Source organism: Dipodomys merriami, unplaced genomic scaffold (genome assembly GCF_024711535.1).
Source record: "Dipodomys merriami isolate MVZ:Mamm:240054 unplaced genomic scaffold, mDipMer1.0.p SCAF_9, whole genome shotgun sequence".
In the NCBI taxonomy this organism is placed as follows: Eukaryota; Metazoa; Chordata; class Mammalia; order Rodentia; family Heteromyidae; genus Dipodomys; species Dipodomys merriami.
The window spans coordinates 25,329,839-25,401,927 of NW_027206512.1; the positions used below are offsets into that span (position 1 = coordinate 25,329,839).

Consider the following 72,089-nt stretch of genomic DNA (forward strand, 5'->3'; position numbering starts at 1 on the left):
TCCCAGTACCAAATTGAAAGGGAGCCCAGTGGATGATGGACTTTGTAGTTCTGTAACTTGGGGGGTTGGTTTTTGTCCAGTTACTCTTAGGCAGGAAGCAAAAGGAGTAAGAGGCTGTGGCCCCTGCTCTCCTCTAGTATGGCGTCTCCTTTCCGTGAGAGGGAGAGGGCTGGGCCCAGCACTCTGGGTCATCACCAGTGATGGTCTCCCATAGGAGGGTTCCCGAGCAAAGTCTTCACTGTTCCCAAGTTCCTAGGTTTTGAGATAACCAGCAGCATTCAAGTGAACTGTTTTCTGGGTCTGGATATGACAATCTTCCATTCCAATTCTTAAACTCTGGATCTTCAGGTGTGTTGCTTTCTGAGCTTGCCAGGGTCAATGTCTAGCCTCTAGGCTGCTATTGTAGATTAGTCAAGATATGGGAGAGGAATGGAGTGGGTAGAAATCACTTCTCAGCTTTCTGGGCACATATGTATTAATTATAACACACAATCTTGATCATCTTGTAATTGTCTGTTAATTCTTCCTTGTTAACATTTACTTGAGTTGATGTGCATGTTAAGATCCTAAATCTTGGTTAGATCAGTGAGCTAGGGTGATTCCCTGTTGATACTCTGCTATCTTCCTCAGACATCTACAAGAATGTTAATTGTTATTAACAGAGGAAATGATTAATTTCAGAACACTTCTTTTCCATTGTTCTGGAGTTTTTTGAACATGGGGTTTGTGAATTTCACTTGTGGGCTCCCTTCAACCTCAAAGTTTTGTTAACACTTTGTGGACTCCAAAGGATTCAGCATATTGCTACTAGCCAGTATGTGTTAGGTTCATATTGCCTACAGACAGTGTAATGGAAATGAACTTTACAATTTTGGGTGGGGAGGGATGGGGAGGAATGGGACGAGGTGGGGGAGGGAAGAGATAGTGGGAGAACAACAATGCTTGACAAGAAATGTACTCATTGCCTTACTTATTTTTTATTTTTTATTATGAAAATACCATACAGAGGGGTTAGAATTACATGGGCAAGGTAATGAGTACATTTCTTATCAAGCATTGTTGCCTCCTCCTTTGTTTCCCCTTCCCATCCCTTCTCATCTCCCTCCCCCCCCACAAGTTGTAAACTTCATTTTTCGACATAATGTCTTGTACATCTCATTGTTGCAATGGGTCCACCTGTATCCCTGTTTAAACAATTTGTTTTTTTCCTTTCTCCACAAATTATACCAACATCAAATACAGTGAAACTAGGGGTTATACCGTGGGGGAGGGACATACAAAGCAACAAAGAAATCATCTTATAAATATGTTAAAAACAATCTCATTGCCTTACTTATGAAACTGCAACTCCTCTGTACAGAATCTTTACAATAAACTAAAATTTAAAATAAAGACAAAGGAATCACTTTGAATATAACCTATTTTGAAATAGTAATGCACCTGTCTTAGGGAAAAATGGTATGGCCACTGGCAAATGACAAAGGAATAATGGGAAACACTGATTATACTGATTTCTAGACTGAATACATTAATTAAGGTATAGGAGTGGAATATTTGGAATTGGAATGAAGAGAGAATAGTCACTGAGCTTCTTGTGACTGTGATGAATAGGATTGCTCTACCAAAGACTTAGACAAACAGAAATATTTCCTCTTTTTACTATTCTATTCTCTTTTTTTCTTGTTTCCTGCTTTACCACATTTCCACAAGAAAACAAGCAACACTTTACAACCAGGAACTGTCGCACAGGCCAACAGGAAGCCAGTCACATCCAGGGAGTGGTACTGGATCCAGGGGAGATGGTGGGCTGCAACCCGAAGGTGCTTGGTTCCTTTGTGGCACATGACAAACTCGATCCAGAAGACAGCTCGATCCAGAGGCTTCACTGGCTGATCATGGTGAATTCTCGATAACCTCATCACACTTTCCTTATAACTAAAAGGCAAATCCACAGACAAAATTAGTTTTTACTTTTAGTAAAGGGATATACTAGGTGGCTTATGCTATACAAGCCAAAGGCCATAGATGTATTAAGGAAACATGTATTTTTTACATAAACTTTGTTAGTGACATAGAGGTTTAGACTTATAAAGAGGGATCAAGTGCAGATTAAAAACATCCAGTGACCAATGTATAGATTAATTTTCCCATGAAAGAAATTTAATATTTATTCAAAAATTGTGCCTGAGACTGCTCCAGGAACAAGACAGTGAGTAAGCCAATATTATGTGATAATGCCATTTAAAACACCCACAGCTACTAATGTGTGGCTACTTTGTTTGACAGACACAAGGCACTGGTAATCAACCATAATGGACCATTTCAAAATTCTGAGATATTTGTAGTGTGATAATTATTCAGTAGCCCACACTAATATACTTGTTGTATAAAGCACAATCACCCTGAAGGCAATAGGTGAGTCCACACAGCTTAATGAAGATAGTATGGTATTCAAGAAGTGGCATACTTCAGCACATAGATTTTGGATTGTTATGCTATCATAGAATTAGAGAACCTGAAGGGAAAAGGGTGAAAAAGTATAGAGGTGGAGCTCAATGGATACTGATGAAAGTGAAGTATAAATCTTGTTGGTGGAGCCAGTCACTGGTGGCTCATTCCTGTAATCCTAGCTACTCAGGAGGCTGAGATCTGAGAATCACAATTCAAAGCCAGCCCTGATAGAAAAGTCCATGAAACTCTTTTTTTAAAATTTAATTTAATTTTATTTGTGAACATACTGTACAGAGGGGTTACAATTACATGGGCAGGATAATGCGTACATTTCTTACCAAGAATTGCAGCCTCCTCCTTTGTTTACCCTTCACATCCCTTCCCAGCCTCCCCCCTCCCCCCCAATCCCAATCCTTCTCTTTCTCCCCCCTCCCCCCCCCCACACCGACGTTGTAAAGCTCGTTTTGGACATGACAACTTGTACTTCTCATTGTTGCAACAGGTCCACCTGTATACTTAAACAACTGGTTTTTCCCCATCTTCTCCACAAGTTATACTGACATCAAATATAGTGAAAGCAGGGGTTATATTGTGGGGGAGGGACATGCAAAGCAACAAAGAGATAATCTTATAAATGCATTAGAAAAACCTGCATGAAAGAAAAAACATTAAAATACATATCTAAGGGTTCATTTTCCTGACATCACATTATCTGACCTTTTCCGCTTGACTCATACCTATACTAGATATTGCAAATAAGGGAAACCATGGGACCTATGTTTCTTTGGGCCTGGCTTACTTCACTTAATATAATTTTTTCCAAGGTTTTCCATTTCCTAACAAATGGGGCAATGTCATTCTTTCTGATGGAGGCATAGAATTCCATTGTGTATATATACCACATTTTCTTGATCCATTCATCTACTGAGGGGCATCTGGGTTGGTTCCAGATCTTAGCTATGGTAAATAATGCTGCAATAAACATAGTTGTACTGGTATCTTTAGTGTGGTCTTGTTTGTAAACATTTAGGTAAATACCCAAAAGTGGGATTGCTGGGTCATAGGGGAGATCTATGTGAAGTCTTTTGAGGAACCTCCATACTGCTTTCCAAAGTGGTTGAACAAGTTTACATTCCCACCAACAATGAAGTAAGGTTCCTTTCTGTGCACATCCCCTCCAGCATCTGTTGTTGTTAGAGTTCTTCATTTTTGCCGTTCTAACTGGAGTGAGGTGATATCTCAATGTTGTTTTGATTTGCATTTCTTTTATGGCTAGGGATGTTGAGCATTTCTTCATGTGTCTATTGGCCCTCCTTCTTTCTTCTTCAGAGAAGTTTCTCTTTAAGTCTTTCGCCCACTTATTTATTGGGCAGTTGTTTCTTTGAGGATTTGTTGTTGGGTGGTTTAATTTTTTGAGTTCCAAGTATATTTTAGATATGAGACACTTGTCCATTGTATGGCTAGTAAAGATCTTCTCCCAATCCGTGAGCTTTCTATTGATCTTGCTAGCTATGTCCTTTGCCCTGCAGAAGCTCTGCAACTTTATGCAATCCCATTTGTCCAACCTTTCTTTGATTTGTTGTGTTTCCGGGTCTCTATTCAGAAAATTTCGGCCTGAGCCAAGGAGACCTAGGGTTTCTCCTTTTCCATCCTGTAATGTTTTCAGAGTGTCTGCTTTGAGTTCAAGGTCTTTGATCCATTTGGAGTTGATTAGTCCATGAAACTCTTATCTCCAATAAACTACTCAGAAAAAGCCAGAAGTGGTGCTGTGGTTCAAGTGGTAGAGCACTAGCCTTGAGCACAAAGAAACTGAGAAATAACACCCAGTCCTTTAGTTCAAGCCCAGGACTGGCAAAAACAAAACAAAACAAAGAAACAAAAAACCTCATATATGAAGATGGGAGGGAAGGACTGAGAGAGAGTTAAGGAACAGAAGACTTGGTATAAAAGGAAATGGGCTCATTTCTGACTTGTATAATCCCTCAACATGTCACCTCTATAATAACAATAAAATGAATTAAGTAGATTAAAAACAAAATTAGAGACTCACATCAATTTGGAATCACAATATCAACAGCCATAGAGTTAGCAGTTTTCATAATTTCTAATATGACACTGAGCATGCTGCTATGAGATTAAAAGCAATTTATGTCTACACTTGGCATTGTCTGATAGCTGATCCAGAATTAATACGCATTTCTTTCACCTCCTCAGCATTGGGAAAAGGGAATATGGTTATTATTTCCAACTGAATATGATATATGTGTTTCAGCAGTAGGGGCTGCTTTTTATGCATTACCTGTGAAAATGAATCATGATGCTACCTTTCAACTGTATTGAAAAATAAGTAAGAGAAGCCCAACAATTTTACAGTCCTCTGAATGCAGTTTAGGCAAACTGGATAGGTAGCGAAAGCCTAATTTTCCAAATCAGATCATTTGTTCAGTATGTTCTACAGTTAAAAGTGGAAACTTGCAGTACACATCTGATAAATTTTATGTCAATGAAATAAATATGTAGCATGCATGTGTATAAATGAAGCAAATAATAAAAATCATACTAATATTTTATATCCCATGTTTAATAGGAGCTTATGATTATTTACATATTTGAATAATTAAAACTACTACAATCTATTAAAATGTGTATCTTGTTGTACTAATTGTTTTACAGTAATTAAAAATATAGCTATAATTTTGGGGAGCTAGTAGGTCATATTGTAATCCTCCTTAATTCAGAGGCTGAGTTATGAGAGCCATAGGTGGAGCTACCCCAGGAAGGAAAGTCCATGAGACTCCAACTAATCCAAAAGCATGAAGTAGAACTTTTTGGTCACATGGTTGAATGATAGAATGCTATCCCTGAGGAGAAAATGCACAAAGACAGCAAACAGGCCCTGAGTTCAAGCCAGGACTAGCACCTAGAAAACTGTATTTATGTATGTATTCTACAGTATAGCTCAGTGTTTTCAGAAAATCTCAGAGTTAGTATTAGGTTTAGAATCAATGGGAAAGTATCTGGCATTATGTAATTTTTACTCAGTGATTTCTAATCATCATTTATGATCCTATTTCTTGTGTGACTAGTTCTCAGTTTTAAAATCTAAGGAATTTTTTGTATTAGAGATTAAAAGAATTATGAAATTTACCTTCATTTACATTTAATAAAATTAAACAAATGATCAAAAACTAGTGTCTAGTAACAGGATAATTTATGAGAAATTGAGGTCAGAGGTCAACATTTTCAAAACCCAAGATCACATTAAGAATTACTGGAGATCTAAAACGTGTATCAACATCTTACTTTGATTTTTGTAACATCATGGAAATTATGGATATTGCTATTAATATGGTTATTTTGGAATCCTTAACATTGGGTACATAACCACTGCCAATTTTCATTTATTATGTAAAATATATTATTTATTTATTTGTTTTAATTTTTTTGCTTGGTTGTGGGGTTTGAACTCTGGACCTGGGAGCTGTCCCTGCACTCTTCAGCTCAAGGCAAATGCTGTACCACTTGAACCACAGTGCTACTTCCTGTTTTTTGGAGGTTAATTGGAGCTAACTGTCTCATGGACTTTCCTGCCTGGGCTGGCTTTGTGCCGTGAGCCCTAGGATTATAGGCATGAGTCACCTGCGCATGGCTATAATATTTAAATACATATTAGTTTATACAATCACAATGATGATCAAGAAAATACATAAAAACTTATAAAATCATTAAACATTTTGAAAATTTTCAAAGAATATTTGAAGCTATTTTTCCCAACTTCAGATATTTACATTGAGAAATGAAATATGTGGTTTTCATTTTAGTTTCATGGTCTGTAAAGCAAGGAGTATTGAAGCTTTGGGAATTTTCTAGTATGATGGACAAGTTAGGGAGTGACAGGTGAGCCCTGGGAAAGCAGCAGGACTTACGAAGGATTGTCGATGACTGTCCTCAAGGCCTCAAGCAAGTCTGTACAGGTCACGGTGTTCATGTTCACCTCCACAGCTGCTCCTTTGGCCTTCATGTGAGCAATGTTGTCAAGCTGGTCACCATTCATGGGGATTCCTACCATCGGTATCCCATGATAAATGGCCTCATTGATCCCATTAGTTCCACGGTGAGTGATGAAAGCATTGGTTTTAGTATGCCCTGGTGTGAGGATAAAGTGAGAATGTGAGAAGTGGGTTCAGATTTCAAGCTCATACACTGACAGAATTTCATTGACAGAAGGAATAAAGGCTACAATATCAGTCCCTGCAGAGCACCACATTTTCTTCAACAAATGAACACTTGAGACATTGCTAAACCAGAAAAGTGAATCCTTTGGAGAAGAAGAATCTATTCTTTCATTATCTGAGAAGCTATTACTGAGGAGGTGACATGTGACTGGTACCTGAGGTCTAGAGTCCTAACTGAAGATGCTCTTTTGTGACCCAAAGGAAGCATAAGTCTATAAAACTGATGCCTGAATATATGATTGTGCTTGTTTTTGAACTGGAAGCCTAATATGCAATTTTAAAAGTAATAATTTTTTAGAATTTATTTGCTATTTAGTATTTATCATGTCTGCTGATCAACTTTCTTTCCCCTCAGTCTTACCGTAAAGATCATTCTGGGGTAAACAATCACAGAGCCAAGTATTGGATCCTAATGTTGCTGGAGCCTTTCCCTCATATCTCCATAGAACCTGTGGAAGGCAAGGTTGTACTCTGGAGGATCGGTTCACATTGAAGTTGTGTGAAACTTATAGAATTACTGAAAATAAGATTAGGCGCCACAATTTAGGCTACAATTCTGTAGGCAAATGTAACTAATAAACCATTTATAAATATGTTTTAGTTAATGCAAATGTCAGGTACATTCAGTGTATAAAGAGTTTTAATTTCTAAGATGGACACTGCTGTAATCCTAGCTAAGCAGGAAACAGATCTGAATAATGCAATGTGACACCAGTTGAGACAGGAAAAGGGAGGAGATTCTTGTCTCAAAAAACTACTCAGTTGCATTGGTTCTCCTTTGTCCTTTGTCTCCCCATTCTGTTATTCCCTCCCCTTCCCTAATTCAGATAAACATATATATATATAATATCACAGTACCAAAATCAAATACAGTTACAACAGGTAATAAACTGTAGGGGGAAGAACACATGAAAGAAACAAGAAATCGCATACTATATTAAAAAACAACAACAGCAAAGAAAAACCACTTATATCCATGTCTTGGGAGTCCATTTCTCTTAACATCATCTTATATAGGCATATGTACATAGCTATTGAGCTATTTTGCTCATCTGCTAAGATTATCCTAGATATATATTAATTATCGCAAATAAGGGAAACCGTGGGACCTATGTTTCTTTGGGTCTGGCTAACTTCACTTAATATGATTTTTTTCCCCTGTCTTTCCATTTCCTTACAAATGGGGCAGTGTCATTTTTTTCTGATGGAAGCATAGAATTCCATTGTGTATATATACCACGTTTTCTTGATCCATTCATCTACTGAGGGGCATCTGGGTTGGTTCCCATATTCACAAGATAGCATGTTGGAAATGATCTGTACAACTTGCAGATGGAATGAGGAGGAGAGAGAAAATAGGAGAAAAATGAGGGAGGGGTAATAAGTTTTACAAGAAATGTACTTGTTACCTTACTTATGTAACTATCTCTCTGTGCATTACCCTGAAAATAAAAAAAATTAGGGTAAAAAAAACACTACTCAGAAAATCTAGAAGTGGTACTGTGGCTAAAGTGGTAGCGCTCTATCCATGGACAAAAGAATCTCATGGGCCCTGCCCAGGCCCACCACTCAAGACCCAGGACCAGCATCCTTTCCCATGCCCCAAATAAGAAGCGTTAAAATATTAAAAACAAAACAAAACAAAACAAAAAAATGGTTTCCTTTGGGTAAAATGGATTTAAAAAGTAAAAATACTCTTAGGTGCTTGATGTAAAAATGAAAACAAACTTCAAAATATTCAAACTATAATAGAAATTATGTATGTCTTGAGTTTTATAAAGTAGAACTTATTATAAAATATTAGTAAGATTGGTATTAAGTTGACTGTAATTAGAAAAATGAATCTAAACATTATTTCCTAAAGTCAAAATTAACACACCAATGTAAAATCAATACCTCATTGTTTATGACCATCTGTTAATGTAATTACTTGTGTACTATTAAGCTTGTCAAATTTTTAGGGACACAAAAGTGAGTAGCAGATAAGTGAAAGTTCATTTAAGTGGTTGTTTATGTCAAGATCTTCCAAATAATCACATTTTAAATATGCGTGTAAAACTAAAATGCTACATTTTTCTTTCTAATTTCTCTTTCCCAAGTACATATGCTGTCTTGGATACAAAGCTGAAAAGGATACCAAGCAGCCTGAGGTCTTGTTTGCCTCAATATAATCCAAATGCTTTGTGACATCTATAATAGTTCGTCTTCATTAATATCCTAACGTGCTGCATACAGTAAATAAATGGAGAATTTAGATAGTTCCTCTTTTAAAACTTAAAAATCAAAGAGCTGTAATTTCTACCTGCAAAGTTCTTCATTAGTTACATCCTCATTTCAGTTAATAAAATGTTTCCCTGTTTTCCTGGACCAGCAAATTACTGACCTTCTGTGGAATTTGAGCAAGGGTTGAGGCAATCACATGGGCCTTCTCTTCTGTCGAGGTTTTGACCATGGAACCCAGAGAAAACACCACCACATCATTTTCTCCTGAGCTCTGAACAAATTCTTCCACTTCCTGTAGACACGAAACATTTACTTTACAGCAGTATTTACCACAGCGAAGATATAGAATTGCCCAGATGCCTCTCAATGGATGAATGGATTAAAAAAAAAAAACATGGTATATATACACAGTAGAATCCTACTCATCAATCAGGAAGATTGAAATTATACCAGACCTAGAGAAACACAGGTTGCATAGTTTCCCTCATTTGTGTGAGCTAGAATGTGCTAATAAGTCTATAAATAAGCACACTGAGTGGTATGCAAGTGGTTATAAATGGATTCAGTGAAGTATAACTGACACTATGGAGATTCAGTGAAGTATAATAGACACTATGGAGAGCACATATAGTGTAATTTTTCAGAAAACAAGTTAAATCTGAACAAAATTATTACCAAGAAATTGGTACTTATTGGAGGCAGAGGGAGCTAAGAGGTGAAGAGTAGAAGAGTGAAAGAGAGAGAAGAGTAAATTATAGGCAAGAATGCATTGTATATTGCCCAGAATTGAGAAAAATAAGAGAAGGGTTTGGGTAAAGTAGGAGGAAGATGTTGAAGAGATTACACAGACCAAAATGCATTGTATTCATGAATTGTTTTGCTGTTGTCATTGTTTTTTGTGTGTGTGTTATTGTTGGTATTTTGTTTTGTTTTGTTTTTGCTGGTGATGGCCCTTGAACTCTGGGCTTGGTCCTGGCTTTAAGCTCCTTTTATCAATCCTAGAACTCTACCACTAGAACTATAGCACCAATTCTGGCTTTTTCTATACTTAATTGGAGATAAGAGTCTCAGGGACTTTCTTGCCCCAGCTGCCTTCAAACTATAATACTCAGATCTCAGCCTCCTGGGTAGCTAGGATTATAGGCAGGAACCACTGACACTCAGCTACTTACTTTGTAGAATGGCAAAAATTCAATACAAAACTAAAAATTTTAAATGTGAAGGGAGTGGTAAAGAGGAGGGTAAGTGAGAATTTTAAAAGGGGTGATGACCTTGATCAAGAGGCACTGTATTGATAAACTTCTCTATTGAATGGCACCTCAAAAAAATGAAAGGTGAACCATTAGATTGAGAAAATGTCCACCTATACTTAGAGTCAGAGAAGTAGAGAGAAATGTAACATAAATCCTTCCACTGATTCTGAAATGATATGGAGGAAAATTTAGTTGTTTTAAGTAGAAATGTATTTGAAAAAGATGGTTAAAATGTACATAAACCCAAATTTCAGATTAAGTCACTACAAAAATGAACACACAGTTAGAGGTAGCTTTTGTCCCAGTATATGGAATTGTTACAGTCAAGTTTATTCTTCCCACTTAGCAAAGTTGTTGGCAAAGTTTTAAAAGTATTCTATAAATGAAAGCCCCAAATACGATCAATAACAAGGCTTTTAAAATCATGCCACTTACATCTAACAAATATAAATTATTTACGTTCCTACTACACAAGCATTAAATGTTATTAATATGGCTTAGAAAAATGTATTAGGAATATGACATAGAGCACTACATTTTAGAAGAAATTAACAGTGATAGAGTGATTGTCTCACATTCATGAGGCCCTCTGTTCGATTCCTCAGCACCACATAAACAGAAAAAGCTGGAAGTTGCACTATGGCTTGTTATACCAAGGTTGCAGGACCCCCCCCCCCCCGACCACCGAGAGTCAGACTCTACAGCTGTTTTATTTAAACGGGCTGCAGCTCGGGCCTTGTCCTACACTCCAACACAGCGGAGCCTAGGAGGAGAGCCCTGAGCTAAGGTCTTATATCGGCACACAATCAACCAAGTGTTTTGATTACCACCACGTGTTGCTTTGCTAGACAGAAACAAACAACAAGTGGTCACTGCTTCAAACTTTAACCTTTCATTCCCCCCCTTGACTTATTGTCCTGAGCCACAATCTTGTGGCTCTGGCCCCAAAATAAACTCCAACAGTTCTTGATCTTGAACAGGTATTTTCTTGAGGCATATGCGGAGTGGTTGGGTAGGATGATTGGAGACTTCCCATGTTTCCCCATGGTCGTCCAGGGCAAAGGGGTCAGCGGTCTGGGGTAAGAGCAGTGGATCCAAGCAGCAATGCTGTCCACCTTAAGGGCAATGGGTGTAGCCAGTAGCACCACGTAAGGTCCCTTCCACCATGGTTCCAGAGATCTCAAGTTGTGCCTTCAAACAAACACCCAGTCCCCTGGTTGAAACAAATGGGGGGTAGGAATAGAAGCAGAATCATATAATGCTCTAAGCTGGGGCCACATACTCTTATGCACCAGCTGTAAATAGTCAAGCTTACACAGAAATTCAGTATCATCCAAATCAGCAAGCAATTAAAGCCAAGCCAACAGGGTGAATTTCTTATTCTAAACAAGGCAAAAGGAAGGAGCGATACCCAGTCTGCGCCAGTCTCCAAGGCCAATTTAGTTAAGGTCTCATTTAAAGTCCGATTCATTCTTTCTACCTGCCCTGAACTCTGGGTTCTATAAGCACAGTGCAATTTCCAATCCATCCCCAGTGTTGCAGCTATTCCCTGACTTACCTTTGAGACGAAGGCTGGTCCATTGTCCAACCCGATGGTGGATGGGAAGGCATACCTGGGTTGGATTTCTTCCAGGATCTTCTTAGCTACGACGTTCGCAGTCTCATGCTTTGTTGGATAGGCTTCAACCCATCGTGAAAAGGTGTCTACAAAAACTAGCAAATATTTATATCCAAATTTTCCAGTTTTAATTTCTGTGAAGTCTACTTCCCAATACACACCTGGCCTATCTCCACAGAGGCGAGCTCCTTTTGTAACTGGTTGATTGGGGGCATTGGTGAGCTGACAGGCTTTACAATTTTTAACAATGTCCTCAATGTTTTGATTTCCTTGCCTAAGTTTTACTTCTGAGTGTCAGAGCAAGTCCTGAATTCTTCGGGTTCCCATGTGAGAGACCCTTTCCCAATCTTTGTGGCAAGGTAAGATTCCCCTCACCAGTTTTCCACCAGTCTTTGTTTCCTTCTTTGTCTGGGAGTTTATAGGCCATGCAATTTTCTTTATCCACTCCAAGTCTTCTTGGGAGTACTGAGGCTCAGGAGGCAAAGCTCGTGGCCCTGGATCTACTAGAGTCAGTACTTTCTCTCTGGGCTAGAGGGCTGCCTTCTTAGTTGCCTGATTGGCCAAGTTATTTCCTTTGGTTATAGAATCAGTTCCCTTTTGATGGCCAGGGCAGTGCATAATGGCAATATTTCCTGGTTCCCATAAGGCCCGGATGAGGCTTAAATTTTCTTGTTTGTTTTTAATAGCCTTTCCCTCAGCTGTCAGCAGCCCCCCTCTCTTGGTAAATGGCTCCATGGACATGCACAGTGGCAAAAGCATACCGACTGTCCATGTACATGTTTAGTCTCTTCCCTTTTCCCATTTGTAGGGCTTTTGTTAGTGCCACTAGTTCTGCTCTTTGTGCAGACGTTCCCTGGCGGAGTGCTTCTGCCCACACTATCTCAGTGTCCGTGGTGACTGCTGCTCCCGCGTACCTTTTTCCATCTCAAATGAAACTGCTGCCATCTGTGAACCAGGTATGTTCAGCATGCGATAGTGGCGAGTCCAACAAGTCTGGCCTCTTTTCCTTGGCCCAGTCTCTCTTTTCACACTCAATTTCATGTTTTCTGTCCTTCCTTTCCTGTCTTTGCTCCTCTGTCTCTCTTATTATAAACCTTTTCTGCCATGGCTACTAGGTCCCTAATAGACTTTTCACCAAGTCTGTCTAGAGCCTGCAACTTTCGCTTTATGTCTGGTGCAGCTTGTTTTATATAGGCAAACATAATCATCTGAGCTGACTCCTGGGTCTCAAGATCATATAGGGTATATTGACTAAAAGCTTCCATGAGCCACTCAAGATATGCTGCCGGTCTTTCACTTCCTCCCTGTCTAACATAAACTTTGGCCATATTAGTAGGTCGGCGAGCTGCCACCTTGAGACTTGCCAACAGAGCCTGGCGGTAGACGAGGAGTCACTCCCTACCTTCAACCATATTGTAGTCCCATGTTGGTCGGATCTCAGGAAAATAGGCAGCGATCAGGGCAGGATCCGTGAAGGGCGCTCCTGTGGGGCCAGAGATATGTTTCCAGGCCGCCTCTCGGATACGGTCTCTCTCTTCGGTGGTAAAAAGGACCTGTAAAAGCTGACTGCAATCATCCCAAGTGGACTGATGAGTAAAGAGTATAGGTTCAAGCAAATAATTAAATCTTGGGGTTTCTCAGAAAAGGGGGCCTTTTGGGTGCGTCAATTGTATAGATCACTGGTAGAAAATGGCCAATATTGAAGTTGCTGTTGACCATTTACATCCACAGGACCTACGGCACGTAAAGGGAAAACAGCTGCACTAAAAGGAGGGTTGATACCACGGTGTCGTGGAATGACTGGCCCCTCAGAAACTTTAAGGGCAGGTGATGAGGATTCTATAACTCCCTCCTCCTCTTGATCATTCTCAGATTTTGCAAAAGAACCTGGGAAGGGGAGTATGGGGGAGGAAACATTTCTTCTTCCAAGTTATCTCCCTGAAAAATGGGGGGGGGTACCTTTTCTTTTCCTCTTTCTCAGCTTCTTTTGTAAGTCTAGGGGGCTAGATGGAGTGGTGCCCATGGTTTCCAGTCCCGTCAGTCATTCATTCCAAAAAACAATAAACAGTACGAACAAGACACATGCAGGCCTGACAGTTACGAAAAAAGCTTACAAAGTGGAGATCTCCCGAATTGGTCCGCTGACTCCTGTAATGGGACACCCATGCCCCACAGCAAAAGGAGCAGACCCACAGTGGGCAAGTTGGGCCTCAGTTAGGAGGCCCTCTTGGTCAGTTCTGGCCCAACACCGAACCCACAATTCACATGGGTGAGGTTCCAAAGGACCCCTGCCCCACATGGTAGTGTTCCAAGGACCCCACCCCACATGGCAGGGTTCCAAGGACCCCCCCCCCGCTCCACACGGCAGGGTTCCAAGGACCCCTGCTCCACACGACAGGGTTACCCCCACCCCACAAGAGGATCTGGGACGTCTCCCAGTTCCTCCAGGGTTGTCGTGCAAGTGGGTCCACTTCGACAACCCTTTACGAATCAGAGCGGCCATTCTCACAAAGGAAAACGAAAGTAAAACAGACAAACAACAGGACAAGACAAATTAATAAAGACAGCGCTGTTTTACCTTTGGAGTCTGAGGTCTCGGGGGTCTTTGGGTGGTATCCCGGATGAGCACCCACTAATACGTTGTGCCAAGGTCGCAGGACCCCCCCCCAAGAAGACCACTGAGAGTCAGACTCTACAGCTGTTTTATTTAAACGGGCTGCAGCTCGGGCCTCGTCCCACACTCTGACACAGCAGAGCCTAGGAGGAGAGCCCTAAGCTAAGGATTTGCAGGTCTTATAGAGGCACACAATCAACCAGATGTTTTGATTACCACCACGTGTTGCTTTGCTAGACAGAAACAAGCAACAAGTGGTCACTGCCTCAAACTTTAACCTTTCAGGCTCAAGTGGTAGAGCACTAGCCTGGAGCTGAAGAGCTCAGGGACAGTGCCCAGACCCGAGTTCAAGCCCCACGACTGACAAAAGGGAAAAAAAGAAAAGGGAAGAAAAGAAATCAACACACAAACTCCTGTTAGAAGGCTTTGATAGCTAAGCAATTCTGTCAGTGCAGGCACAGCAACAAATTCTAGCACAGACGTGAGGGAAAAGTAATCTTAATCCAGTTGGATGGGAATGGAAACTATTGTTATCAGTGTGGAAGGCAATTTGGAGATTCCTCAAAAAACTAAATTACCCCTCTTGAACATTTATCCAAAAGACAACAATGAAGGCAAGCATGTTTATTGCTATACTATTTACCACAGCAAAAGGTATGGAAACAGCTTGGATACTCTACAATGGATAAAATGAATAATATCATGAATAAAGTCATTTGAAAAAAAATTGGATGGCCTGTAATAAGTTAATAGAAATAATTCACACTCAGACAGAACAAAAGGAGAATACTTTCTCTTATATATAGAAATTAGATCAAAATGATAACATATATTCAGGTTCATATGCATATATACACAAACAAATTCACTAAGGAATGGTACACACAGGTGAGGATTCCAATGGTGTAGTTATTTGAATAAGTAACTTAGTTTAACAGCATGAATACCAGAAAGTTGCAACATGTTCTTGGGAGAGTGAGGTGCTCAAGACCATTCGGACAGACAAATAGAGGAAAGGTAGATGAATCCAGTCACAATATTAAATATTGTGAACCAGGTAACTGGAGGGAAAGGTGGGTTTGGGATAGATGAGGAAGGTGATAGAAGGGGTAGCATAAATCAAGACAATTATACTAATATACTGAAAAATTGAAGTGAAACCCTTGAGAGTACCAACTAAAGATAATTAGCAGAAGAAGGAAGGAAGGAAGGAAGGAAGGAAGGAAGGAAGGAAGGAAGGAAGGAAGGAAGGAAGGAAGGAAGGAAAGAAGGAAGGAAGGAAAGAAGGAAGGAAGGAAGGAAAATAGATGGACAGAAATAAAAGAATGACATAGGAAAGAGAGAAAGAATTAAAGAAAAATAGAATGTACAGAAAGAGAAAGAAAGAAAGAAAGAAAGAAAGAAAGAAAGAAAGAAAGAAAGAAAGAAAGAAAGAAAGGAAAGAAAGAAAGGATGAATAAAAGTAAGAAAGCAGGAAAGAAAGAAAGAGTGAAGAAAGAGCAAGCAAGCGTTGTGGATATTCAACTTCATGAGTTACTATCCCTCTTTTTCCACTTACCAGTTATTGACTTAGGCATGTAAACCATGACTAATATTTGGATTGACGAAAGTGTACATTATTATATGAGGTGTGTTTTTGGAATGGAATTGTGTTTCCCTTATAAATAAAGTCTGCCATATTATGGTGTGTGTGTATGTGTGTGGAGTAGGAAGATAGATATTATAGCTCTTTCTGTATATTACTTATACCCTCATCCATTAACTTTCATATAACAATGCTCAATAAACTTTCCTACAGTAATAATTTGACTGGTAAGTAACCACAATATTGAATCAAAATTTTAATTTGAAAATGACTTGTTCAATCTAAAAAGAAATCAAGAGCTCTCCTGAAAATATAAATTAACCCACAGCTCTTTATAGAATTTGTGCTTGTTAGCTTTCTAATAAAATAATTGAATTGTCCTATCATTACTACCCTTTGCTAATTAAATCAATGATTAAAACCATGCTAATATATTAACATTTATGCCTCTCCACACTTTCCTCAACATATGTCATTCTGAAATCTTCCTCTAAGATTTGATTATGTAGTATATAATTTTCTTTGTCATTTCCAATAATCATAAAATCACACAATACTTAAATCTGTCAGTATTATAATTTATTTTATGCTATTTTCTAAAATCTATTTCTAGCAATGTATTGAGACAGATTATTTACAACCCAAACAGTTGGTGGACTTTTTATGTACATAGTTAAAAATTAAACTCATCATCACCAACTCAAAAGTTTTTTCCACCAATTGTTTCTTTTTTTATGATTAGATCACCATTATCCAAGATTGAAGACTGCAGGCACTCTGCATCTATATCTTTCCCTTTTTCTTACTCATCAAATCCTATGCACTTCATGATGTGTCATGAAGACATCTTTCTTGGTCAAAAACTCTGGAGAATGACCCAGTTAATAGTTTCATAACACTTTTAGGAATAATAATAATTTCTGGTTCTGCTTTGACATCCTTCTGCTCCAGAATCTACAGTATATAGCCTGCTTGCAAGGGAAATCAAAAGATCCTATATGACTCATAAAAGACCTCCTTATCATAAGGAAAATAAATTAGCTGGTGCAATCTCAAGATACCTACTAATAACACATTTCTGTGAATGAAAGCATTAATGGTAAGTGTATATCTGGTTTTTATTATTATGAAGCACATAAAATTTTCCTAATTAGAGACCTACCTTAGGTAAAGGTTTGGCAGCTTTTCAGTGCAATCCTTCAACAAACTCAAAATTGGCTAAGTATGGATGAAGGAAATCAAAATCCCAATATGTCCGAATTATCCACATTTCAACGTTGCCCACAGTTTCACACTATGACATGGGTCTTTCTGGAGGTGGGGAGAAAATTTGGGTGATAAACATTCATCTATAACTTTGCTAAGGATGTCACTCAAAACTATTAGAGAGAAAATTGAGGTCCTCAGGAATACTTTCAAACTAAGTGGAGGCATAAAGGTAGGAAATAGAATTCTGCTGTAAATCCATCTGGTCCTGGGCTTTTCTTAGATGGGAGATCTCTTATTGCTGTTTCTCTTTCATTGCTTGATATGGGCCTGTTAACATGCTTTAACTCATCTTGGTTTAGTTTCGGCATGTTGATATTTGCTAGGAAAAGGTCCGTTTCTGCCAAGTTCTCAAACTTATTAGCATAAAGGTTTGAGAAGTATTCCCTTATAATGTTCTGACTCTTGGTTGTTTCTGTGGTGATGTTTCCATTCTCATCTATGAGTTTATTTATTTGGGTGTGTTCTCTTCTTTTTCTCATAAGATTTGCTAAGGGTCTGTCAATTTTATTAATTTTTTCAAAGAACCAACTCTTTGTTTTGTTGATTCTTTCTATTTCCATATACTGAATTGGGATTTGTCTTGCTGCTCTTTTTCTAGGAAGTTCAGCTATCTCATTAAATTGTTGGTTTCAGATCTTTTCAATTTGTTGTTGTAGGAACTCCGAGCTATAAACTTGCCTCTGAGTACTGCCTTTGCTGTGTCTCAGAGGAGCTGGTAATTTAGAAATGGTAGGAAGGAAGAAAAAGGGGGGAAATGGAGGAGGGAAAAGAAAATCATTGAGCCCATTTGCAAAAATAAGCATATTATCAATAGCAAATGAGTGTTATTTTATATTACTGAGTTTTACAATGTACTGTTATAAAATTTAGGTTGCACACCTGTGAACATACTGACCTATACCTAAAAATGAACATTTTAAAAGTCATTTGTCAATTATAAAATCAGAAAATATATAAAATAAGAATATCACCAAAATAACTGAACTAAATGGAATCCAACAAATAAAGATCTGAAATATGTTTTAGCATTTATTAGGAGAAAAATAAAATACATAGAACTTAAGGAGTTAGACAAGGAACAATTAAAATAAGAATAATCATTATAATTACAAAATAGTATTACTACATTAGGAATCAAAATTAGTCATCAATCTCACTGAAAACTATATGTTATTTCTTATAATTAGGTTATTAAATAGAGTATACCAGTTTGGCAACACTGGGGTTTGGACTCAGGAAACAAATACTTGCTAGGCAAGTGCATTCCCACTGGATTCACACCAAATTTTTCAATAGAAGATACGGTGAAGTGTGACTTGTCTAGGAATTAAAATGATAGCCCCAAAATATAAATGTAAATTAAAATTTTAATTGGTAAAATGAAAACAATCTTATGATTATGTCAAACAATAGAAATATTAAATAATTGTAAATGACATTAGCAAATTAGAAATACCAATAAAGGTATAATGGCCTTTTATTTTGGATATTATGGGCATTCTCATCATGGTGACAAAAAGTCAGTGGTATACTAGATTACAACTACTCTATCATGATTCTTGCATACTGTACTGTGGAGACTGAATGTGTGTAGACTTGAAGGGGAAATGTAGATATGACATGGATCAACAATTAACTTCTAGAGTTATGAAAAAACACATATTAAGAAAACTTTGTTTTTTTTGGTTGATGAGGTACAGCACCTATATAAGATCCATACAACAGATGAAATATACTTACGTATTGGTTAGGAATTGATTTTAGTATTTTAATAATTTTACTTTAATCATGCTAAAATGGTATTTTAATATTAATTTCTAGATACAATAGAAGAGCTAATATAAGTCTAATTAATACTATAATATCTCCTTCAGAATAAGCACATTGAAAATTTTGGGGAATCTCAGGAGAAGACCTTTTTTTTTTTTTGTTCTTTGCTCTTCTTTATTTTATTTTATTTTATTTTTATTTGTGAACATACTGTACAGAGGGGTTACAATTACATGGGCAGGATAATGCGTACATTTCTTACCAAGCATTGCAGCCTCCTCCTTTTGTTTACCCTTCACGTCCCTTCCCAGCCTTCCCCCTCCCCCCCAATCCCAATCCTCCTCCTTCCCCCCCATTACCCCCCCCCCGCACCGACGTTGTAAAGCTCGTTTTGGACATGACAACTTGTACTTCTCATTGTTGCAACAGGTCCACCTGTATCCTTAAACAACTGGTTTTTCCCCATCTCCTCCTCAAGTTATACTGACATCAAATATAGTGAAAGCAGGGGTTATACTGTGGGGGAGGGACATACAAAGCAACAAAGAGATAATCTTATAAATGTGTTAGAAACACATGCATGAAAGAAAAAAAACATTAAAATACATATCTAAGGGTTCATTTTTCAGGAGAAGACCTTTACTTAAAGTTGGTTACATACATGCATGTAGTTGCCTCTTACATTATATGACAAAAAGAAAACAGGATAAGGAGTAGAACTAAAGAAGGCAGCATATTTGAAAAATTCAAGGTTTTCTTTTATTTAGAGTACATAAATAAAGAAGGTCAATATCTAAATTTTACTATTCCTTATATATTATTAATTGGAATTTAAGGGATAGCTGTCACTCAATACATTTACTTACTTCTTTATTGATTTTTTTGTATTTTTCTGTAATTATTGTCATTATATATTTTGTTGCCTAAAATTTCCCAGATTTTTAAAACATTGTCTTCTTTTTCATTCTTCCAAAACCCTGATATTTAAAAACAGATTTTAGTACTTTTTACTAACTGAAATGGCAAGATGTTTCAGACTCAAGTTCTGTTTTCACTGAGACAGAAGGAGATGGGCCATATGCACCAGAGTCCTTAGACATATTCTTCTCCTCACTTCTGACACAGATAATTAAGATTTACATTATATTATTGTGGCCCATTCTACCAATTATTCTTAGTTTTTAATAGTAATTTGAGATACTTTAAATGAAATTGAAACTGAACATTAGCCATTTCTCACCTCCCTTTCATTATTTATTATTATACTTTTGCTTAATAGAATGTCTCTTCTATTATTTCTTCTATATTTACTAATCAGAATATTACTGCAAAATATGGACAATAGATGTTTCGTGGAATTTTTAGTCTCATATGTCTGGTAATACTGTCTAGCCCTCCGTGTGACAGTTTTATGGCATTTTGTTTTTAGTTTGTACTCGGAATAATAAAAACCAGTGTGACATGCCTTCGATAAAAATTTAATTTTATGGTAGATAAAATGAAATCTGAGTTATGTATCTTTCTCATGGACAAGCAGATTTATATATAACATATGAACATAGCTGTTTACTTCCAAAATTTATGTAACTTATTCCATTAGAAAATCCTCTGTTGATTTTGTGTTAATTCAAGTTCTTCCTCTAGTTTTGAAAAAGAAATGAATGAAAATATAAAGCAAAAATGGAATATATACACAATGGAATTCTATGCCTCCATCAGAAAGAATGACATTGCCCCATTTGTTAGGAAATGGAAAGACTTGGAAAAAATTATATTAAGTGAAGTAAGCCAGGCCTAAAGAAACATAAGTCCCATGGTTTCCCTTACTTGCAATAACCAGTGTATGTCTGAGTCAAGCAGAAAAGGTCACGTAAGTTGATGTTAGGGAAATGAACCCCAAGATAAGTATTCAAATGATTTTTTTCTTTCATGTAATTGTTTCTAGCACATTTATAAGATGATTTTTTGTTGCTTTGTATGTCTCTCCCCCACGGTATAACCCCTGCTTTTACTGTATTTGATGTTGGTAAAATTTGTGGAGGGGAAGGGAAAAAAATCATTTAAATAGGGATACAGGTGGACCCATTGCAACAATGAGATGTACAAGATGTTAAGTCGAAAAACGAACTTTACAACTTTGGTGGGGGGGGGGGGGCGGGGATCGGATAGGGAGGTAGGGGGTTTGGGAAGGTATGGGAAGGGGAAACAAAGGAGGAGGCAACAATGCTTGATAAGAAATGTACTCATTATCTTGCCCATGTAATCGTAACTCCTCTGTACAGTATTTTCACAATAAAAAAATAAATTTAAAAAAAATTTTAAAAAGAAAAAAGAATAAAAGAAAATAAAAAAGCAAAAATAAAGAAATTATTTGATATTAAACAGGTAAAATTGAAAATCAAAAAAAAAGTTTCTAATTTTCCCTTTTAAAATAAAAAGGTAGAGTTATATTTGGACTGAAGGGAATTCTCTACAGAGAACCAGGGCCTCTTAAAATGGATCACATGCCAGTTACTAATATTGTTTATGTAATATTGTTAGCATTACCATCTACTCACGTTCCCCTATACTTTTGTGTTACAGCATGTAAATCTTTTTACTAGTGTTTGTTAATAAGCACAAAATTGTTTTGTTGTAATACTTCTTTATACACAAAATTGTATTTGTATCATAATGACTCTGTTACTCTTTCTTCTCCCACTTCTGCTGTCCACTCTCCTTTGTTATTTTACAGATGAAATTTCATGTGGAGAAGGAGTTCTTTGGACTTTTCTGGCCTAGAACCTAAACTTTCCTATCTCAGCCCTCTGAGTAGCTAACAGGCCCTGGGCCTGATTTTGCAATTTTAGCAAATTTTATTATGCTCTGTTCACACTTATTTGTAATTCACTTTTATCTTATTCGCCCTCATGTCTCTTCTCTGTTCCCTTGCAGCACTTCTTTGGTAAAAGACTCCCATACTATATTCATATCATCTATTTATCTATCCATCCATCCATACATACCTTTATAAAGTATCTTTGAAGATACACATTTGTCATGCACAAAGGCTACTAGTTTTGAAATGTTGAATAAAATGTCCAATTTTTCTCTGTTTAATGTACTCTGGGACAAGGCACTAAGAGAAAAATAATCATTAAAATTTATAGACAAACAAATTTATCTGGCATTCTGTAAATGAAAATAATTTCATGTTTTTGTAGGGTAGTTTAAAAAGAATTAATTTGGCTGTGGTGCTATATGTTGAATAGAGCTGATGAAATCAGACACTTAGAAATTATCAAAGATATGATGTAAGCAGGCTTTTTAAGAGATTTACAGTAAAAGAAGAAAAACTTAAAGATATGAATGAATGTGTTAAAAGTCATGATAGCAGTGGCATTGATCAAGATGCATTGTGTTCATAACCTGACATAGAGAATTACAACCTCTTTGTACAACTAATTTAAAATAAAATAAAAACTACATTATAAAAGTCATGAATGGAAAATTATGTATGATCCAGTGGTACCACTTTTGGACATTTATCCAAAAGAGTACATCAGAATATAAATGAGAACACTTTCATAACCATGTTAATTGCTGCATTGTTCTATACTGGGCTGTAATGGAAACAGCCCAGATGCACTTTGATATATGAATGGATCAAGAGCAAGTTACACAGACACACACACAGACACACAGACACACAGACACACAGACACACACACACACACACACACACACACACACACACACAAATTTAATTCATTCACCAGGAAGCATAATACATTATTTGCAGAGAAATGTAAGGTCATACTTTAGCTAATATATTAATGCATTAACTGAAACATGGTATATGAAGGGGAGAATTCCAATTGTGTAACTCTTTTGAACCACTAATTTACAATCTAACAAAATTAATATCAGGGAGCTACAACTCAGAGAGTTTCTGGGTGGTGGATGAGTTCAAGAATCAGAGTTAAACAAATGAAGAGAGTAAAAATGGTCAAATTCAGTCATAACATTCAATGTGTATATCTAAAATGCAAAGAGGAAAATGGAAGGGGTGGACTGGACTGGGAGAAATAAGGGAGAATGATGAAAGGGGTAACACTAATCAAGATGCATTGTGCATATAAATTGACATGTTGAATTGAAACTCCTCTGTACGATTACTTAAATATTATTAAAATAATAAAGCAAAAGATAAGGCTACCGAGAGTTGTGACTGTCAGGACCTTAGACAAGATTACAAGCAGGAGCCAGCAGCATTTAGCTCTTACTTTGATTTTCCTACAGATATTAGACACCCTAACAAGTATTTTGTGAGCCATAGTTTCTCTTCCTTTCTTTTAAAACTAATGTATCTTTCATAGGCTGACTGGGTGTAAAAATAAATCTCTCACATATTTTTCATTTTACATTTTGAATAAATACAATGTTGATAATGAGAATTCCAAGGAGTTCTTTAATTAATTAATACATATGAAAGCTTCAAATATCACAGGCATTTCAGTAGTTTTTAATGCATTTCACTGTATTTTTACCTGCTCTATTACAAAAGTATATTAAGATCAGTACCCACCAGAAGGAAAAGGTTGTGATAAGGTAACAGTGAAACAAGTAAGTGACATGCTCAAGAAACAAAAAGAAGGATGGATACCAGAGCAGCTACCTGTAATCTTAGCTACTCAAGAGGGTGAGATATGAAGATTGAGGTTTGAGTTTAGGACAGTATGAAACTCTTATCTCCAATTAACAATGAAAGAGCCAGAAGTTGAGCTGTGGCTCAAGTGGTAGAGTTCTTCCTTTGAGAAAATGAAACAAAAAAAACTCAAGGACAGTGACAAGGCCCTTAGTTCAAGTCCCAGGACCAGCACAAAAAAGGGCAGGAAATGAACATTTATAATTATCTAATAATTAATCCATGATAAAAGATCAATATGAATATTTGACAAAAAAACTTTCTGTATCAAATTGTCCTTCTGTCTCTAATTTATGATAAAATTCTGAACTTTGAGGGTTAATTTCATACAATGCTACTTTGCCAAAATTTTGAATCAGCTTGAGTAATTTGAGAATGAAGTCCATGGGATTCTTTCAATACAAGATCATGTCATGTGCAAAGAGGGAGAGTTTAACTTCATCTTTCCCTATTTAGATCCCTTTTATGATTGCATGCTGTCTTATTGCTGTCACTAGGCATTCTAATAGTAAATTGAAGAGAAGTGGAGAGAGTGGACATCTTTGTCTCATTCCTGAGTTAAGAGGAAATGGCTTTAGTTTTTCACCATTGAGTATAATGCAGGCTCTGGGTTTGTCATATACAGCATTTATTGTATTGAGGAATGTTCCATGGATTCCCAGTTTTTCCAGAGCCTTCATCATAAAGGAGTGTTGGATTTTTCTGCATTTATAACCATGTGGTTCTTATCCTTGCTCTTGTTGAGAATCCCACAGACTCCACTCCCAAATTACTCGAGCTGATTCAAAACTTTGGCAAAGTAGCAGGGTATAAAATTAACCTCAAAAATCAATGGCTAGCATGGTGCTGGTGGCTCACACCTGTAATCCTAGCTACTCAGGAGGCTGAGATCTGAGGATCACCGTTCAAAGCTAGCTATGAACAAAGAAAATTGTGGTCTCCTGAACTGACACTCTACATAACTTAGTGTAGGTAGAGGCAAAGGTGGATCTGGTCATTTCGCTCCGCAATGTTGATGGGTTGTGCTTAGTACCATGAAGAAAATGCAGTGCAATCCCTCTTGAAATTCAAGTTATTTTGTTATTTTCTGTTTTGCAAGATCACTAGAAACTCAAAGGTTGAAGCAAGACCTCCTGTTTTTGCCGTAATGTGTCTCAACAATTCATTACATCTAGCTTCTTTGAATCCTTGACAGTGAGTACATAAGACCCTAAATTTATATTATATTTTTACTTATTCTTGAATTATAACACATAAAAGTAATTGTGAAGCAATTTTAGAAAACATTTAATATTTCAAAAATTTCCCAAAACTCACAGTTAAGACGCTGCTGTCACAGTCTGAGCTCAGAACACAGTCCACAAAGCAAACTGCAGGAAAAAAAGGAAATCCATTAAGGAGTATTACTTCTGCCTTACACAAGATATATTTAAATAGTTGAATGAGTGACATGATTATTGCTTTTCACATATAGTAAAGACTTTTACTCTTTTACAATTATAGAAAACTGGGTATCATTCTTGTTGCTGGTGGCTCATGCCCTTAATCCTAACCACTTAGGAAACAAGTATCTGAAGATATCAGCTAACAGCCAACCTAGGAAGGAAAGTCAAGAAGACTTCTATCAGCAAGAAAACTTGGAGTAGAACTGTTAGTCAAAGTGGTTGAACACTAGTCTCAAGCAAACAGCGCTCAGAGACAGTGCCTGAACCATGAATTTAAGCCTCAAGACTGACATACACATATAAAGAAAGGAATGAAAGAAGGAAGGAAGGAAGGAAGGAAGGAAGAAAGAAAGAAAGGAAGGCAGGCAGGAAGGAAGGAAGGAAGGGAGGGAGGGAGGGAGGAAGTGAGGGAGGAAGTGAGGGAGAGAGAGAGAGAGAGAGAAAGAGAGAGAGAGAAGGAAAGAATCTGATGGGCATAGTGTTGACCATCTGTAATCCTAGATACTTGGGAAATGGAAACAGTATGGTGGTTGTTTGAGGCTAGTAAAAGCAAACTTGTTAAGGCCCATGTTACACCAGTTGCCTACCAAAAATGAGACTCTCAGTTTAATTCCTACTGCTACAGTTCTAGAGTTACTATCAATAAAACTAATTTTAAAAATAATATTAAGAAAGGAAATAGATAATAATGGTAACTTTAAAGATTTAATTTTACATAGAATAGCAATTTAAAATTAAATAAAAATGAATGCATAGAATATAAAATAATACACCAGTACCCTTTATTACATTAGGTTTGTAGCAGAAGAGAACATGGCAGGTACGTTTTTCAGAGCTAATAATGAAACTAACTCTAAATATACAACTCAAAACAAATTCTAGTCTATGTCTAATTTCTTCCTCAAATTATTATATATAATAAGATTTTATATTAACATCATATATATAAAAGGGATATTATGCTATCTTAGAGAAAAACCAAGCTATGTCATTTTCAGAAAAATGGATAAAACGAAATCATCAGGTTGACTGCTGTAAACCAAAATCAAAATAACAAATACTGCAGGCTATTGCTCATTTGTGCGGTTGATACTAAACTGAGGATGTTGATGTTCTGATGATGATAATGACAATGATAATGATGATGTTGATGATGATAGTATTTAGTGGACAAGAGTCATTAATGTAAAAGGAGGAACTTATAAGAGGGGTCAGCAAAAGGAGGAAGAGAGAAAGGAATGGATATTGTGGAGCAAAGAGGATAAAAGGATATAAAACACACACGACTATGACAGTGTCACAATAAAGTTTACCAAATGCCATTTGAGAAAGGAGGAGAGATTGAGAGGAATGAGAATATAGTGGAAAAGGACAATATATGCAAAGTGCACAATGTGTGTATATGGAAATATTACAAGGAAAGTCCCTGTATTACAAACAATGAAAACTGAAAAGTAAAATATTTAAAAAGATACAACAGATGCTGACCAAGTAATAGGGAGAAAAGAAATGTTATATACTGTTAGTAGAAATGCAAATCAGTGCAGCTCCTGTGGAAAAGACATGGAAGATTTTCAAAAACCTAGAAATAGAGCTATGAATTATTCTCTGAAGTATTTTCTGAAGTAATTTAATTGCACACTTGGGTGTTTATTCCAGCATCATTTGCTAATAACCAAGCTATGAAGTCAGTTTAAATGCCCATTGACTTTTGCATAGATAATGAAAATAGAGATACATATACATATATGTATCTATACATATATAAGGAAATGAATAGAGATGTATACACATATATATTAGAGTATTAGAAAATATAATGTCATAGCATTTGCAGATAAAATGGATAGCAAAAAGAAAAATGTAATATAAGGGGTTAATTTAATCAAAGTACAGTACAGAACATTTGGATGCAAAATTACATGGCGAAACAGTTAATATACACTAATACAAATTCTTTTTGTCGGTCATGGGGCTTGAACTCTGGGCTTGGGCACTGTCCCTCAGCTCTTCAGCTCAAAGCAAGCACTCTACCACTTGAGCTACAGCACCACTTCCAGTTTTGTGGTAGTTTATTGGAGATAGGAGTCTCACGGTCTCTCCTGCCCGGGCTGGCTTTGAACCACGATCCAAAGATCTCAGCTTCCTGAGTATCTAGGATTACAGGCGTGAGCCACCAGTGCCCGGCTTACACTAATACAAATTCTTAAAGTTATAGTTCCATTCCCTCATTATGTGAGATGAAACGAGACAGAATGAATTAATGAAAAAACAAAGGCATGCCAACATTGCAGAGATGTAGTGAATTTTCTGAGTAAAACTGAATAGAGGAGCCCATATGAAATCACCTCACCTAAGTGCTACTGGGCAGTAAGTATCAGGTTAAAAGCAGTATTTTTAATATCATATATTCGTCCTTGCCTTCCTTAGCACACTCTTAGTTCTTACTATTTGCTCAGCCATAACTACTCAGTGTTTGCATTTATATTACTTGCTTCAATTTAGCATTTATTTTGTCTAAACTATTTCCACTTGCTTGTAACAACTCATTGACAAATGTTTCAAAATCTAATCTTAAAATTTAACCTAGAAGGCTAGGAAGGTGGCTCGGGGGTAGAGTGCTTGCCTTACATGCATGAGGCCCTGAGTTTGATCCCTCAGTACCCCATAAGAAGAAAAAAGCCTGAAGGGGCACTGTGGCTCAGGTTGTAGAGCACTAGCCTTGAGTTGAAGAGCTGAGGGACAGCTCCTGGGCTCAGAGTTTGGGCTCAGGGACCGCCACACCCTGAAAAAAATATTAACCTAGAATTACTAGTAAATTATTGCCATTTTCTAACCTTGACTGATCACACATCTTTTCAGTAACTGTGGGCCATTCTCATCATGACTCAGGAATCTAACTCTTTTCACAAAAACAAATTTAGTTTTCTTATTTGTCTGTAAGACAGTAGAGATTTTGCAAAAGAGAAATTGAGAGCTCAAGCCTATCCTCTCAGCTACTCAGGAGGCTGAGATCTGAGGATCATGGTCTAAAACCATCCTCTGAAGAAAGTCTGTGAGACTCTAATATCCAATTAAATACTAGATCTGGAAGTGGATCTCTGGCTCAACTGGTAGAGTGCTAGCCTGAGCACAATAAAAAAGAGAAACACTTAGGCACAAATGCCCAGGCCTAGACTTTTAGCCCCTGAATCCTGGGTGGATTATAAACTTTAAATGATTGTCAATCAAAATAATAAATCATAATTTGCCACATCAATTAATGATACATTTTGTGGTTCCATGTAGTAGGTAAACCAAGTATCCACAAAAGATGGGAGCTCCAACAATGTAACCACTGCAGTGCTGGTTTGATGGAGGTATCTATAGAAGCCAGCAGAATCTTTACCACTGAAAGTGAAAAGCTAACAGAGCAAGCTATCAGGTGTATATCTCCCTTTTTTGTAGTGTCTATTCACAAAAATCACTCTTTAGTAATGTTAGTTTAAAAAACAATTTCCAAATCACTCTGGCATCAAGTGGGGTAGCTGGCTGCCTTTCTATGGTCTCAGCGTAACATCTCTTCCTAAATGGAGAACTGAAATGTATAGAAAAGAAAGAAAAACCAAGGCATTGTCAGAGTTGATATATGTTCGCCGTGTTTTTGGACATTCTACCCAACAATGCAGACAAATCTATGAATTTAAGCTTAAAATAGTGCTACTATTACTTCAGAAATGCAGCTGTAGAGATGGTCAGAAACAACTTCTCAGCAATGAGTAGGAAAATGTAAAACAAATGGATCTATTTCTGGATGGATAATCTTCAAAATTAGTTTGTTAATATGTAGGAATTATGGACAGACTGATAACATATGGTAGAGATTCCTAGCAGAGAAAAGACTAAGACCAGCTGACTCCACTGCTGAATTGTGCCAAACATCTAAAGAATTAACACTGTGTCTTAATATAATGCCCATTTCATCTCATTTTATTCATTTGGATCTTCCCTCTTGTTTTTTTTTTTCCAAAATCAACTTATTACCTCATTGGTTGTTTTTCTTTCAATCTGTAATTTATTTTGTTTCTGGTCACTGCTATTTCTTTGCTTCTATTAATTTGATGTTTGCTTGGTTCTTCCTTTTCTAGATTCTTGAGAGCCTTTTGTAATATTTTTCTCTAAACTCCCCCTTCCTTTTCCTCCTATATATTAAGTTCCATCCTATGTCTACTTCTGCTGTATTCCATTTCCTCTGAATCAATAAAGCATTAATTTCCCCTTGGGTTTCTTCATTGTAACATTCTTTGTTCAAGGAATTTTCTTTAATCTCCATTTTTGGTAGTTTTTAAATGTTCTATATTTTTTAACTTCATGTTTTATTTTGTGTGGTCAAGAAAATATTTCTCATGATGCCAATTTTGCTGCATTTTTTGTATTTGTTTTGTGCCTATGTTTTATCATATACAATTTTCCTTATGCTAATGAGAGGAATGTTCATTCTGGAGCCTTTAAATGAATGTGTTAACATTTGCTAGTTCGGCTTGGCCTATTTTATAATTTAACTCTAATGTTTCTTTGTTGATTTTGTCTGCATAATCTGTCCTATAAAGAAAGCTAGATGTTTAGTCTCCTAAGGGTTATTTAGTATCAACATATTAGTATTAGATTGATAATGTTTTATTCATTTATTGCTAACATTGGATGAATATATATATATTGAGAGAGAATTATGATTTCTCTTTTGTTTGTATTGATCCACTGATGATTATGGAATGAGGCTCCTTTGTAGTGTTTCACAGGATTTTACCTAAAGTCTATATTATCGTCTTTAGTATAAACACTCTTGTTCTCTTCTGGTAGGCATTTCTGTGATCAAGTTTGTTCCTTTACTTTCAGTGCATGTGAGAACACACAGATGACACAGTCTATTGTGTTATATTTGTTTTTAATCTACTTAATTTGTATGTATTTCAGTGAGGAGCTTCATCTATTTTGATTCAAGATCATTACTAATAAATATATATTCCTATCATGTCATTTTTTTGTTTCTGTTGACTAATTTGTTTAGTTTCCTCATCTCTTACTTTTCTTCCTTGTGATATGACAGTGTTCTATAATGAGAATGTTATAATTCTCCTTTTTGCTTTTGTATACTTGCCTTATACTTCTGTGTCTCTTTGATGGATGGTATCATCCTTTTCTTTCTAGGTAAAACACCTTTAAGAATTTTTTGTGCTTAAATTACTACTAATAGTAGTAAGTGGAAACAATAATTACTAGTTTGAAAAATACTTTATTCTCTTTTATGTTTGAGGGACAATATATATTAAATATATGTCATATATTTTCTATATTTATACATATTGCATATATTATATATGCATATGCAATATATACATATTTGTACATATATACACACAAATATGTATATAATATATTACACATGTATAAATTATATCTATGTTGTATATGTAGTATATGTATATATGTTGTATATGTAGTATATATGCTCTCTATATATTATACACACATGTATATACATATAATATATATATATATATCCTGTAGTTGGTATGCATTTTTCAGTAATTTCAGAATATCAACCCTGTGTTATCTCATGTAAATTTACTGCTGTGTATTTTACTCTAAAGCAATTCCTTAATAGGTGTCTTAAAATATTCTTTTGTGTTTATAATTCTGCTTGTTTATATTTTTTATGAACATTTGCTGATATGCTTTGGGCAGGATCAATTTTGTCCAAATTTATTAAAGGTTCACTGATCCTTCCAAGCATTTGTATCTTAGTGAGTGCCTTTAAAATTATTGATTTGAATTCTTTTTAAGGCAATAATTAATTTCATTATGGAATGGAAGGGATAAAAAAGATGGACAAGTAATGGACCCATTGAGTTATCATGTGATTGTAACCCCTCTGTACAGCATCTTCACAATAAAATAAATTTTTAAGAAAGGTTTCTTTAAAAAAAATTTCCAAAGAGGTGGGAGGGAAGGAGTGGTAGGGGAAAAACAAAAGGAGGAGGCAACAATCCTCAATAGGAAATGTACTCATGACCTTGCTCATGTAACTGTAACCGTTCTGCACAGTATTTTTACAATGAAAAACATACAAATATTTTCCAAGAAGTTACTGTGTTCCTTTTGAATTATCACAGTATCTTCTTTTTTCCATGTATCTTGTGTCCCATATTGATATTTGTCCATGTGACACATCAGTTGGGTACCGGTTACATAGGATGGTTTCTTGAGTAAAATACTTTGTTGTTATAATAAGTCTTAGGGAACTGGTGATAATGAATGCCTTTGCCTTGATGCCAGATATGTGTTTTGCTGTAGTGTCAACACAGATCTTCACTTGTAGGCCATATCCGTGAGAGCTGAGTGTCTCAGGGGCTTCTTCTGTAGGAACAGGAGATTACATTGCCAGCTGAGATGTATTTCTCACAGGTAAAGCTCCTCAGAGTAAAAGTCATTGTTCTCATGGATTCAAAAGACAAAGTCAGAAGATTATTCTTTTCCAAAAAGTAGCGATTCAGTTAAAGTCATATTTTCAAAGCAAGTTAGTCAATGATGGCTTGGCTTTCAAATGTTTCTTCTGTAAAATGGCAGATCAGAAAGCAGGATGGAGCACCTTGAATATCTTTGGGTTGCTTTGGAACAATGCATCAGGCATGGAAAAAGCAGGAAGACCACCTGTCAGCGCCCAAGAGATACAATAATTGTTTCCAGTGCATCTGAATACCGGAGCCTGCAGGCGACAAAAGGGAATCCTGAATTAGAGGGCAAGGATGCAGAAAAATAAAGACAAAAGACAAAGGATTGGGTCAGAGGTCTGCAGCTCAAGACTGCAGCAGCGTTTATTTTTAACTTTCCCTAATATATACTATTAGGAGTCAAGAGCTAATATCAGGTTACAATAGTCGAGAAAAACAAGGAAATTTCAGTAAAAACAGAGTGCAGTAAAAACAAGACAAGGTCAACTGGTAGAAAGTAAAACAAACTGCAGATACAGCAAAGCAATCCCGGGCACCTGGTGTTTTCTGTAAGCCAGTTAGTTATGGGCCTTCAAGCAAGCACAGGGCTCAAGATGACCTTTGAGCTTTACTGTCAGCTCCCAACAACTCCCAACATCTGAAGTGCATTTATTGAGCTACTCAGCTTCATCCTGGGGCTGAAAATGAGCGAGAAGGGCCAAAGTTTACTTTGAAGGCCTTATCAAGTAAGCTGTGGATTGTGAGAATGTCTCTTTGTGGGTCACATCAGGATACGCGAGGCCCCCTGGCTGCTTCATGAGACCTTCAGCAGAAAATTGTTGCCTTCCCTACATTTGTCTACAGTAGGAAGACCACTATAGTTTGCATCTTGAAGGTCTTTCTAAGGCCTGTTTTGGAGGTCCAGTTATTAACTGATTGCACTGCTAGTAATATCATAACTTTAAGAAAAAAGGTAAAAAGGGGAACCTATGCAACAGCAATACTCACAAAACAATATGTTGGAAATGATCTGTACAACTTGGGAGGGGGTTTGGGGAAAAGGAAAGAGAGAGAAAAATGAAGGAGGGGTAACAAGTTAGACCAGAAATGTACTCACTGCCTTATGTAACTCTGTACATCACTTTGACAATTAAAACTGTAAAAAAAAAGCCTCAAAAAATGTAGTAATTTTATGACAATTTTCACTGGTTGTACTATTTGATATCCTTGTGTCAATCCATAAAAATCACTAACTCTTAAAGTAGTTAATCTTTATAATCTGAAGTTTAATTTTTCTACCAGAAGTAAATGCAAACTTAAAATGTGGGACTACTTGTACTATTTTCTAGTTAATTATCATGGCTCAGCTGGTAGGGTGCTAGCTAATGAGTAAAAGTGTCAGGTACCAAGTTTGAGTCCCCATTTCAGATCTAAAAGAGAAAGCTTAAGGTCATCAGTTAATTGGACTGTGACCAAGAATATAGATATAGTCAGGAATGTATGTAGATAAGTGGCAGTGAAATGACCTAGCATGTTGGAGGTCCTGGGTTAATTTATACCAGCTTTACAGAGCAAGTAATCTTGAGAAGAATTTGCATCTCTGAGTATCAATATAAAATAATAACTTAAAATCTACATATGATCAGATAAGTAATAATTTAACTAATATATTATTATGATTGTACTTTCTTGAACTCATAAAAACCATAATAGTCATTTCTTTTTCAAGGTTATAAAATTAACCTCTATTGGCCATACAAAAGTTTTCACTTGGTATTTCTATGCACGCATATTTTGTACTTTGGTCAATTTCATCCTCTGTATTACTGCTGGAGCCATTTCAGAGAGAGTAGAAGATAAAGTAAATTAAAGCTATTAATCTGATTAGAATATTTTCTCATTTTCTGAAACATTTTTAAATGATGGAAATTTATACTGAAAATGTAAAATATAGGGGAGAGAGTATCATTTTTATTTTGAATTTATATCTGTTTAAATTTATTTTCACTTGCTTTGGTTAATCTACACTTTCCATGTTCATTTGAATCATCCTTTGACATAGTATTTCTGTGTACTGCATACAGAGTGTCTGTTTCCTTTCTTTTTCATTAGTGGTGATAGAAAACAGCCTACATGCCTGCCAGGCAAGCACAGTTGTTTAATAAGCTTCATACACAGCCCTTATGTTCCTGTTCGCTTTCAAGAGAGAGTCTCAGTGAATTTGTATGATCTGACCTCAAAATCAAAATCTTCCTATACCAGTTTCATCCATTGCTGAATTATAAGCTTCAGCCATCATTCATGTCTGACTCAAGTTTTGTCTTATAAAATTTATTGTTTTTCTTTCAGAATCGGTACAGGAAACTTGCCATTCACTGTAAGGGTTTCTTAAAGAGACACAAAAACATAAAAAGTACAGTTGTATAAGGCTTTGTAATTAGGGAGAATGTGAAACATAAGCAATTCAGAGATCAAAATGTTATTTGTTCAATGGTTAATATGTTCCTAATGTAACTTCTAGAAATTTTTTTAAAAATTTGCTCAAAATAAACCTTACTATCAGTTGCAAAATTTCTCTTTTGTAAATAGAAATCATTGATTTGTGTAATTACTCTGAATCAGCCTCTTACTTAAAGAATCTAAGGTTAACATTTAGAATGTATCCCTGTTCTAAGGATGTTATTGGAAAGCAACACACAAGTAAGCATGTCACAGTCCTTTAGTGTTCATGTTCACTTCACAATACAGAGTAGGAGTCTGAAGTAGGTTCTTACTTTTTTCCTGTGTCAGCCTGAACTATGATGGCATTCTCTATGCATTTTTAGGAGGTGTGATGACAGGTGAATATACCCACATTTGGCTGTTGATGTTGTTTTGTGAACTTTTCTGACCTTTGTGAACTGTGATTTGAATTTTTCTCCTCCATGTGAACTATGATATGAACTTTTCTGCCTTTGTACCATGATCCTTGTGATGTCCAGGACCCAAAGAGCTAAAACTACATAAGTGAGCCATTAGTGCTCAGCTTCAATGGAGTTTTAATTGAATTTGCGTTATTTATAACTTTTCTCCAATGTATTTAATATCTTGCAAAGTACATTATATATATGTAGAAGTTATGGTTTCTATTTTTAAAGGTTGAAACATTTCTTAGTCTACAAGAGGAAATGTTCATCATCCCTAAACATAAATGAAATGGAAAGCAAAACAACTCAGAGTTTCTGTCTCACCTCAGTTAAATTGGCATATATACACAATGGAATTATGCACATCAATTAAAAAGAATAACATTATGACATTTCCATGGAAAAGGATGGACCCAGGACCAATCATGTTAAGTGACATAATCCAAGCTCAGAAACTACAACAGTGCATATTTTCACTCCTTTGTGGAAGCTAGATCTGAAATACACAATTAGATATAATAGATAATTATGTAGGTGTGCTATATATTTGACTCCTTGTATGTAAACCATGTTTGATCTCTGTATTCTGTAATTTCTGTTTCAAAACCATCACTGTGGCACTCTGCCTCATATACTCCTGGGGAATGTGTGGTTTCTAGTTAATTTGGTCCTTCCTGTGGAGTGAAGTATTCCAAACACTTTGAATCAGCCATCTTATTGATATCCTGGGGGCATTTTTTATGACTCTTTATTAGAATACTTTACTGTTGATTAGAGTACTTGAAAACTGATAGTGGAGGTGATTACAGGCCTCTAAAATATACTAGAAAGCATTGATGCCAAACTTTAAACTGAATTGGATGAATGTGAATTATATTTCAAAACAGTTACTATAAAAAACTCTTGAATCATGATATCTGAAAAATGTTGAGCAATTATGAAATTACTACGTTTCTTCTGTGTCAAAGAGGATGGAAAACCAAGTCACCACTCAGCTGCCAAAATTTTTTTGCATAATTATAAAATGGCTTACATAAAACAAGTGACTTACACAAACAGGTCATAGACTCCTAGCTGCCTGTAAGTATTTAATTACAAAAGGGATGCTGCATTTACCGGTCAAATCATCAGGAAATTAAATTTCTTTTATAAATCTGCCATTCAGTCCACATGCCTCAATTGGTCATTTTACATATTTGCTTTGATCAACCCAAGTTATATTTTAACTTCATGATCAATTTTTTACTTGAATGTAAGAACAAGAACTTGTCAGAGGTGAACATAGTTTGAAGGTCGCTGTGCTGTTAGTCAGCATGACTTGGAAATGGATTTCAGTTCTACTACTATTACAGCTGAGTTATTACTTTAACTCTGGAAGCTGTGGGAAAGTACTGGTGTGGCCTATGGAATATAGCCACTGGATGAATATGAAGGTAATACTGGACGAACTCATCCTGAAGGGTCATCAAGTCACAGTTGTGAGACCATCATCTGCTATTTTTGTTGATAGCAATGAAGCATCCAGCATTAAATTTGAAACTTTCCCTTCGGCTTACAAAACCTATGAATTCCCCGCAGTTACCACAATGTTAATCTCTTTGTGGATATATGAACTACCAAGAACAACATGTTTGGCATATTCACCATTACTGGAGAATCTATTTAGGATATCTTCTGATGTTTGGCTAAATATTTGTAAAGAAGCAGCTCTGAACAAGGAACTTATAGCAAGGCTACGAAAAGCAAGATTTGATGTTGTGATTGCAGATGGCATCGGTCCTTGTGGGGAGCTTCTGGCTGAGCTATTGGAGATTCCTTTCATGTACACTCTCCGCTTCTATCCTGGCTACACAAGAGAAAAGTATAGTGGAGGGCTTCTATTCCCTCCCTCTTATGTGCCTGTCATTCTGTCAGGATTAAGTGGTCAGATGACATTCATGGAGAGGGTAGAAAACATGATATGCATGCTTTATTTTGACTTTTGGTTCGAGACATATGAGTCAAAGAAATGGAGTAGCTTTTATAGTGAAGTTTTAGGTAAGTTTAATAGGGTAAGATAGTAACTTTTGTAAAAGTTGAAAGAGGTACTCTGAGAAGCATGTGAAACAAGAGAAATTTCTGTTGTAGATGAAATGAGATGCATGTGAAACAAGAGAAATTTCTGTTGTAGATGAAACAGTTAAATGAGATATAAATTTGTCTACCAGATTATATGATCAGAGATAAGACAATGGATAATTACCTATCTATACAGGACACTGTAAGAGATTATCCTCAGTAAAAAATGTTCATTTTTTTCTTTGTTATCAAAATCACCAGTTACCTAAGAGACTGAGGAACGAAAATATGTATACTGAGGAGATACATTTTTTCACAGGAAACAAGAAATTGTTTCCCTTGATCAATTTCCTTATTTAAATCAAAATATTTATTTGTATTCTCCTTTATTTTCTTTTTGCTTATACCGAGGTTTGGACTCAGAGAACTCAATCTTATTTGGCTTACTTATTTGGACTGGTACCTTACCACTTGAACCATGCCCCAGCCCAGCATTTTGCTACTTCATTGGAGGGGTAGTCTTGAGAATATTTCTGCCCAAGTTAGCTTCAGACTTCACTCTTCCAGATCTCAGAATCCTGGGTAGCTAGGGTTAGAAGTGTGAGCCACCGGCGACCAGTTTTTTTGTTTTTTTGTTTTTTTTTAATGTCTTTTTTGTTTGTTTGTTTTGGTCCGGTCTTGGGGCCTGAATTCTGGGCCTGGGCGCTGTCCCTCAGCTCTTCAGCTCAAGGCTAGCACTCTACAACTTGAACCACAGAGCCACTTCCGGCTTTTTTATTTTTGCTTATGTGGGGCTCTGGAATTGAACCCAGGGCCTCAAGCATGCAAGGCAAGTGCTCTACCACTGAGCCACCTTCCCAGCCCCCGGCAACCAGTTTTATGGATTTACTAAATGGCTTCCTTATTCTTGACCAATACAATGTTTCAGCACAGACTCAATAACTATAACTAAGTGCATCCACATTCCTTTGTTGTTTCTTATAACCTATTTTATAGACATACATTCTAGTAAAGTGGTGATATACTTGTGATTAATCTCTGTCATTCTTATTATGTTTCTACATTTACTAAAATATTAGCCATCAATAAGGTAAATTCAATTATCTAGTCTCAATATTTATGAAATACTTCCAGGTGATATTTTCCAGTGTTTCCACATAAAAATAAATATTTTAGGCTCCTAATGTGAATCAACTAGAAAGAAGAAATTCAGTCACAGTCATAAAAATTTACTCATATGGGAAATCAAGCATCAAGGAACAGTTATTACAACATAGAAAACTAGTTTAAGTACTGCAGAGAAAATAATTTCTGTGACGATGATAGAATTATTGAGTCTGGAGTTTGAAATTTTCTCTAATGGATAATGAGAAAAGAAATGCATAGTTAATTCTATAATTGCTTATTTTAATGATTATTGATGACTGCTAATAAATTGAGGTTCCATAGATATAGTGTCTTACCAGAATTCTTTTCTCACAAATCCACACTTAAACCATATTTCCTGTGTAGTACATTTTATCAACAAACACATTCTATATCATTAAGTACAAATTATACCAAGAGTTTTTAGAGAAATATAAATATTTTATTTTAAACAACTCTTTCATGTCCTTACCTACTAGTTACTTTTTCCTCTCCACTCAGGACGACCCACTACCTTAATGGAGACCATGAGTAAAGCAGAAATCTGGCTTATTCGATCTTACTGGGACTTGGAATTCCCTCGCCCAACTTTACCAAATGTTGATTTTGTTGGAGGACTCCACTGCAAACCTGCCAAACCCTTGCCTAAGGTAAATTGATAACCTTTTGTCTGTGTTATTTCATTTCCTTTTCAATAAATATGGTTCTGGACCACTCAATACAAGTCTTTGTTTACACTGAAAGAAATACAGGAAGTGGGGTAAAGCTTTCTACCAATAGAAACTAATTTTTGAACCATCACAAGTTTCTGGATCTCAGAAAACTTAGAGTCATTCAGAACAAAGTCAGCTTAATAAAGATTTTATGAGTCAGCACCTAGAAGGAATCCTTGATTCACTCATAAAACTGTCAAGTGATTAGCATATAAAGAAATAAGTATTAGACATGCAAGGAAACAGTGCATCTATTTCTACTACAACCCTTAGTCAATTTAAAAGGAGACTTTAGAATCAATTAGTAATAATTGGAAGCATGTTGGAAAGGAAAAATTACAATATTAAAGTAACATCTGATAGGAATCAAAGAAAGTTTCTCCATCACTAATCGTGAAATATTAGATGAACAATGCTCAGATATCAGTTGAGATATGAGAATTGAAAAAGATATATAAAAAAGAAATTAGACTAGTAAGAACAATTTGCAAGAACTAATCTTTTTCTTTTTTAATATTAATAAAATTTTATTGTAAAAATATCGTACAGAGGAGCTACAATTACATGACCAAGGTAATGAGTGCATTTCTATCAAGCATTATTGCCTCCTCCTTTCTTTCTCCTTACCATCCCTGTCCTCCCATCCCCCACCCCCTCATGGTTTTCCCCACCTCCCACCCACTGCCTACAAAGTTGTAAAGTTCATTTTTCCACATAAAGTCTTGTATATCTCATTGTTGTAATGGGTCCACCTGTATCCCTATTTAAACAATTTGTTTTTTCTCTTCCACTCCACAAATTATACCAACATCCAATACAGTGAAAATAGGGGTTACACTGTGGGGGAGGGACATACAAAGCAACAAAGAAATCATCTTATAAATATGTTATTAATAATAGCAAGAAAAAAAACATTTGAATTCTTATGTTGGGGTTCATTTTGCCTAACATCAACTTATCTGACCATTACTGCTTGTCTAAGATGTATACTAGTTATTGCAAATCAGGGAAACCATGGGACCTATGATTCTTTGGGCCTGGTTTACTTCACTTAATATAAGGGTAAAAATGCTAGAGAATAATTTAGACTCAAGATGGAAATGTTTGGAAATTTTATTGCACACTGGTGCCAATATCTGATTTAATACTACCTGTGCCCTTACTATTGGCTAATGGAAAATTTTGTGTTTTATGTATCTTATTGTTTTTTATGTATCATCTTTGGCTATTGTCTGATAGTATTTGATTTTTCCCTCCTAGTTTTCTATTAATCATTTTGCCTGTCATAAGTAGGGTTTGAACTGAACTTGGACATTGTACCTGAGCTTCATTGCTCAAGTCTAGCACTCTAGCACTTGAGTCACAGCTCTGCTTCCAGCCTTTTCTTGGTTAATTGAAGCTGAGAGTCTCACAGACACTTCTTCCTAGGCAGATTTTGAACGATGATCCTCAGATCTCAACCTCCTGACTAGCTAGGATTACAGGCAAGAGCCATACAAGCTTGGCTAGTTGAATTGAGCAATATTTTAAATGTTTGCTTCACTACTACTTTTGTGTGTGTGTGTGTGTGTGTGTGTGTGTGTGTGTGTGTGTGTGTTGAGGCAAAGTTTTTCTTCACAGGAAATGGAAGACTTTGTGCAGAGCTCTGAGGACAGTGGTGTGGTGGTGTTTTCCCTGGGGTCAATGGTTGATAACATGACAGAGGAGACAGCCAATGAGATTGCATCAGCACTGGCGCAAGTTCCACAAAAGGTGAGATAGTGTACCTCAACAGTGGTCCTCACTGAATCGGCATTCAACCCTGCAGGTTTCTGATTGTATTAGTTTCCTGGTGAAAGATACACAGTTACTACAGCTCTAAAGCCAGTTTAAAGACAAAGCAATGCATCACATATGCTCAGATAGCATTCAATGTGGATTGTTTTAAATTTACAGTAAGTACAACATGAATTCCGTCATCAGAATAAACACAACAGTCAGAGAGTGAAACTTTGTCTTTATCATAGTATTGCAGCATGACTTCACAGACATCCTGAAATTTTCATCTAGTCATAGCACGAATGTTAAAGCCTCTCAATAAACTAAGCAAGTTTCATAAAGAAATTAAATTACACTTGATAAGTGACATCATACAATAACAATTAGCATGTAGAAAAAAGGTTTGAAATGTTCTACATAGTTTAGGGTTCACATGTAATATTTCCTCCAATTTTGTAATTGACCCATTTAATGTGCACTTGAGGGGTTTCTTCGGAGAAAGGAAAAAGAAAGTTCACTCCTCCTGCCAGGTATGTATTCAGCCTGATTAATTCAGAGAAAGTAAATACAGACATCCTGCCCTACAGGACTGGGCCTTGTTCATATATGAAACAAGATCTGTAGAGTTCATGTGAAAAGGGACATATTCTACTGAAAAATAAATGTACCATCAGTAAAATTTGGATTCCTTTCAGCAGGCATATGACTTATAAATTACAGGCTAGCTCCATTTTCTACATTTAAAGATTTTTACCACAATAATGATTGTAAGTTTGGATGTCAGTATCATCAATTTGTGATCAAATTTCAGCTTGCAACTTTTCTGAGATATCACAACTAATAATTTGTGTTATAAAACTAGTTTAATGTAATTACTAAAAAAGAATTAATTGATTAATCATAACGAATTGGTTACATAGATAAGAAGAATTTGTCTTTAGAAAAGATTGGATGAAAATAACATGTGTTCATGTGCTGGTCATGAGGCGGCAAATGCAGCCTTAACATGCAGTACAATGGTGTGAGTTGTTAATCTGGGTGCCATGGAAAGGCCCAGTCAGCAGCCACATAATTGGTTCTGAGGACCATTTGTCTGTCTGTCCAGATCAATGTGCCCAAACAACATTTAAGGGGGCTAAATGGCCAGGATACTAGCTACAGTTATGTGAGGACCTTCATAGTATGAATAGTATGTTAATATTGTGTACTAACTCCATAATGTCGAACATTCTGTAATATAATCTGACTTAATACCATACTCATTATTGTGAAATTTGATTACATTTCTGGTCAAACAGGACAATATTTTCTTCACATAATTTCTCTCCAGGGAGAACTGTGAAGGTAAAATAGTTGTTATAAATAGGCAGGAAAGGAACAAATGAAAATGTGAAACTAAAATGAAATCTCATAGAATGAACGAATATTACCCTAATATCATTTTATAATAGTTAATAGCTAAAACTAGCATTTAGTAAATATTTATGTGGTAAGATGTAAATCATAAGAATTTTAAGTGCTGTTATGCACCAGATCTATCACTGTGACTACGTAAAAAAATTTGGAATGCATTCATTTGTCATTTATTACATCATTTGTCTAAATATTATGAAAATTATGATGACATTCCATCTTATTGAGTGTGAAAATAAGTGCAGGAAATGTCGATATTCTTTTTCTCTTAGTCTTATAATAGACCTCATTAATGAACCCTACCTGTTCTATTTATTCATTCTATGTAAGTCATTTAACTGTGTGATCTCTATATTTTAAAAAGTAACATTTTGAAATTTAAAAATATTTTATCTCAACCCACCAGATTCTTTGGAGATTTAATGGAAAGAAACCAGACACCTTAGGACCAAATACTCGGCTGTACAAGTGGCTCCCCCAGAATGACCTCCTTGGTAAGACTCTGAAAAACACATATTGAAAGCAGGAGTAACTGTAGAAGTAGTTGATAACAACACAACAGGAAAAAATTGGTGAAGATGTATTAATAAAACTCAAAAGTGAAACCACACATTTTTTCCTAAGGAAAAGAAGTATAAATAGTTGGAATTTCATCATACTAGATCATATTTTTATAATCACTTTATCTTTCTACAAATATATTTACCTTTGATAGAGAATTTTCTATAATTACCTGAGGTTATCTCTCTGTCCTTTAATTCATCCTTACATTATCCATCCTCCTAAAGTAGAGCAAGTATTTGCAATGCCACTGAAACTTGCTACTTTCTTTTATTTTGAAGGAGTCTGCCTTCTATGTGGGAAAAATTGCTTCATATGAAATGGTAATATACTCTATTTCAAGCATCCCTCCTTCATTAATGTACTAGTTTTAAGTTTATGGGAGCATAATCTAACATGACCATTTTCTTGTTTTGGAATTTGCTATGATCCATTATGTTGTTTTCCTATCTGTTGCACAGGAAATGTTATATTCATTTTCAATTCTCAAGACATACAAAACTTAGGGCACAAACCATAGGAATTTTACTTACATCTCCAGTTAATTAGAAGCTACTTGTAGAGTGACATCAAGGCAAATTAAATGTAACTCATTGGTTCAAGAATTATTATTTAGACAACACTGTTCTTTTCATTGTTCACGTTATAAATTTGTCATTTCATGTCTAAGACTTTTAATGAACAATTGTATTGAAATGTCCCTAATCCTAGGCCATCCCAAAACAAAAGCTTTCATCACTCATGGTGGATCTAATGGCATCTATGAGGCAATCCATCATGGGATTCCCATGGTGGGCATTCCTTTGTTTGGGGAACAACGTGATAACATTGCTCACATGGTGGCCAAAGGAGCAGCTATTCAACTGGATATAAGAGCAATATCAAGCAAAGACTTGCTGAGAGCACTGGAAGCAGTCATTAACAACCCTGTGTGAGTATAACCTTGATGATGTGTATGTGTGCATTTGTATGTAAGTCTGTCAGTCTCTTTGTTCATCTGGGCATTACACCCAGGAACTTGCTCATGATTAATGACCACTCTACTCTATTCATTAGTCTGATTCTTGTTTGACCAAATTGTGATTATAGATAATTTCTCACACAAGCCTCACCATGAAAGGTACCCTCAGTTAAGACTTGATTTATTCTGGAAGATTCATCAATAACCCATCATGTGTTTCACAAGTCACAATAATATTTTTGTATGTTTATATGCATGGGGTGTGTGTGTGTGTGTGTGTGTGTGTGTGTGTGTGTGTGTGTGTATTTGTGTGTCTCTGTGCCTGTGTGTGTCTGTATGTGTCTATGTCTGTGTCAGTGTCTGTGTTACAACATTGTTATTCTATATAGGCCAGGATTGCCTGAAACTCATGATCATCATCTGTCAGCATTTGGAATGCTGACATTCCACAGACCCAGTTTCATTTCCAACCATAATTTGTTTTGTTCCCCAGGTGATTTCAGTAAAAAGGAATTATCAAAACCTTGAGAATAGTACAAAATTGGAAAATAGGCAATGTGGACTGAAAGGAATCACTAAGAATGACAATAGAAGAATGCAAGGAAGCTTAGGAAAGCAATGAATTAGAGGCACATGAACTCTTTCTCCACAAATAACACTAACTAACCCATTCAGTTATAACTTTCTTTCCACCTAAGATCGCACTAGTTACTCTTTATAAAATAAAAATTCAGTGTGTTTGAAAAATAGAGCATGAAGTTTCGGTGGTTGAAATTTTACTCTTGTGAACCACATGAAAATATCTGTCATTTCAGTTTCTAGAGTTTGTTGTTTCTTCAAAACATTCTAAATGGTTTGTATTGTTAAAGAGCAAGACAATAATCAAATTTCACATTCCTAGTATAAATGCTTCCTCAAATATCTATGTTAATGCTTAGATTCTATCATAAATAACTAACTACACCTTTTAAAATTACCTGATTCATCCTGGTAAGAAAAGAGAACAGTTTTTGAAATGTATGCATATTCTTAGATATCAAGGGACTATGATTATCTTATTCAGAACAGTCATAAAATAAAAAAGAAATTACCTTCAGAAGTACAAGTGAAATGTAACTGCATGATAACTAAAATATCTGAAGTAATAATAACTTATTATTCAAATTATTTTAATAAATAGGTAAAATTCATTTATACTATTAATTTCCTCTTATACTCAGTAATACTCTGTATGTAATTCTTCCCTTTCACCATAATTGTAAAACTAATGTAGTGTATTTTACTTTTATTGGATATAATAGTATAGCAGACACATTGTAAAGGCTGTGTTACTTTGATCATATTTGGGCGGTAGTGGGTTTGAACTCAGACGTTAATACTCAAATGTTTAGCTTTCTAAAGGGCATTCTAGGGCTGAGAAGGTGGTTCAGTGGCACAGCGCTTGCCTTGCATGAATGAGGACCTGGGTTCAATTCCTCAGCACCACACAAGTAAAACAGCCCGGAGTGGCTCTTTGGCTCAAGTGGTAGAGCACTAGCCTTGAGCTGAAGAGCTGAGGGATAGCGTCCAGACCCAGAGTTCAGGCCCATGGCTGACCAAAACAAAAAAAGGGGGGGCATTCAAAGACTTAAGGTATAGCTCTGACTTTATTCTTTGCTGGTTATTTGAAGGTAAAGTCTACAGACTTTTCTACTGTTTCCAGTTTTGAGCTGTGACTGTCAGGACCTTGCCTCCTGGGGTAGACAAGTTTACAGGCAGGAGCCATCAGCACCTAGCTCTGACTTTCCATTTTCCTACAGATATTGAGCACCATAACATATAGTTTGTGAGCCATATTTTATCTTCCTTTGTTTTGAAAGGCAGTTTTTTTGTATTTTTATTTGCTATACAAGTATAGTTCTCATATATTGTTCTTATTAAATTATGAACAGATACAATGTTGATACTGAGCTATAAAGGAGATTTCTTAACTAGATAGTACATGCTAAAACTTAGCATAAGCACACATTTCATTCGTTTTTTGATGCAGTTCCTTTTCTTTTTTGCCTGCTGTATTACAAAAAGGATCACCACTAGTCCTGGCTGAAGTTCACCCATATCAGCGAGTTCGTTTAAAATAATAGCGATACTTGCCATTACAATACTCACCTTCTATAACAACTTGGAATTACCCTTAATAATCATTCTCTAGGCATGCCCATTTTCACCTTACATACTAGAAAGAACAGTTTCAACAGAAATCCCATGTACTTATATGGCCTCAAAGTGACTAGAGCACTCTCTTATTGGGTCTAACATCATAGTACTAACAAGAAAAATAACAGCAATGTTAGCAAATGTATTTTATTGTCTATCTGAAAAGATGAATAATTAAAATAATCCTAAGTATGAGTACATTTATTTCTCATAATTCAAGAACTCAATTATCTCTATATTTCTATTTCCTATGTTTTCGCTGTATAAAAACAAACAAATAACAGCTGAGACCTTTCAAAAGAACTTCATAAAAGGAAAAGACAAGTCATAGAGTAATAGTGGAACAAGTAAGTGAAAGGGTCAAGAAATAAAGGGAAGGCAAGTTGATAGCCAATGGATGATGCCTGTGATTCTAGCTGTGATTCCAGAGTCTGAAATCTGAGAATTGTGGTTTGACATCAAGCCAGGCAGAAAAGTCCCTCAGACTCTGATCTCAACTTAACATTCAAAGAGCCAGAACTGGATCTGTGGCTCAAGTGGTAGAGTTCTTCCCCTGAGCAAAGAAAGCTCAAGGAGACTGTGAAGCCCTAAGACGAGAACAAAACAAAGGAGGCAGGGAATTTTGTAGTTAAATAATAATTAAGCACCAATAAATGATAAAGAGAGCCATCTTGATTAAATTATCTATCAGTCTCTAAATTATGGCACAATTCTAAACTGTGAACAACAGATGCATTAATAATTAAGCTTTTATATTGCTGTGGATTTCTTTGATCATTCTACATTTGTCTTCAGAAATTCTTGTGTTAACAAGATTTTTCTTTTTTTTATTGTGAAAATACCATACAGAGGAGTTACAATTACATGGGCAAGATAATGAGTACTTTTCTTATCAAGCAATGTTGCCTCCTCCTTTGTTTCATATTTCTATCCCTTCCCATCCAACCCACCTCCCACTCCTATCTGCACCACCCCCCCCCTCCACGACTTTAACAAGATTTTTCTAAATGGTTAAATCCAGGGTCATTAAGAAGCTCTTGCCTTTTACACTAACAGATCTAAAAATACAGCAGAAGAAAAGAATTCTATTTTCTCTCAAAATTTTTTTAGACTCATCTGCAGAAAATTTTAATATCTGTATTTTCTAGTTCATTTGGTATACTTACATCAATTTGATTTACCTTTAGCTACAAAAGGAATGCTATGTGGTTGTCAACCATTCACCATGATCAGCCTATGAAGCCACTGGATCGAGCTGTCTTCTGGATTGAATTTGTCATGCGCCACAAAGGAGCCAAGCATCTGAAGCCACTTTCCCACAACCTCACCTGGTACCAGTACCACTCTCTGGATGTCATCGGATTCCTACTGGCCTGTGTGGCCACTGTTACCTTCCTTGTCTTAAAATGTTGCTTGCTTGTTTACCAAAAGGTTTTTAAGATGGACAAGAAGAAAAAAAGGGAGTAGAGCTTTCAATACCTCAGGAAATGGATTAAAAGCCTGCTAAGGAAGAACTTCCTAGTGATTTTTATCACAATCAAGCTCAGAGGGATTCTCTACCACATTGTACCTAAATTTATGCCTTTAGTATTTTCAAACTGATCTTACTCTTGATTAAAAATGAAGCAATGTACAATTCTAATGTCAGAGTTCCTCAAAAAGTTCCATGTCACTGATTTATGTAGATAATATAACTGAATCAACCGAGACCCATGGAAATTTGAGTCTGTTAGTTTGACAGAAGCATACAATCCAAAGTTTTATGTGCATTTTCAGAAAAGGAAAAAAAACAAATGCAGCTAGAGGGATTACCAGAAACAACTTCTCAGCAATCAATAAGAAAATGTAAAACAACTAGATCTATTTCTGGACAGATAATCTACTAAATTAGTTTGTAAGTATGTGGGAAAAATGGACAGACCAATAACATGGTAGAGATTCCAAAACAAAGAGAAGACTAGGACCAGCTAAATCCACTGCTGAATTATGCCAAAGTTCTCAAGAATTAACACTGTGTCTTTTCAAGCCATGACCATGCCTCATGTGTTGGAATATTTCCCCTTTCATCTTGATTTCTTCATTTGGGTCTCCCCTCTTGTTTCCTTATCAGTCTAGATAATGGTTTCTGAAGAATTTTTTTTTTAAATCAGCTAACTTCTTTATAAACCCTTTCTTTTTCAGTTTGTATCTTATTTTGTTTCTGGCCATTGCTCTTTCTTCCTTCTATTCATTTGAGGTTTGCTTGGTGCATTCTTTTCTAGTTTCCTGATTGGCATTTGTAGTGTATTTTTTAAACTCCCTCTTCTTGTTCTTCCTTCATTTGAAGTTCCCTGTTATGTCTGTGTTTGCTCCATTCCACTGCCTCTGAATCAAGAAAATGTTAATTTCACTTTGGGTTCCTTAATTGTGACATCCTTTGCTCAAGAAATTTTTTTTCATTTCTCTGTTATGGGTACTTTAAATTTTTCTTTGTTTTTAAATTTTTAATTTTATTCTGTTTTTAAGAAAATATATCTTAGGATGAATTTTTTACATCTATTTTGTATCTGCCAGTTAGCTTATCCTAAAGAAGTTTTCTTATGCTAATGGAAGGAATGTTCATGCTGGCACCTTTAAATGAATGTGTTATCTTTTGCTAGTTCTGCTTCCTCTGTTGTATAATTTAATTCTCATGTTTCTTTGTTGATTTATTGGCTGCATTATCTGTCCGTTAATAAATTCGGATGTTTAGTCTTCTAAGCTTTATTTAGTATCAGTATAGTGATATTAGGTTAATAATGTTTTATTCATAGAGTGGTTGGATTGGGGCTATATATTGAGAATTAGCATTTCTCTTTTGTTTGTACTGATCCATTTATCATTATGGAATGACCTCATTGTAGTGTTTCATGGGTTTTTACCTAGTGTCTATTTTGTCTTCATTAGTGTAAATACTCTTATTTTCTTCTGTTATTCATTTCTGTGTACAACTTTCATTATTTCTTTACTTTCAATCCATATAGGTTCTTACAGCTGACATTGTGTATTATATTATATTTGTTTTTAATCTAAGCAGTCTGTATCTTTTTCAGTAAGAAGGTTCCCATATTACATCCAAGGTGTTTCTGCTTCTCTTACTTTCCATTCTTGGGATTGCATAGTTTTTGTAATGATCATGTTATGATTCTTTTTTTCTTTTGTATATTTACTTCATTCTTCTTCTCTGTCTATGTCAATATGATGGCCGCTATCATACTTTTCTTTCAAGGTAAGATTCTTTACGCATTATTTCCAGGATTTGTATATTAGTAGTTAGTTCATATCATTTTTGCTAGTTTAACAATACTTTATTCTCCTTAATGTATAAGGGAATATGTATATACATATATGGATATATATATATATATATATATATATATATATATATATATATATATATATACAGAGACAGAGAAAGAAACAAAGTTCTCAGGTTTAATGAGTTTTTCAGGAATTTGAATATATCAACCTCTGTCTTCTCTGATGTAATGTTACTGCTGAGTATCATACACAAAAGCATGTCCTTAGTATATTGAAATGTTATGTTGTTATAATACAGCTTGTTTTGTATTTATAATCATTTTGTGGTCTTTTCTTTTATATGACTGTATTCTCATGTGCCTTGGCTAGCATAAATTTTGTTCAAACCTACTAAAGTTCGTTTAAGCCTTCTAAACATCTATATCTCACTGAGTTTCTTTACATTTATTATTCCCAATAGTTTTTAGCCAGTCTTTAATTTCATTAAGATTTCTTTAAATTTTTTTCCAAGAGCATATTTTGTTCCCTTTGAATGATCATAGAATTTTCTCTTTTTTACCTGTATCTTATGTCCCTACATTTGCATTTCTGCATGTGGAAGGTCAGTTGTGCAGCCATTATATAGGATCATTTCCATAGTAAAATACTTCATTTATTATATCTTAGGGAATTGGCCACATCAGATGTATCAGCTTTGATGACAGTGTTGGTGTTGGTATTGGGTGTTGGGTGTTTGTGTAGGGTCAACACAGATCATCAGCTGTAGGCTATGGCGGTGAGTTATGGGTGTGTCATTGGCTTATTCTATAGGGATAGGACATAACATTGCAGCAGAGGTATATTTCTCTTAGGCAGAGCTAGTCAGCAGCAGCTGTAGGCTGTAAAGCACACTGAGGCTGGTGAGCACTTGTCTGTTTATGGGAGTGTCCTGGGAGTGGTAGGTCCTCATGGTGACAGAGTCTAGGATTCCATTGTGGAACCTGCCAGTTTTTATTTACAAAAAAGACAATAAGCAATCAAATCTCAGCAATGTAGTCAAGCACAGGCCAGCCAAAGGAGGAAGCTCAAGAACATGTCATTAGTGTCTGATACAAAAACCAAAATAAAGAGATTCTTTTTAAAAAGAGATATAATTCAGTTGAAGTAATATTTACAAAGCAAATTATTCAAATATAGCTTGCTTGAAAATGATGTTTTCTGTAGAACAGTAGATCAAGAAATAATATGGAGTACCCTGGAATATCTTTGCATTGCTTTGGAGCAATGCCTCAATCACAGAAAACAAAGAAGACCACCTGACTGTGCCCGAGGGACAGCATAGTTGCTTCAAGCATCTAAACTGCACTTATTGAGCTATCCAGATTCTTCCTGGGGATGAAAATGAGTGAGAGGGGCCAATATTTGCGTCCTAGGCCTTATCAATTAAGCTGTGCATTGTGAGAATGTCTCTTTCTGGGTCATATCAGGATTTGCGAAGCCACTTGGTTGCTTCATGAGAACTTCAACAGGCTCCCTCACTCAGGCTCAGAGGTTTGCTGTGGTGGGTGGACTGAAGAGAGGGGCAGAGTCACCTGCCTTCTTCAAAGGGCCAGTGTTTGAGACCCAGCTCAGCATTGGCTTCTTGGCAAGTTTCCAGTGGCAAGTGGAAGTTGTCTGGGCATTGAAGGCGATTGCCTGGCCTGTTGCTAAAGTGATCAGAGAAGCTGAGCGGATTTCTGGTTAGCAGTGTTAGGGTCAGCAGGATTTCAGTTGTTTTCTAGAGGCCTCTGCAGTTGGCACTGCTCAGGTTGAGGATACCCAGGAAATGTGCAGGACCACTTGAGCTCTTGGGACAGCTGCCTAGCAGCTTTTCTGGCCCATTGTGGGTATTCTGAAGGTGGCACTCTGCAACAAGAGCTTTGGGAGGTGGTGAGGGGCAAGGGCCCAAGGAGGGGTAGACGTTTTCTCCATGGCAATGCATTTGTCTGCTAACTTAGTGTCCCAAATTAGGCTCATGGATTTTGAGGACAGCAGGCTTCCTCAGCAGCAAATAGCAGGAGCAACATTCTGAGTGTCAATTGTTGGGTTTCCTGTTTACCCTCCTCCACTAGAGGAAGGGACTTTTGGCTCATGTTCAATGTTACAAGATGGGAAAGTGAAGAATCTGTGTTCTTACCCCGTGATTTTATAAAGCCATAGTTCAATCCTGAGTTCTCCAGTGTAGTGGCTTCTTCATGTCCTCCCTAAACACTGTCACTTTGCTTCAAACTCCAAGAAAATCACTTTGATTTGTCTGAGCTTTATTCCTTTGTTGTGGAGTAAAACACCTTTATTCAGCCATTATGCTTCTGTCTTGATGATAGGGAATTTCTTCCCAGGAAGCTATCTACTTGGGATGCTGAACTCTGGTGGGGGTGGTGGGTCGGGAGGACAGTAGTAGGGGTGGGAGATGGGAAGAATGAGAAGGGGAAACAAAGCAAGAGACAATAATGCTTAATAAGAAATGTACTCATTATCTTGCCCATGTAATTGTAATTCCTCTGTATGGTATTTTTACAATAAAAAAAACAGTTATTACATCATCCTTTGTTTTTCCCCTACCATCCCTTCTCTCCCACCTCCACAACTACACTCCCCCCCAACCTCTCCCCACAACCGGTCCCAGCCTAAATTGTAAAGTTCGTTTCTCAACATAATATCTTGTACATCCCATTGTTATCATGGGACATGATCATTTTCTTGCTTCAGAATTTGTTCTCTATGATCCATGATGTGTATCCTATCTGTTCAACAGGAAATGGTATATTGCTTTTCACAGCTCATGTCACACAAAACCTAAGGCACCGATCATAAGATTTGTCACTTACCTCTCAAGTGGATTAGGTGGTCCTTATGGGTGAGACATGAAGGCAATGTAAATGTAACTTCATTGGTTCAATAATTGTTATTTGGAAAAGACTGTTCCTTTCACGTGCTCACGTTATACATTTCTCATTTCATGTCTAAGACTTTTAATGAGCAATTGTTTTGAAATTCTCCGAATCCTAGGCCATCCCAAAACAAAAGCTTTCATCACTCATGGTGGAGCTAACAGCAGCTATCAAGCGATCCATCATGGGATTCCCATGGTGGGCAATCCTTTGTTTGAGGAACAATGAGATAACATTGCTCACATGGTGGCCAAAGGAGCAGCTGATCAACTGGATATAAGAGCAATATCAAGTAAAGACTTGCTCAGAGCACTGGAAGCAGTCATTGACAAACCTGTGTGAGTATGATCTCGGGTGAATGTGTGTGTGTGTGTGTGTGTGTGTGTGTGTGTGTGTGTGTGTGTGTGTGTGTGTGTGTGTGTGTGTGTGTGTTTCTAGATATTACACCTAGGGAATTTTTCTCATTGGTAACTATCCAGCACTTTTGTTACTATGCTTATGTTTTAGTAGTCTTTAAGGATAATTTCTTATCAGAGTCCAAACATTTAAATTATCATCCGTTTAGAGTTGGTTAATATTGGAAGAATTCATCAATAACCTAGCATGTGTGTCCTAAGTCACAATAGTGTTTGTGTGTGTGTGTGTGTGTGTGTGTTTTGCAACATTGTCATGCTGTAGAGCTTGAACTCACAGTCATCATCTTTTAGCACTTGGAATGCTGAGATTTCAGGGATTCACTTTCCTTTCCAGCCATAATAAGTAGCTATTTTCACCAACAATTTCAATGGAAAATAATTATTAGACCCATGAGCATTCTTAAACAGGACAAATGTGGACTGAAAGGAGTCACTAATGATGACAACAGTTGATTTCAAAAAAGATGAGGACAGCAATGAATTAGGGGTGTATGAACCCTCCCTCTATAAATGACACTAATTAATCCTGTTCAGTTAGAAGTTTCTTTCAGCCTAAGCTCTCCCTAGCTACTGTTTATAAAATAAATGTTTATAAAATAAATATTTGGCAAATACTATATGAAGTAAAGTTAGTTGAAATCTAAATATGGTGAAAAGGATGAATACATCAATCATTTCAGTTTCTTGGTTTTGGGTTTTTTTTTGTCGGTCATGGGGCTTGAACTCTGGGCCTGTGCACTGTCCCTCAGCTCTTCAGCTCAAGGCTAGTGCTCTACCATTTGAGCCACACAACCACTTCCCTTTTTTTTTGCATATGTGGAACTGAGAAATCAAACCCAGGGCCTCATGCATATGAGGAAAGCATTCCTCCACTGAACCAACCTCCCAGCTTTCTGGGTTTTTTTTTTTTTTTGGAGGGGGGGTGTGGTTTCTTTCAAAGGAAAGAAAACACTTCTGCAATTGTTTATATTGTTGTTAAACAGTAAGACATAATGTAAGCTGTAATTTCTGTTCTATTTAATGCTTCTTAAACTACCTATATTAATGCTTTAATTCTAGCACTAGGACTTTTAAAATTACCTGATTAATACTGTTAGAAAAACATGTGAATATTCTTAGTTCCTTCGTACTATGGTTTTCTTATTGGGAATAGCTATAATTAAAAAAAAACTTGTGAAGTGCAACTTAAATATGGCTGTTTAATAGCCAGAATATCTGAAGCAAGAAATATTTGTGATTCAAAGTATTTCAGTACATGTAATTATATTGTCAATTCTGGTATCAATTATTATCAGCAATATTCTGTATGTATTTCTCCCCTTTCATCATTACTGCAAAGTAAACATTGTATTTTGAAAAATACTGACAACACTAGTATAGCAGACACATTTTATTTTTTTATCTTATTGTAAAGATGCTATACAGAGGGGTTACCGTTAGATGAGTCAGGCAATGATTACATTACTTGTTGATCATTGTTACTCCTTCCCTTCTTTGTTGTTGTCTCACTATCCCTTATCTTCACTCCTCCCACACTCCTTCCCTGCAACACCCACTCCTCCCAAAGTTGTAAAGTTCTTTTCCAATATACTGTCCTGTGAGTATCCTTGGTGCCATACGTCATCTTTTTTTGTGAAAATACCTTACCAAGGGGTTATAATTACATGGGCAAGGTAATGAGTACATTTCTTATCAAGCAAATGTTACCTCCTCCTTTGTTTCCCCTTACCATCCCTTCCCATCTCCACCCCACACCTGTCTCCCCCTCATACCACATTTGTAAAGTTCATTTTTCGACATAATGTCTTATACATTATTTGTTTTTTCCCTTCCCCTTCACAAATTATACCAACATAAAATTCAGTGAAAAGAGAGGTTATACCGTGGGGGAGGGACATACAAAGCAACAAAGAAATATCTTATAAACATTTTAGAAATAATAGCCAGAAAGAAAAAACATTTGAGTCCATATCTTGGGGTTCATTTCACCTAATATCAACTTATCTGACCGTTTCTGGTTGTCTCACACATATTCTACTTATTGCAAATTAGAGAAACCATGGGAACTATGTTTCTTTGGGCCTGGCTTACTTCACTTAATATAATTTTTTCCAAGTCTTTCCATCTCCTAACAAATGGGGCAATGTCATTCTTTCTGATGGACGCATCAAATTCCATTGTGAATGTATACCACATTTTCTTCATCCATTCAACTACTGAAGGGCATCTAGGTCTCCTTGGTACAGGCTGAAATTTTCTTAGTAGAGACCCAGAAACACAACAAATCAAAGAAAGGTTGGACAAATGTGATTGCATGAAATTGCAGAACTTCTCCATGGCAAAGGACATAGCTAGCAAGATCAATAGAAAGCCCACAGATTGGGAGAAGTTCTTCACTAGCCATACAACTAACAATGGTCTCATATGCAAAATATACCTGGAACTCAAAAAATTAAATCTTCCAACAACAAATCCTCAAAGAAATAACTGCTCAATAAATAAGTGGGCTAAAGACTTAAAGAGAAACTTCTCTGAAGTGGAAAGAATGATGGCCAGTAGACACATGAAGAAATGCTCAACCTCTCTACTATAAAAGAAATGCAAATCAAAACAACATTGAGATACCACCTCACCCCAGTTAGAATAGCTATAATCAAGAACTCTAATAACAACAGATGCTGGAGGAGATGTGGAGAGAAGGGAATCCTACTGCACTGTTGGTTGGAGTGTAAACTTGTTCAACCACATTGAAAAGTATTATTGAGGTTCCTCAAAAGACTCCACATAGAGCTACTCTATGACCCAGCAATTCCACTTTGGGGCATTTACCCAAATGGTCACAAACAAGACCATACTAAAGCTCCCAGCACAACTATGTTTATTTCAGCTAATTAACCATAGCCAAGTATGGAATCAACCCTGATGCAATGGGTCATCTTGTGTCCCTGTGTCAGTATTTTGTTATTCCCCTTTCGCTCCCCAGGTTTGACATATGTATATACAAGATGCAATGTACAAAAATCAAGTACAGTAACAACAGGGGATACGCTATAGGGGAAAGAACATACAAAAGAAACAACAACAAAAACTAAAATCACATGGTGCATTGAAAACAATAACTATAAACACAGACCTCTTATGTCCATATCTTGGGGTTAATTTCACTTAGCATCATCTTATATAATCATTGTATATGGCTATTAAGCTTTTCAGCTCATTGGCAAGATTATCCTATATGTATACTAATTATTGCAAATAAGGGAAACCATGGGACCTAAATTTCTTTGGGACTGTGTTACTTCACTTAATATTCTTCCAAGTCTTTCTATTTCCTAACAAATGGGGCAGTGTCGTTCTTTCTGATGGAAGTATAGAATTCCACTATATATAGATCACATTTTCTTGATCCACTCATCTACTGAAGGACATCTGGGTTGGTTCCATATCTTAGCTATGGTGAATAATGCTGTGATACACATAGTTGTGCTGGTAACTTAAGTCTGGCTTTGTTTGTGATCATATGGGTAAATGCAGAGATGTGGGATTGCTGGGTCATAGGGGGAGTTCTATGTGTAGTTCTTTGTAGAACCTCCATACTGCTTTCCAAAGTGGTTGAACAAATTTATACTCCCATCAACAAGGCAGTAGTGTTCACTTTTGGACACATCCCCTCTATCATATGTTGTTCTTAGTGTTCTTCATTATAGACATTCTAATTGGGTGAGGTGGAATCTCAATATTGTCTTGGTTTTCATTTCTTTTATGGCCAGAGAATTTGAGAATTACTTCAGGGGTCTATTGGCCATTCTTATTTCCTCCTCAGAGAAGTCTCTCTTTAAGTCTTTAACCCACTTGCTGATGGAGTGGTTGCTTCTTTGAGGATTTATTTTAGGAGGGCTTAATTTTTTGATGTCTAAGTTTATTTTATATATGAGACACTTGTCTTTTGTATAGCTAGTGAAGATCTTCTCCCAGTCTGTGGGCTTTCTATTGATCTTACTAGGTATGTCCTTGGCCATGCAGAAGCTCTGCAGTTTCATGCAATCCCATTTGTCCAACCTTTCTTTGATTTGCTGTGTTTCTGGATTTTTATTAAGGAAATTTTGGCCTGTGCCAAGGAGCCCTATGGTTTCTCCTATTCCTTCCTGTAATGTTTTCAGGGTGTCTGCTTTTATTTCCAGACCTTTGATCCATTTGGATGTGATACTGGTGCAGGGTGTTATAGAAGGATCTAATTTTACATTCTACAGGTGTTTAACCAATTTTTCCAGCACTATTTATTGAAGAGACTGTTTTTCTTCCATTCTATTTTTGGCTCCCTTATCAAAGATTGGTGGCTACAAGTCTGTGGGTTCACTTCTGTGCCTTCAGTTCTGTTCCATTGGTATTCAGATCTGTTCTTGTGCCAGTACCAAGCTGTTTTGATTACTATGGCTTTGTAGTACAGTTTGAAGTCTGGTTGTTATTCCTCCAGAACCATTCTTTCTGCTAAAGATTATTTTTGGTATTCAGGGTCTTTTATTGTTCTATATTAATTTTTAGGTTGCTTCTTGTACTTCTTTAAAGAGTGAGGTTGGGATATTTATAAGTATTGCATTGAGTTTGTAGATAAACTTTGGCAGTATTGCCATTTTCATGATGTTAATCTTCTCACACCAGGAGCATGGGTTGCTTTTCCACTTCCTTAGTTCTGCTTTAATTTCCTTTTTCAGGTCTTTAAAGTTTTCATCATAGAGGTCCTTCACCTTTTAAGTTAACTCTGAGGTATTTTATTTTTTGTGGTGCTATACAAGGCGGTTGCTTTCCTGTTTTCAGCTGTGCTCTTCTTATGATTGGCAGACAGAAAAGCCATTAATTTCTGAGGGTTAATTTTATAGCCTGCTATGTTGCTAAAGTTTTGAATCAGCTCAAGTAACGTAGGAATGGTGTCCATGGGTGCTTTAAATACAAGATCATGTCATCTAGCAGACACATTTTAAAAGCAATGTTACTTGGATATTTGTTCGTTTTTTTTAGGTACTAGTGTTTGAATTCAGAACTTGATGTTTATCTCATTTACTTCCTCAGCTGGCATTCTACCACTGGAACTATGATTCTCATCTTGCTTTTTGCTGGTTATTTTGAAGATAAAACCTAAGGACTGTTCTGTGAAGTCTACCTTAAGTTGTGATTGTCAGGACCTTAGACAAGATTATAGGCAGGGGTCATCAGCATGTGGCTCTTTGATTTTCGTACAGATATTGACACCCTAACAAGTATTTTGTGAGCCATAGTTTCTCTTCCTTTCTTTCAAAACTAATGTATCTTTCATAGGCTGACTGGGTGTAAAAATAAATCTCTCACGTATTTTTCATTTTACATTTTGAATAAATACAATGTTAATAATAAGGATTCCAAGGGGTTAATACATATGAATGTGTAAAATATCACAGGCATTTCAGTAGTGTTTAATGCATTTCACTGTATTTTTATCTGCTATATTACAACAGTATATTAAGATCAGTACCCACCCGAAGGAAAAGGTTACGATAAGGTAACAGTGGAACAAGTAAGTGACATGCTCAAGAAACAAAAAGAAGGCTGGGTACCAGAGCTGACACTTGTAATCTTAGCTACTCAAGAGGGTTAGATCTAAAGTTTGAGGTTTGAGGTTAGGCAAGCAGGAAAGTTTATAAAACACTTATTTCCAATTAATAACAAAAGAGCCAGAAGTTGAGCTGTGACTCAAATGGTAGAGGTCTTCCTTTGAGAAAATGAAACAAAAAAAAACCCTCAAGGACAGTGACAAGGCCCTGAGTTCAAGCCCCAGGACAAGCACAAAAAAAGGGCAGGCAATAAACATTTGTAATTATAAAATAATTAAGCCACAGGTGGACCCATTGCAACAATGCGATGTACAAGTAGATATGTCGAAACTCACTTTCCATCTTTGGTGCCAGGGAGCGGAACGAGGAGGATTGGGAGGGTGGGCCAGCGCATGATGGGAAGGGAAACAAAGAAGGAGGCTACAATGCTTGATTAGAAATGTACTCATTATCTTGCCCATGTAATTGTCACCCCTCTGTACAGTATTTTCACAATTAAAAAAAACACACACACACAAATAAATAATCTATGAAATCTATGATAAAAGATCAATATGAATGCCTGGGGAAAAAACCTTGTGAATCTAATTGTCTTTCTATCTTTAAGCAATGATACAATTCTTAATTTTGAGGGTTAATTTTATACCCTGCTACTTTGCCAAAGTTTTGAATCAGCTTGAGTAATTTGAGAATGAAGTGCATGGGATTCTTTCAATACAAGATCATTTCATCTGCAAAGAGGGAGAGTTTTACTTCATCTTTCCCTATTTGGATCCCTTTTATGTTTGCATGTTGTCTTATTGCTGTAGCTAGGCATTCTAATACTAAATTGAAGAGAAGTGGAGAGAGTGGACATCTTTGTCTCATTCCTGAGTTAAGAGGAAATGGCTTCAGTTTTTCATCATTGAATACAATGCTTGCTGTGGGGTTGTCATATACAGTGTTTAAGGTATTGAGTAATGTTCCATGGATTCCTAGTTTTTCTAGAGCCTTGATCATAAAGGGAGGTTGGACCTTGTCAAATGCTTTTTCTGTATTTATTGAGATAACCATGTGGTTCTAATCCTTGCTCTTGTTGCGAATCCCATGGACTCCACTCCCAAAATACTCAAGCTGATTCAAAATTTTGGCAAAGTAACAGGTTATAAAATTAACCCTCAAAAATCACTGGCTTTTCTATATGCCAACAATGAGAAAAGCATGGCTGAAATCAGGAAAGCAATTCCATTCATAATAGCCCCACAAAAACTAAAATACCTAGGAATTACCTTAATCAAAAAGTGAAGGATCTCTATGATGAAAACTTTAAAAACCTGAAAAAGGAAATCAAAACAGAACTTAGAAAGTGGAAAAACCTCCCATGCTCCTGGATTAGAAATATCAACATCGTGAAAATTGTAATACATCCCAAGGCTATCTACAAATTGAATGTTATACCTATCAATATTCCAACCTTAATTTTCAAGGAAATAGAAGAGCCAATCCAAAAATGCATATGGAAAAATAAAAGACCCCGAATAGAGAAAACAATTTTTAACAGAAAGAGCAGTGGTGGAGGAATAACAATACCAAATTTCAAATTCAACTACAAAGCCATAATAATCAAAACATTTTGGTACTGGCACAAGAACAGACCTCAGGACCAATGGAATAGAATTGAAACTGCAGAAATAAACCTACAGAACTATAGCCATCTAATCTTCTATAAGGGGGCTAAAAAAATAGACTGGAAGAAAGACAGTTAATCACTTGACTGGTTAATCACTTGTAGAAAACTAAAGCTATATCCTTCTATATCACCCTACACCAGAATCAACTCCAAATGGATCAAAGACCTCAGAGTCAAAGCAGACACTCTGAAAGCATTACAGGATGGAATAGGAGAAACCTTGGTCTCTTTAACACAGCCTGAAATTTTCTTAGAGACCAAGAAACACAGGAAATCAAAGAAAGGTTGGACAAATGGGATTGCATGAAATTGCAGAACTTCTGCATGGCAAAGGACATAGCTAGCAAGATCAATAGAAAGCCCATGAACTGGGAAAAGATCTTCACTAGCCATACAAGGGACAAGGGTCTCATATCTCTAATATACCTGGAACTGAACTTTGAACAACAAGTGCATTAATAATTGCTCACTGAATAAATTAAATTTTTCTACTGCCTTTCAAATTGAACTGATGCTACTTTCTACTTTAGAAATTTTTGAATTTAACAAGATTTTTTAAATGGCTAAATCTAGAGTCATTAAAAAGCTCTTGCTGAGAGCGTTCCTGGAAGATGGCGGAGGAGAAGCTGGAGGCTAAACAAGCTCTCTCATAGAAAGCAGTTTTAGAGTTCCAGTGAACAGTCCTAAGGCAGAGAATCACATCAAATGTGCCTTCACAGGACAGAGAGTTAGGCCAGACAGAGAAAATACAGGCAAGGAGACAGCCCTGAGCACTTGCCAGCAGCCGCCACGGTGGCAGTGGTGACGGCAGCGACTGCAGCCGCCATATCTGAATCACAGTGTCCGGGACAAAGGAGCCAGACGCAGCCGGCAAGCAGATTCTACTCAATGCCAGCAAATACCGACAAGGAGCAGACATCTTCATCCTGCAGTTCCCAGACCAGAGACGACCCAGGAACCAAGACTCAGCGTGAGTAGAAGCCTGATGTCGTCACTCCTTCGCAGGGAGCAGAGGAGCAAAGGCCAAGCCCCCCCCCCCCCCCCCCCCCCCCCCCCCGCCACCCGCCCCCCAGTACCAGAGATCTCCATCTTGGATACCGACAAAGCTCAGCTGAGCTGCTAGCTCCAACTCAGGCCTTGGAATAAATCTAGAGTCATCTAGCAGGTCACAAGAGAATAGCCTGACCTGCCAGACTCAGCTCCACCCAGGGAAAAGTCACCCATATCTAGCGCCAGCCCCAGGAGTGGCTTTCTTCACCTGGTAATCAGAGCCAGAGGCTGCCCCTCCCTCTAGCAGCCTCCACAATCAATTGAAAGTCAGTAAACAGAAACCCTGAGAGTGGCTCTAGGCTGGGCTCTGTGAGTTTCTCACAAACCAGCCCCCAGGAAAAGCTACTGTTTGCTGAAAGGCATCAACTCTACCCAGAACCTAGCCTCATCACAGCATCTCCAAATCGAGGAAAAAGCCATCTCCATCTTTTGTGATACTCAAAGCAGATCTCCCTCCCATTGAACTAACCTGGGAGGAGGATCGCAGAGCATTTTTCTGCCTGTCCAAAGAAACTGACTTAAGTAACCAACTAAGCCACAGGAACACAAGCAGACCAGAGACTCCAACAAGAGGCTGGTTACGGACACAAGGAAGACAGAGGATTTTTCCCACTCCTCCCCCCAAAAAATTAAAGAACTTTTTTTGTTGTTGTACATTTTATTAAAAAATTTTTTTCTAAAAATTTTTCTTTTCTAATCTTTAATTTTTACCTTTTTTTGAAAAAAAATTGTTTTATAGTAATTTTATTTTCCTCTTAAAATTTTATTTTAGGGGTATAAGTGTGTGTGCGTTTTTCTTTCTTTCTTTCTTTTGTTTTTTTGTTTTGTTTTGTTTTTTGTTTAGCTATACTGAACTTCTGATCTTTTTTCTTTCTTTCTTATCCTTTTCACATGTTCTTTTCTTTCGTTCTTCTTTACATGACTCAATTGCTGTTCTGCACATCCTCAGATAAACCCCTAGTCGATTATTAGACCTTATCCCCCATTGTGTACACACTTAATCCACAAATTTATTACTCAATTCAAACCTTCTTAGACTTAAATTCCTTAATAGCAGTACTACCTCTTTATGCCTATATAATATTTTAAGTATTTTATTTTTAAGTTTTTCACATCTCCTTTATATCCCTCTCCTTCTCTCATTATATTCATGTTCTTCTCTGAATAGTTTGTTTTCGTTTCTGTATAATATTTTTAATTTTTACCTTTCTATTTTTTCTGGCCTCTTTTTGTTCCCTTTCTCTTTCTTCTTTTTTTTCTCTCTTTCTACTTTCATCCTATCCACCCTGTTTCCTGCTTTGAGATTAGGACTTAGTTAACACTCCTTGTGCCTTCCCACATCACTCTATTCCTATTTTTTACCAACATCTCTTCCTAAACCTAATAATTTCTGGTTTACCAAATTCTTCTTTGCCATTTGTAGCCCATTAATATATATTTGTTTGATTCTGAATAGATGTATCTGTTGAGCTAGATTGTATATGCAGACTATTGACTGTGCAAATTCAGGCTTTGGTTGATGCTTGCCTTAAGATAGTGTTCTAGCACAAAACTGGTGTTAATTTCCAGCAGAGTAAGCCAGAAAAACACAAGAAAAATGGTAAGTCCGGGTATCTCCACTCCCACTCATGATAATCAGGGGACAGAAGAGATAATGAATAATCCAGAGGAGAGTTCCCAAATAGCTCTACAAACAGTGATGGCAAACATGATAAATGAAAAGAGTGAAAACATACAAAGGACTCTGTATGAGCATGATAGGGAGAGAGAGGAGGCAATCCAAAAATTTATACAGGAATATCATAAGCTTGAGGAAGATACTCAAAAACTGATACAGGATTTGCATGAGCAGCTTGAGAATACTCAAAGAGAAAGGCAGGAATGACATGAGCAGGCTGAGAACACTCAAAGAGAACTACAAGAATCGCATGAACAGGAGGAAGCTAATCAAAGAGTAATACAGGAATTGAGAGAGCAAGAAGAGAATACACAAGATCACTAAAGGCATTCATGGAATCCATTAACAAAGAGCTGAAGGAAGTCAGGGAGACCACAAAGGGAATGCTGAATGGAAACCAACAGAAGTAATGGGAGTCCGAGGAAACCATAACCAATCAACTAAGTGATTTGAGAATAAACACTGAACACCAATTTAAGGAAGTAAAGAAGTTCATACAAGATCTAAAACAAAGCTTCAATAAAGAATTTGAAGCCATCAAAACTGACCAACTAGAAGGAAAAGAAATAAAAACAAAGTAGAAAGTCTCGAGAGCAGGTTGGACCATGCAGAAGATTGAATCTTGGGGAATGAAGACAGCCTAGACATTATAGTGGAAGAACATACAACCATCCAAGACAAATCCAAGAAATATGAGAGATCTATCCAACACTTGGAGGACACCATCAGAAAACTAATCTGAGGTTAATGGGTGTAGAAGAGCACCTAGAGACAGAAGTTAATGGTCTAGGAAATTTGTTTAACAGGATCCTAGCAGAGAACTTTCCAAACATGCAAAAAGATAGGCCTATTCAGATTCAAGAAGCTTTTAGAACTCCAAATAGACCAGGCCAGAATAGGACATCCCACTGTCACATTATAATCCACACAGGATCAATTCAGAGCAAGGAAAAGATCCTTAAAGCTGTCAAAGAGAAAAGATTAATCATCTATAAAGGGAAACCAGTTTGAATCACCTCAGATTTCTCAGAAGAGACAATCAAAGCAAGAAGAGCCTGGAATGCCCTAAAGACAAACAACTATCAACCAAGAATACTGTACCCAGCTAAACTCTCCTTCATAACTGAAGGCCAAATAAAAACCTTCCATAGCAAAGAAAAATTGAAACAATACATCTCCACCAAACCAGCGCTACAAAAGATTCTTAAAGATGGTATATACACACAATAGAATTCTGTGCCTCCATCAGAAAGAATGACATTGCCCCATTTGTTAGGAAATTGAAAGACTTGGAAAAAATGATATTAAGTGAAGTAAGCCAAGCCCAAAGAAACATAGATCCCATGATTTCCCTTATTTGCAATATCTAGTATATGTATGAGTCAAGCAGAAAAGGTCAGATAAGCTGATGTTAGGAAAATGAACCCTAAGATACGTATTTTAAATGTTTTTTTTCTTTCATGCATTTGTATCTAACACAATTATAAGATTATTTCTTTGTTGCTTTGTATGTCCCTCCCCCAGATTATAACCCCTGCTTTCACTGTATTTGATGTCAGTATAATTTGTGGAGGGGTAGGGGAAAAACAAGTGGTTTAAATAAGGATACAGTTGGACCTGTTGCAACAATGAGAAGTACAAGTTGTCATGTCGAAAATGACCTTTACAACTTGGGGGGGGGGGTGGAGGATTTGGTGGGGGAGGAGGGAAGATGGGAAGGGGAAACAAAGAGGAGGCTACAATGCTCGATACTCACTATCTTGCCCATGTAATTGTAAGCCCTCTGTACAGTCTTTTCACAATAAAAAATAAAAATAAAATAAAATAAAAATAAAAAGCTCTTGCCTTTCACACTATTTAAAATACAGCAGAAGAAAAGAATTTTTTTCTCTTCAACTTTTAGGGAATCATTTTTACCATCTACCCAAATCTTTCAATATCTCTTTTCTAGTTCCTTTGATATACTTACATCAATTTGATTTACATTTAGCTATAAAAAGAACTCTATGGAGTTGTCAACCATTCACCATGATCAACCTATGAAGCCACTGGATCAAACTGTCTTCTATGAATTCGTCATGCACCACAAAGGAGCCAAGCATCTGAGGCCACTTTCCCACAACCTCGCCTGGTACCAGTACCACTCTCTGGATGTCATCAGATTCCTACTGACCTGTGTGGCCACTGTTACTTTCGTTCTCTTAAATTGTTGCTTGCTTGTTTGCCAAAATGTTAAGATGAGAAAGAAGAAAAAGAAATAGAGCTTTAAATACCCCAGGGAATGGACTAAGAGCGTACTACATAAAACCATCCCAAGAAATTTGATCACAATAAAAGTGAAAGAGATTCTTGTTCATATTTTACCAACATAATACCTTCTGGATTTTCAAATGGATCTTATTCCTGATCAAACATGAAGTAATGTACAATTCTAATTTCACAATTCCTCAAAAAAATTTCACTTTACTTGTTTATGTATGTTAGTATAAGTAAATGAACAGGGACTTATGGAAATTGAACCTATTAATTTGAGATAAGCATAAGACCCAACATTTTACTGTGCACTTCCAAAAAGGGAATATTTTAATAAAATATGTTCAAATGGGTTCTTTATGTGTGTCCAAAATAAGAGAGAGAAAGTAAGGTTGTAAGAAGTGACAGGCTTTTTTCAATCCATTGAAATATGGGAGGGAGTTGACAACAACTGAAACTAACTTCTGCTGAGGCAAAGCCAACTAAGATTTTCATAAACATCAAAACTGAGTAACAGGAAGTGAAGAAGTGAGAATAAGGGGAATTGAAGATGTACATCAAAATAGCCAATTACAAAAGAATTGGAAAATTACTGAACATGGCCTTCTGTGGGTGGAAGAGTTGCAGATTGAGCATTGTATATTGTTGGTGAGTCATATTTTCATGAACAAAGAAAATTGTGGTCTCCTGAACTGACACTCTACATAACTTAGTGTAGGTAGAGGCAAAGGTGGATCTGGTCACTTTGCTCAGCAATGTGGATGTTTTGTGCTTAGTACCATGAAGAAAATGCAGTGCAAATCCGTCTTGAAATTCAGATTATTTTGTTATTTTCTGTTTTGCAAGATAACTAGAGCTTCAAAGGTTGAAGCAGGACCTCCTGTTTTTGCCGTAATGTGTCTCAACAATTTATTAAATCTACCTTCTTTGAGTCCTTGACAGTGAGTACATGAGAACCTAAATTTTTATTTTTACTTACTCTTGAATAGTAACACATAAGTAATTGTGAAGCAATTTTATAAAACATTTAATATTTCAAAAGATCCCAAAAACTCACTGTTAAGACGCTGCTGTCACAGTCTGAGCTCAGAACAAAGTTTACAAAGCAGGAAAAAAGGAAATCAATTAAGGAGTATTACTTCTGCCTGGCACAAGGTAGGTTTAAATAGTTGGATGAGTGACATGATTATTGATTTTCACATATAGTAAAACTTTACAGCACTCTTTTCCAATTACCATTCTGGTTGCTGGTGGATCATGGCCATAATCCTAACCAATTAGGAAACAGATATCTGAAAAATCTCAGCACACAGCCAACCTGGGAAGGAAATTCAAAGAGACTTCTATTGAGAAGAAAACTGGGAGTAGAGCTGTTATTCAAATTGTTGAACACTAGTCTGAAGCAAAAAGAGCTCAGGGACAGTGCCTGAGCCATGAATTTAAGCCTCAAGACTGACATACACACAGAAACAAAGGAAGGAAGGAAGGAAAGAAGAAAGGAAGGAAGGAAGGAAGGAAGGAAGGAAGGAAGGAAGGAAGGAAGGAAGGAAAGAAGGAAGGAAGGGAGGGAGGGAGGGAGGGAGGGAGGGGGGCAAGAGAGAGGGAGAGAGAAGGAAAGAATCTGATGGGCATAGTTTTGAACATCTATAATCCCAGATACTTGGGAAATGGAAATAGTATGGTGGTTGTTTGAGGCTAGTAAAAGCAAAGTTGTTAAGGCCCATGTTACAGCAGTTGCCTACCAAACATAAGACTCTCAGTTTAATTCTTACTGCTACAGTACTAGAGTTACTCTCAAGAAAACTAATTTTAAAAATAATGTTCAGAAAAGAAATAGACAATAATGGTAACTTTAAAGATTTAATTTTACATAGATCAGTACTTTAAAATTTAAATTTAAATAAAAATGAATGTATAGAATATAAAAATAATACACCAGTACCCTTTATTACATTGGGTTAACAGAAGAGAACTTTGCAGGTATGTTTTTCTGAGCTAAAAATGAAGCTAACTGTAAATATACTACTCAAAACAAATTCAAGTCTATGTCTAATTTCTTCCTCAAATTATTATATATAATAAGACTTTATATTAACATCATATATGTATATATATATATACATAAGGAATATTATGCTATCTTAGCGAAAAACCAAGCTATGTGATTTTCAGAAAAATGGATAAAACTGGAAATCATCAGGTTGACTGCTGTAAACCAAAATCAAAATACCAAATACTGCAGGTTATTGCTCATTTGTGCAATTAAAACTAAACTGAGGACGTTGATGTTATGATAATGATGATGATGATGATGATGTTGATGATGATGATGATGATGATGATGATGATGATGATGATAGTAATTAGTGGACAAGAGCCATGAATGTAAAAGGAGGAACTTCTAGGAGAGTTCAGCAAAAGGAGAAAGAGAGAAAGGAATGGATATTGTGGAGCAAAGAGGATAAAAGGATATAAAACACAGATGTCTATGATAGTGTCACAATAAAGTCTACCAAATGCCATTTGAGAAAGGAGGAGAGATTGAGAGGAATGAGAATATAGTGGAAAAGGACAATATATGTAAAGTGCACAATGTGTGTATATGGAAATATTACAAGGAAAGTCCCTGTATTACAAAAAATGAAAACTGAAAAGTAAAATATTTAAAAAGATACAACAGATGCTGACCAAGTAATAGGGAGAAAAGAAATGTTATATACTGTTAGTAGAAATGCAAATCAGTGCAGCTCCTGTGGAAAAGACATGGAAGATTTTCAAAAACCTAGAAATTGGGCTATGAATTATTCTCTGAAGTATTCTCTGAAGTAATTTAATTGCACACTTGGGTGTTTATTCCAGCATCATTTGCTAATAACCAGGCTATGAAGTCAGTTTAAATGCCCATGACTTTTCCGTAGATAATGAAAATAGAGATACATATACATATATGTATCTATACATATATAAGGAAATGAATAGAGATGTATACACATATATATTAGAGTATTAAACAGAAAATATGTCATAGCATTTGCAGATAAAATGGATAGCAAAAAGAAAAATGTAATATAAGGGGATAATTTAATCAAAGTGCAGTACAGAATATTTGGATGCAAAATTACATGGTGAAACGTGTAATACAGTAATACAAATTCTTAAAGTTATAGATGCATTCCCTCATTATGTGAGATAAAATGGGACACAACGACTTAATGAAAAAAATAAATGCATGTCCAACATTGGAGAGATGTAGTGAATTTTCTGAGTAAAACTGAATAGAGGAGCCCATATAAAATCACCTAACCTAAGTGCTACTGAGCAGTAAGTATCAGGTTAAAAGCAGTATTTTTAATATCATATATTCGTCCTTGCCTTCCTTAGCACACTCTTAGTTCTTACTATTTGCTCAGCCATAACTACTCAGTGTTTGCATTTATATTACTTGCTTCAATTTAGCATTTATTTTGTCTAAACTATTTCTACTTGCTTGTAAAAACTCATTGACAAATGTTTCAAAATCTAACCTTAAAATTTAACCTAGAAGGCTAGGAAGGTGGCTCGGTGGTAGAGTGCTTGCCTTACATGCATGAGGCCCTGAGTTTGATCCCTCAGTACCCCATAAGAAGAAAAAAGCCTGAAGGGGCACTGTGGCTCAGGTTGTAGAGCACTAGCCTTGAGTTGAATAGCTGAGGGACAGCTCCTGGGCTCAGAGTTTGGGCTCAGGGACCGCCACCTGCTCAAAAAAATATTAACCTAGAATTACTAGTTAATTATTGCCACTTTCTAACCTTGACTGATCACAAATCTTTTCAGTAACTGTGGGCCACTTTCATCATGACTCAGGAATCTAACTCTTTTCACAAAAACAAATTTAGTTTTCTTATTTGTCTGTAAGACAGTAGAGATTTTGCAAAAGAGAAATTGAGAGCTCAGGCCTATCCTCTCAGCTACTCAGGAGGCTGAGATCTGAGGATCATGGTCTAAAACCATCCTCTGAAGAAAGTCTGTGAGACTCTAATATCCAATTAAATACTAGATCTGGAAGTGGATCTCTGGCTCAGCTGGTAGAGTGCTAGCCTGAGCACAATAAAAAAGAGAAACACTTAGGCACAAATGCCCAGGCCTAGACTTTAAGTCCCTGAATCCTGGGTGGATTATAAACTTTAAATGATTGTCAATCAAAATAATAAATCATAATTTGCCACATCAATTAATGATACATTTTCTGGTTCCATGTAGTAGGTAAACCAAGTATTCACCAAAGATGGGAGCTCCAACAAATAACCACTGCAGTGCTGGTTTGATGGAGGTATCTATAGAAGCCAGCAGAATCTTTATCACTGAAAGTGAAAAGCTAACAGAGCAAGCTAACAGGTGTATATCTCCCTTTTTTGTAGTGTCCATTCACAAAAATCACTCTTTAGTAAAGTTAGTTTAAAAAAACAATTTCCAAATCACTCTGGCATCAAGTGGTATAGATGGCTGCCTTTCTATGGGCTCAGCGTACGTTAGCATCTCTTCCTAAATGGAGAACTGAAATGTTTAGAAAAGAAAGAAAAGCCATGGCATTGTCAGAGTTGATATATGTTCGCTGTGTTTTTGGACATTCTACCCAACAATGCAGACAAATCTATGAATTTATGCTTAAAATAGTGCTACTATTACTTCAGAAATGCAGCTGTAGAGATAGTCAGAAACAACTTCTCAGCAATGAGTAGGAAAATGTAAAACAAATGGATCTATTTCTGGATGGATAATCTTCAAAATTAGTTTGTTAATATGTAAGAAATATGGACAGACTGATAACATATGGTAGAGATTCTTAGCAGAGAGAAGACTAAGACCAGCTGACTCCACTGCTGAATTGGGCCGAACATCTAAAGAATTAACACTGTGTCTTAATATAATGCCCATTTCATCTCATTTTATTCATTTGGATCTTCCCTCTTGTTTTTTTTTTTCCAAAATCAACTTATTACCTCATTGGTTGTTTTTCTTTCAATCTGTAATTTATTTTGTTTCTGGTCACTGCTATTTCTTTGCTTCTATTAATTTGATGTTTGCTTGGTTCTTCCTTTTCTAGATTCTTGAGAGCCTTTTGTAATATTTTTCTCTAAACTCCCCCTTCCTTTTCCTCCTATATATTAAGTTCCATCCTATGTCTACTTCTGCTGTATTCCATTTCCTCTGAATCAATAAAGCATTAATTTCCCCTTGGGTTTCTTCATTGTAACATTCTTTGTTCAAGGAATTTTCTTTAATCTCCATTTTTGGTAGTTTTTAAATGTTCTATATTTTTTAACTTCATGTTTTATTTTGTGTGGTCAAGAAAATATTTCTCATGATGCCAATTTTGCTGCATTTTTTGTATTTGTTTTGTGCCTATGTTTTATCATATACAATTTTCCTTATACTAATGAGAGGAATGTTCATTCTGGAGCCTTTAAATGAATGTGTTAACATTTGCTAGTTCGGCTTGGCCTATTTTATAATTTAACTCTAATGTTTCTTTGTTGATTTTTGCCTGCATAATCTGTCCTATAAAGAAAGCTAGATGTTTAGTCTCCTAAGGGTTATTTAGTATCAACATATTAGTATTAGGTTAATAATGTTTTATTCATTTATTGCTAACATTGGATGAATATATATATAGAGAGAGATAATTATGATTTCTCTTTTGTTTGTATTGATCCATTGATGATTATGGAATGAGGCTCCTTTGTAGTGTTTCACAGGATTTTACCTAAAGTCTATATTATCGTCTTTAGTATAAACACTCTTGTTCTCTTCTGGTAGGCATTTCTGTGATCAAGTTTGTTCCTTTACTTTCAGTGCATGTGAGAACACACAGATGACACAGTCTATTGTGTTATATTTATTTTTAATCTACTTAATTTGTATGTATTTCAGTGAGGAGCTTCATCTATTTTGATTCAAGATCATTACTAATAAATATATATTCCTGTCATGTCATTTTTTTGTTTCTGTTGACTAATTTGTTTAGTTTCCTCATCTCTTACTTTTCTTCCTTGTGATATGACAGTGTTCTATAATGAGAATGTTATAATTCTCCTTTTTGCTTTTGTATACTTGCCTTATACTTCTGTGTCTCTTTGATGGATGGTATCATCCTTTTCTTTCTAGGTAAAACACCTTTAAGAATTTTTTGTGCTTATGTCATGTCAAATCTAGCTTTACAATGTCGGTGTGGGGGGGGAGGGGGGTATAATTGGGTGGGGGGAGGGGGGTAAAATTGGGTGGGGAGGGGGGAGGCGGGGAAGGGAAGTGAAGGGTAAACAAAGGAGGAGGCTGCAATGCTTGGTAAGAAATGTATGCATTATCCTGCCCATGTAATTGTAGCCCCTCTGTACAGTATGTTCTCAAATAAAATAAAATACAATTAAAAAAAAAAAAGAATTTTTTGTGCTTAAATTACTACTAATAGTAGTAAGTGGAAACAATAATTACTAGTTTGAAAAATACTTTATTCTCTTTTATGTTTGAGGGACAATATATATATTAAATATATGTCATATATTTTCTATATTTATACATATTGCATATATTATATATGCATATGCAATATATACATATATACACACAAATATGTATATAATATATTACACATGTATAAATTATATCTATGTTTTATATGTAGTATATGTATATATGTTGTATATGTAGTAAATATGCTCTTTATATATTATACACACATGTATATACATATCATATATATATATCCTGTAGTTGGTATGCATTTTTCAGGAATTTCAGAATATCAACCCTGTGTTATCTCATGTAAATTTACTGCTGTGTATTTTACTCTAAAGCAATTCCTTAATAGGTGTCTTAAAATATTCTTTTGTGTTTATAATTCTGCTTGTTTATATTTTTTATGAACATTTGCTGATATGCTTTGGGCAGGATCAATTTTGTCCAAATTTATTAAAGGTTCGCTGATCCTTCCAAGCATTTGTATCTTAGTGAGTGCCTTTAAAATTATTGATTTGAATTCTTTTTAAGGCAATAATTAATTTCGTTATGGAATGGAAGGGATAAAAATGATGGACAAGTAATGGACCCATTGAGTTTTCATGTGATTGTAATCCCTCTGTACAGCATCTTCAGAATAAAATAAATTTTTAAGAAAGGTTTCTTTAAAAAAATTTCCAAAGAGGTGGGAGGGAAGGGGTGGTAGGGGAAAAACAAAAGGAGGAGGCAACAATCCTCAATAGGAAATGTACTCATGACCTTGCTCATGTAACTGTAACCGTTCTGCACAGTAGTTTTACAATAAAAACCATAGAAATATTTTCCAAGAAGTTACTGTGTTCCCTTTGAATTATCACAGTATCTTCTTTTTTCCATGTATCTTGTGTCCCATATTGATATTTGTCCATGTGACACATCAGTTGGGTACCGGTTACATAGGATGGTTTCCAGAGTAAAATACTTTGTTGTTATAATAAGTCTTAGGGAACTGGTGATAATGAATGCCTTTGCCTTGATGCCAGATATGTGTTTTGCTGTAGTGTCAACACAGATCTTCACTTGTAGGCCATATCCGTGAGAGCTGAGTGTCTCAGGGGCTTCTTCTGTAGGAACAGGAGATTACATTGCCAGCTGAGATGTATTTCTCACAGGTAAAGCTCCTCAGAGTAAAAGTCATTGTTCTCATGGATTCAAAAGACAAAGTCAGAAGATTATTCTTTTCCAAAAAGTAGCGATTCAGTTAAAGTCATATTTTCAAAGCAAGTTAGTCAATGATGGCTTGGCTTTCAAATGTTTCTTCTGTAAAATGGCAGATCAGAAAGCAGGATGGAGCACCTTGAATATCTTTGGGTTGCTTTGGAACAATGCATCAGGCATGGAAAAAGCAGGAAGACCACCTGTCAGCGCCCAAGAGATACAATAATTG

The 72,089-nt window shown here is 36.2% G+C and overlaps 1 protein-coding gene and 1 pseudogene across 2 annotated transcripts; one reads left to right on the top strand and one right to left on the bottom strand.

The window, feature by feature from the left end:
• The window catches only part of LOC138820637 (UDP-glucuronosyltransferase 2A1-like), a 19,765-nt pseudogene extending 2,441 nt beyond the window's left edge, over nucleotides 1–17,324 (bottom strand).
• Nucleotides 17,325–35,812: 18,488 nt separating this feature from the next.
• LOC138820837 (UDP-glucuronosyltransferase 2B17-like) lies at nucleotides 35,813–48,424 on the top strand. Of its 2 annotated transcripts, none has more exons than XM_070012734.1 (6): nucleotides 35,813–36,563; nucleotides 38,232–38,380; nucleotides 40,064–40,195; nucleotides 42,021–42,108; nucleotides 42,887–43,106; nucleotides 46,520–48,424. In XM_070012734.1, the coding sequence occupies exons 1-6, from the start codon at nucleotides 35,840–35,842 to the stop codon at nucleotides 46,797–46,799; spliced, it is 1,593 nt and encodes a 530-aa protein (XP_069868835.1). In that variant the 5' UTR covers nucleotides 35,813–35,839; the 3' UTR covers nucleotides 46,800–48,424. The 2 variants fall into 2 exon arrangements, with proteins under 2 accessions (XP_069868835.1, XP_069868836.1); XM_070012735.1 differs by having other exon boundaries at nucleotides 35,902–35,959.
• The last annotated feature ends 23,665 nt before the right edge of the window (nucleotides 48,425–72,089 follow it).

What these genes read in the sequence shown, in the direction of transcription:
- LOC138820837 (XM_070012734.1), top strand. Translation starts at nt 35,840, where the DNA reads ATGACTTGGAAATGGATTTCAGTTCTACTACTATTACAGCTGAGTTAT. An exon ending in CCCCCAGAATGACCTCCTTG is followed by an intron (nt 42,109 to 42,886) that starts GTAAGACTCTGA and finishes CCCTAATCCTAG; the next exon opens with GCCATCCCAAAACAAAAGCT. An exon ending in GCAGTCATTAACAACCCTGT is followed by an intron (nt 43,107 to 46,519) that starts GTGAGTATAACC and finishes ATTTACCTTTAG; the next exon opens with CTACAAAAGGAATGCTATGT.